At 48.3% G+C, this 71,736-nt stretch overlaps 1 pseudogene across 1 annotated transcript; it reads right to left on the bottom strand.

Annotated features, from left to right (window-relative positions):
• Window positions 1–49,034: 49,034 nt before the first annotated feature.
• On the bottom strand, window positions 49,035–51,106 carry LOC116543912 (annotated as a pseudogene). Its single transcript, XR_004265755.1, has 2 exons — window positions 50,456–51,106; window positions 49,035–50,141 (listed from the first exon to the last, which is right to left on the bottom strand). The product of XR_004265755.1 is annotated as a voltage-dependent anion-selective channel protein 1-like (transcript).
• Between the last annotated feature and the right edge of the window lie 20,630 nt (window positions 51,107–71,736).

Genomic DNA, 71,736 nt, shown 5'->3' with positions numbered 1-71,736 from the left:
GTCTCCTTGCTCCAGGAGCAGAGTGGAAGCTGGTTATTCGAGGGCAAATAAAAAAATCCTGTGTCTCTAAAGCAAGATATACACATACATATACACATACAGTGCATAAATGGGTATATAGTGTATCTGTGGTCTTAACATTTTAGGGGGGCTACTAGGGATGAAAAGTCTACAAAGTCTCCTTATGGAGGCAGTGGTGAAAAACAGGTTAAGAAACATCTCTCACCACTCAAAGGGCTCAAGAAGCACAAGAACACAACGAATACTCCACACCTGGATGTACACACACACACAAACACAGCCAACACACACACACACAAACACAGAGCCAACACACACACAAACACAGCCAACACACACGCACAGAAACACAGCCAGTACACACACATACATGCAGCCCACACCTGGACATGTAGACACATATACACATACCCCACATCCAGACTGAACACACACATGCACACACAACCTACACACAAGCATTCACACAGTCACACACTCACATCCCACACCCAGACATGCACACACACATACACCCCACACCAGACTGAATATATACAGGCACACACAATGTACATCTGGGTGCACACACACACACACAACATGAACGCACACACATACAAACACACCCAGGGCCATATACACACACACCTGGACATGTACACACCCACCCAGCGATACACATGCTCCCAGGCACACACAAGCACACCACATCTGGACACAACCCACACACTAGCACACCCCACACACAAATGAACAGAAAGTCTCTCTCACACATATGCAAACACACACACTCTCTTCTTCACCCTCCCACACAGACATCAGGAGACTCCAGTCTCCTGAAGTATTAGTGAAGAGGAGACTAGGTTAAGATTTTAATAAGCTTTTAAATAAATAAATATACTTTACCAGAACGCCATGTTTCCTATTACTGTGACATCTTGGCGTTAACGCTTCTTGAGAACAGAGGAGCCACACAGCCATTTTCACACATGGCCACCCATGCATGTGGGTGAGTGTAGAGGTGTTTTTGAGATGAGTGTGTTTGCTGTTCATGGCTGTGAATGAGACACGTGTCTCCTTGCAGGCGTGTGTGTGCAAGAATCTTCTAAGTGTATGCTGAGTGTGAGGGTCATGAGCAACAGGTCAGGAAGCAGGAAGCAATGTGTATGCGTGTGTGTGTGCACATGCACTCATCTGTGTGTTTGTGTGTGCTCTAGTGTATGTGTGTATGTGTGCTTGTGCATGTGCACTCATGTGTGTGCTTGTGTGTGTGTATATATATCCGTGTGTGTGCACTCATGTATGTGTGCTCATGTGTTTCTGTGTGTGCTAACGTGTATGTGTGTATGTGTCCTTGTGTGTCATGCATATTTGTGTATGTGTGCTTGTGTGTGCGCTTGTGTGTGTGCTCATGTGTACGTGTGCTTGTGTGTGTGCCATGCATATGTGTGTATGTGTGCTTGTGTGTGTGCAGTCGTGTGAGTGCTCGTGTGTGTGCTCATGTGTATATGTGTATATGCGCTTGTGTGTGTGCTCTAGTGTATGTGTGTATGTGTGCTTGTGTGTACATTGTGTGTGTGTGCTCGTGTGTATGTGTGCTTGTATGTGTGCATTTGTGTGTGTGCAGTCATGTGTGTCTGTGTGTGCTTGTGTGTATGTATGTGTGCACTTGTGTGTGTGTGTGCTCATGTGCTTGTGCACATGTGCCATGACTCTGGGGTCCTTAGGCAGACACTGTCAATTCCCAGAGCACTCAGTCTCTAAATTCTTCCTGTTCATCATTGTATTCCTTACTTTTGCCAACACAGTGCACACTACAGGAATATGTACTGAACAAATGAATGTAATTTACAAAGCACCTCAATTTCTGTTCTCTTCATTAAACCTCATAAATTGACCAGTGACTTAGATATCATCCTGCTCATTTTACAGTTGAGGAGACTGAAGCTTGGAGAATTTGAAGCAGCACCTGAACCATCGCCATCCACATCCTCTACCTCCCAGGCTCGCACAGGGCACACTGCCTACCCTGTGGACGCTTGGCAGACCCAAGCAGGATGGCCCAGGCTGCTTTGTCTGAGGTCGGGTCAGCCCTGCTCAGGTCGTTGCAGGAGGGCTACTGAAGAGGAAGACTTGTTGGACTCTGGTGCCTATGGCAAGACTCCCTTGTGAGGTTCCCGACAACCCCTGCCCACATTTTCCCCCTTTCCTCCCTGGTGCCACCAGACCCCTGGCCCTCAACGTCCGCTAGCTTGAGGGCCCACTGGAGCTAGCACAGAGCAGATGGGCGACGTTCACCCAGAGCAGCCATTCTGACTCAGTCCCTCGGGGCTGGTACATACTGTGTGCCAAGGTTAATTAAACCGGTAATTAGAAGGAGAGATGCTTAATCTATCTGGTTAACAAAATAACCCCCTTCACATGGGCTTGCGGACGCTGTCAGTCTCTGGGTGGAAGCGGAGATGCTGCAGCCCTGGCATCGTGGATCAGCCAGGCAGAACACTCCCTGCTCCCGGTGGGCCTGGCTCCTGCCCTGAGCCGCTCCCTGAGTCCTGGATCCAATTCCTGGGTGCAGCTCAGCCACTTCAGGGTGGGATCTTGGAGGAAGCTTCAAGGAAGGTCAAGCCTGGGAGACAGGTGGGGGGGTCCAGTCCCAGAGAAGGCACCGCGGTGACAGGCGGCACCACGGGTTTGTTCACCAGGCGCCAGGCCCAGGGCATCGGCTCAGCACCCCGGGGGTCTCCGTTATGGCCAGGACCCTTTCCTGTCTTTTCCTCACTCTCTGTGCCACATCCTTCAAGGGTGAGCTCTGACCCTCGCACTCTAAGTTATATCCTTGGTGAATATCTTTAAAAATTAATTTTTAATCTTACATATAAAACACGAATACATTATTTTGTGTTTTTAAAAAAGATTGCACATTACCCAGCCTCACATCCTTGGTTTTTCCAGGAAGAAGCCGCTGGTGGAGTCTGCGGCGCGGCCTCCTGGGCTTTCTCTCGGTGGCTGCAGGTCTGTGTGTTGGCATCACTCACTAGACCGACTTTTGCTCCAATTTAGATGCTTTACTTTATGGTATCTTACTGTATGCTTCCTTTAGCAGTGTGCCCTTTCCCCTCACTAACGACACGGTGAGCTGATGTTTTTTTCAGTTACATTTCATCGAGATAGAATTTTCTGGATGAGGAGAGGAGCCTCCCCTGCCCTCAGGACCCCATGCTGGGAACATCCTGGAACCTGTATCAGAGCACCCTCTGAATGTGGACCCTCAGCCCCAGGGGTCCACCCTGCCCCAGCCAGGGCTTGTCACCCGCTGCTGAACGCTCCCCCAGCCCCTATTTCCCCCTGTGCCTGGAGTGAGACAGGGTGACAGCAGGCCCCTTCCCTCCTCCATCGTGGAGACTATCGAAGCTCACAGAGGGGGCGGTCTATGAGGCTGCCTCAGCCCCACTGTAGTGGCTGCCTCCTGCCAGCCTCACAGGACCCCCAACAGGGTCTGGCTCAGGTGCAGGGTCTTCAAAGAGACAGGCCACCTCCCACTTCCCACCTCAAAGAACAGTCTGGAGGGACAGTGTCTGAGTGACAACCGCTCCCTGGAGGCTGCTCACCTGCATGCCACCCCGCTCTCTCTCAGCTCCTGGCAACAGTGAGAGCAGACCCAGCTGATGGGCAGCAGGCAGCAGGCTAGGGCGGACGTGTGCGGGTGTAGGATTTTATTAACCTTGTAATGATCCGCTTAATGGGCTTTGAAGTCAGGTGCATCCAGCAGCTAGAGCAGGTGGCCCTGAGGCCACAGGGTTTGAACTGGTGGGATGTGGAGTCTGGAGGGTCTTTAGCCACCAGAGCTCCACGCCAGTTCCCAGCCTAAAGGGAATAACAGGACATGTGTTTATTATTATTTTTTAAAGGGGCATGAAATAGATTAGAGAGTGAAGGCAGGACTGGACAGGGCATGGGCTCAGCCCACCTGGCTGCTGGTGCCAGCCATGTGGCCTCGGGCAGGTCACATCTGCATCTGAGCTCGGTCTGCTCACCCACACCCACCCATCTGTCCATCAGATATTCATTCATTCAACAGGTATTTATTGACCCCCCTGCTCTCCTGCTCTATGTCAGGCCTTGAGCTACGTGGAAGACCTTGTGTTTTTGGAGCCAAGTACTCCAGTGGGGGTAGCAGGTGGGAGAAAGACTGACAATAAGTAAGCAAACAAACCGAACAACAAGATAATTCCAGAGGCTGCAGAATATAAGGTGGGTAAAGTGAGAAAGAGGGCAGAGAGGAGAAGTGAGGGGCATCTCTACAGAAGTGTGGCTAGGGACGGTCTCTGAGAAGGAGCCATTTCAGCAGACACCTGATTGAAGACAAAGTGGCAGCAGCCATGGGGAAGACTTGGAGGAAAAGTGTTTTGGACAGAGGGATCAGCAAGTGCAAAGCATCCTGGGGGAAAATGAGCTGGATGTGTTTGCAGACCCCAAGGACAGGCAGTGCAGCTGGAGCCACAGGGTGTAGCAGGAGAACATAAGTGGGGGATGGAGTCCGAGAGGTGGGCAGGGACCTGATCCCCAGAGCCCTGGAGCAAGGAGAATCTAGAATATTGCAAGAACAAAGTGAAGCCAGCAGAGGGTTCAGGAGGGAGTGACATGGTGTGATCTGCATTCAAAATACATTCTTCTGTCTGCCACATAAGGTGACTGGTTAAAAAGGACGGGGGCGCTGGAGTGGCAGCCAATGATTTCTAAGCCCGTTTCAGTTCCAAAATCCTGTAGTGCCTCGTCCCTTTCCTGTTCAACAACACTGAGGATAATCTCTAACATGTGAAGGGTGTTTTCAACGTTTACAAATCACATTCATGAACAATTCTGTTTCATTCTCACATAGGCTTCTTTCAATACTTTCTCAGGGAAGTGGACTCCTCTGAGCACCTGCAGGGCAGCCCCAGAGTAGAGCCTCCAGGGACCTGGGGCCTTCGAGTGCTCTGTTTGCAGGGCCAGCCGGAAGGCTGAGAATGCCATTTGTTTGGTGGTGAACATCCGTTGTCTGCCAGCCGGATCCCAGACCCCCTTTTTGGGTAGTGGTGCTCCCATTTTCCCCTGGAGAACCTGCACCACCACCTCCACCTCCACACACAGTCTCTGTGGCTCAGATGAAGCCACTCTAGCCATGACTCCAGGGTTGGCCAATCAGTTTCCCAACATCCTGGCTTCCACAGAGGTTTGTTCAAATTGAGTCCTCCCTTTGCACCAATGAGAACCAATTCTGAGGCTGAAGCCTGGCTTACATAGAAGATGCTCCCTTTCAGGTGGGATGGGCCACATGGCAGGGTAGGGGCCTGGGGGGCTGATGACCACTGACTGGTAAAAGCCTGCCCAAGCAGGGAGCCCCCATGCTGGATGACTGATGGCCACTGACTGGTAAAAGCCTCCCCAAGCAGGGAGGAGAGCTGACAAGGAGACAAGGAGAGAGAGACTTGTTCTGTTGGAGCACCCTGATCTGGCCATACCTGAAGTCAAACTTCTGTCACCCTAGGGACCTTTCAATGACAAGAGCTCATTAATTCCCCTTCGAGTTTGAGCTAGTTTGAGCTGGATTTCTGACCCTTGCAGCCCAACTGGGTCCTTACCAATACACATTTGTACAACCCTTAAAGGTTTATAAAGAGACACTTACACAGAGGGCTTGATTCAGTTCTTAGAGCAACTCTGGGAAATAGTAACTTTTTTTTTCTTTTTTTTTTTTAGACAGAGTCTCATTCTGTTGCACAGGCTGGAGTGCAGTGGCTCAATCTCAGCTCACTGCAACCTCTGCCTCCTGAGTTCAAGCAATTCTCCTGCCTCAGCCTCTTGAGTAGCTGGAATGACAGGCATGCACCACCCTGCTGGCTATTTCTTTTGTATTTTTAGTAGAGACGGGGTTTCTCCATGTTGGCCAGGCTGGTCTCAAACTCCTGACCTCAGGTGATCAGCCTACCTCAGCCTCCCAAAGTGCTAGGATTACAGGCATCAGCCACCACACCCGGCCAGAAGTAGGCAAATGTCCTCCCCATTCCACAGAGGAGGACAATGAGGCCGGAAGATGGAGTTGTCAGAAGCAGGGCGAGGACTTGGACCCCAGCCTTCAGTCATTCCCCTCCTGGGACCAGTCACTGCACACAGGAGCTCCCCCAGGGAACTTCTTTTCAGTCATGAGCCAGGCCTCTGTGCCCCTCTCTTTGCCCACTGAAGCCGAGGCCTGTCTGGCTCCTTTTTCCTGGCTGCTATCCCTTCAGCCTGGGGTTCTTGGAAGCCAGACCCTCCTGCCTATTAAGTGCCTATTGTGTGGCCGGCTGTGCTCCAGCACATGGGCACACCGCACTGAACGGGATCAGCGCTTGCATTCTGGGGGTGGAGACAGATGAAAAACATACGAAGGAGATATTTTCAGGCAGGAATACCTGCCATGCAGAAAAACAAACAGACAAAACTCAGGAGATGTGATCATGACCAGAGGAGGGAGAGGGTGCTAAGTGAGATGACTGAAGGCCTCTCCTCTGAGCCCTGAGTGATGAGAAGGTGCCCAAGGCAGCAACTGGCCACTGAGTTTCCAGGCAGAGAGCACAGCCGTGCAAAGGCCCTGCGGGGGACTGGGCTGGAAGAACAAGGCTGATGGGGAAGGAGGGCTAGGAGGCAGGGAGGGGTCAGCAGGGACAGCCCTGGGTATATTTATACATTTGGGCCTTATTATACATGCAGTGGGAAGCCCGGGGCGGGGCAGGGGGCTGTGGGGGTTGGTAAACAGGGGAGGGACAGTTACAAGGATACGTGATGGGGACAGAGGAAGCAGGGTGTGCCAGCCCATTCCAGCCCTCCTGGTCAGACCCTGTTGAGCCCCGAGCTCTCTTCTCATCTGCAGACCCTCGTGTTCAGCTCTGGGCACCTGGGGAAGGATGCACCTTGACAAATTCAGCCAGGGGATTAGCGCCCCATGGAAATGGCCTCCCATTTCCCATTATTCTCATCCACAAACACACACTTCCTCCAATTCCAAGGGATCTGCCCCAGGGAAGATCTTTTCCCCTAATACCAGGGACCAGGGACCAGGTCCCTCCTTAGTGGTGCCTCTGGAATTTGGAGGGTTCAACCCCCAATCCCCAACCCCTTCTGTGGCTGCAAGAGGCGGCGTCGTGAGCATGAGTGGACACCGTGACTGTGTGCCCAAGGGCTTGCGAGCCGGAGCAGATGACTGAGGGCAGGAGGAAGGGAAGGATCCTGGTGGAGGAGAGAAAGGCCTCAGGCTACGGGAACCCTGCTGCCACCTCCGCCGCCTGTCTGCTTCCATCAGGAGAGCCATCGGCCTCGCGGGCTATTTTATCTGTGTTTATTTGTCTGCCTGTGTCTCGCTCTATCTTCTGATGTGCCTGTCTCTTCGCTGTCAGATGCCCCCTCAGCTGGAGCCAGTATTGCTGAAGACAGGCACAAGCCCGCATCTTTCTCCCTGAAGGTGGGCATGGACATCCTTTGGCCCCTGGGGCCTTGGTGCCTCTGAGAAAAAGCAAAAACAGCTCCTCAGCTGCACAGCACTTTACAGTTTGCATTTCTCTATCCCACGCACATGTTTAATTATATCCTTGCCTTGTTCTTGAAGGAGTTTAAGGCAGTAACGCTCTGTTTGTTCTTCACAGTGACATTGTGGGGTGCTCAGGCACAGACTTAGCCCATTGGCAGCTGAGGAAACTGAGGTGGAGCCAACATGTGCGAGGGGCAGGGCTGGATCCCAGCCTTGGGCACGGGTTGGGTGGCTAGTGCAGGGAGTTTCCAGAGTCCTCCCTCTCCAGGAGATTTGGAGGTTGTACTACCTGGAGATGTCCCATGCCACCCTTCCCTGTCACAGGCCCAGCAGGTGGAGCTGGTCACCTCCTGGCTCTGTTAGTCCCCTGGTTCCTCAACTTTCCACCTAAAGTTCCTGGGGAAGGCTCCAGTAAGTGGGGGAATCCCTTGGGAAGTAGGGGAGAGGAATAGGATTTAGTCTGGGCCAGGGATGGAGGGTGGGGTGCTGAGGGCCGCGTGAAGCCCCTGCCGGCAGCCTGGCCACGAGGGGCTAGGCCTGGTGAGGGCTTGAGGGGTCTGCAGGAGGCGCGGCGGGGAAGACCAGGGGCTGCCCGGCTGACGGCAGGTGACAGGATGGCTTGGCCTAGCTGCTGCCACTGCAACAAAGGAAGGGAGCGAGGGGGGTGACAAGGCTTGGCCACCATTCCCCCAGCTGCTCTGGGTTTGAAGCTGAGCCACTTTGCTGGCTCCAGCACAGCGCGAACAGGTGGCAGCAAGATTGGCACAGCCAGGAAAATCCATCTTTTGGAGGCCAGCGTGCAGCAGAGCGGGAGAGGAGCAGCCAGACGGAGGGGGGTGCAGAAGGAAAGGAGGGGAAGGGCTGCTGGGAGGGGACCCTGTTGTCCCCAGGCTTGGCCATTCCCAGGGCAGCTCCTCCTGGCTTCCCCCAACACATGTCACTGTGTGTCCACGGAGCCATCTCTTGACCTGGAAGTCAAGAGACCTCCAGGACCCTCAGGGACCTAGGGCCAGCCAGGTCTCCTACTTGGGAGGGCCCACGGGCCACCTGCCTTCCCCTTTTGCCCTACTGCCCTTGCCCTCCAGCCAGCCTTGTCTCCAGCTTGTGCCAGGTGAGTTTGCTGGCACAGGAAACACTTGAGCACCTGGGGTGGAAGAAGCACCTGGAGCTCCCAGGTGGGCTCCCTGATCCAGGAGTAACAGATTGAAGTTTCTTGCCTGGCAGCTCTGTCAGGATGGGCAGCCCCCGACACACACTGTGGTGCCTAGTGACTCAGCTGGGGGCTGTTTTGCTCAGCAGTGCCCCAAGTCATGACCAACGTCATAGGATCTGCCACAGCTGATGAATGCTGCCCATGAGTGAGGTGCTGTTTGCTGCTCAGCAATCGCAAGCCTGTGCATGGTGCTACCTGAACACCCAAATGAACTGGGTGGCTCAGGCATTCACTCGGTCCCAGCTTGGTAGATGTCTGTGAACGGTCTAGCCTGGGCCAAGCCCTGTTCCAGGTGTAAAAGACATACAGGAAAGAGGACGGGTAAGGTCCAGGCTCATGAAGCTTACATGGTGGAGGGACAAATCAAACCAATGAACAAGGTTATTTTATGTTTTGTTTTATTTTATTTTATTTTGAGACGGAGTCTTGCTCTGTTGTCCAGGCTGGAATGTAATGGTATGATTTTGGCTCACTGCAACCTCCTGGGTTCAAGCAATTCTCCTGCCTCAGCCTCCCAAGTAGCTGGGATCACAGGCTTTTGCCACCATGCCCGGCCTATTTTTGCATTTTAGTAGAGACGGAGTTTCACCATGTTGCCTAGGCTGGTCTGACACTCCTGACCTCAGGTGATCCACCTGCCTCAGCCCTCAAAGTGGTCGGATTACAGGCATGAGTCACCGCACTGGACCATGGTCATCTTAGATAGTGATAGGTACGTGCAGAAATACACAGTGATGAAAAAGTACCTGGAGAGGTGGCCTTCCAGATGGGGTGGCCAGAGAGGACTTCTCTGAAGAGGTGGCATTTGGGCTGAGAATTTGGATAAGAGAAATAACTGAAGATTGGTTCAGGGTTGAGCTAGGGAATTGGCATTCTCTGGGCTGGGAAGGACTGGGGACTCCCGTGAAGTGAGGGAGGGGGCATAGGGAATATCTTCCTCCTCCTTTAACAGTACAGCTTAAAGGGAATTCTCACACTCCTCCTGCCTCTTGGGCTAGCCTAGCCCAGGGCCCCTCATCCCACCCGAGAGCCTGAGTGTTCACCCCTACCCCACAGACCCATTCACCCAGACCCACTCTCCCATGCATTCTGAGTAAGCTGTATCCCTTCTTGAAGATGGACAGCACTTTACAAACTCCATATGCTCAGTTTTCTTTTATTATTTTAATTTCTAAATACTTGGGAAGGTTTCCAGCACTGGCTTCTGCTGTGATTCTGGTGCCAGCAAACACACTTTGCTCTGTCCCCTCCTCCTCATCCCTTCCTTCATCCAAACCACAAAGACGTCTTCCAATTTGGAGGAGAACTGGGATGCAGGGAAAGAAATTCAGCCAGCAAGTGGGTGCCCCATGGGCCTGATCGAAGAACTGGCTGCCCCAGGAGGCAGTGTGGGCCAGCAGGGAGGGCCTGGCCTAGAGAATGGGAAGCTCAGGGTCTGGAGGATGCGAGGGTTTCTGAAGATGCTGTTGAAAGACTCCCAGCACAGAACAAGAACTGCAGGCCTGGACACACAGCCCACTCCACAGAGCCACTCAGGCCTCTCCCCTTCCTGAGTCCCACAGGGTCTGACTCCCCACCCACTAGCACCCATGTCCTCCAGGGGAGCTGGCTTTCTTTCTGGCTCTCAGATGCCTTGAGGACTTTGCTTTGCTCTTCCCTCTGCCTGGAATGTTCTCCCCACCCCCCAAACCTTCACAAACCTTGCCCTTTCTCTTCTAATGTTACCTATTCTGCAAAGCCTTCTTGGATCCCCAGTCTGAGCTAGCTTCCCTAAACATTCATTATAGACCCTGTCGATGGCTGAAATCTCATGCCCTGCTTTCATGACATCTTCCCGTAAGACTGGAGACCTTATCTGTCTTTGCTCTCTGCTGTACCGCTCGGTGACTAGAATAGTGCCTGGGGTGGAGTCATACATTCTGCTTGAATGAGTGAATGAATTAGTTTTCCAAGTTTTCTGTTTACCTCTTCCTGACAGTTCCCATTTGTGGAAGAAAGATGGGGTTCTGGGTAACTCATAGTTAGGTATCTAGAGAAACAGGACAACATTTATTGACTGGCTGCCAGGAGCACATTCAATGGGCTACCCCCATTTTAGTTACAAGAAAATGAAAACTCAAAAGAATAAGAACCTGCCCAGAATGAGGCAGCTTGAAAGCAGGGGAGCCACGATTCAGATTCCTGGCTTTGCTACCCTACCAGGCCGTAGATGGACCACAGAGAGATGACCAATTTTCAAAGAATTGGAATAATAAAGTGCACTTAGTACCATGCACTGTTGACTGTAAGTCAATGCCACTTTGATGACTCAGAAGGTGATGATTTCAGAGCCCCGAGGGGCACTGTTGCTGCTGAGTCCGGATCTCATGGAGCGGGGCCACACCTGTGCACAGTGTGGGGTGCAGACAAAGCTGCGTGACCCCGCGCTGCACCCTGGGGGCTGCTTTCCAGGCTGCAGCGCTTGTCTCCTCAGACCGTCCTCTGCTTTTTTGTCTGGAAGAAAAGAGGCTAATGCCTTGATGTGGGGTTTCCTGCGGCGTGTAATCTTGACCAGCGGGAGTCTCCAAAGCCAGCCTCAACCAGGAGGGATGGTGACACCACTGGATCCTTTTGCGTGGTGCCAGGATGGCTGTGAAGCCTCAGCCTCGCCTCCTCCCAGCCTGTGCTCACAGCCATGCTTTCAGAGCATGAGCCAGTGTTTGCGAGGCAGCACCCATGACAGCCGCTGCCCTCCCTTCTCTGTTTCCCCATCCTTCAAATCACTCGCCACCATTGATCATACCATACATTTGATTTATTTTGGTTCCATCTCCCCCTACCCAGCCCCTGCTGGACTGTAAGCTCCATAAAGGCAGGACTTTGCCTGCCGGGTTCCCTGCTGCCACTGCCCCCAGCGCCGTGGCTGCCACACCACAGGCACCCCACGTTTGTGCAGTGACAATTTCCCCATCACCCATCATTCACATCCCACCTTCACAATTTTGGTCCTAACTGTGCCTCACTTGTGCTATTTAATATTTTTCTTTCCATCAACCCCCTTTAAAAAACTTAAAGAAATGAAATGTAAGAGGAAGCTTTTTTATAACTGCCATAAATGGAAAGCCAATATCACTTGCCATAAATAGAAGACAACTGTTAAAATAAATGCCATAAAAACAAAACAATGTGATGAAATCTGAGCAAGAGCTGGTTGCTGGTGGAAGGCAAGAAGGCTGGGGCCAGCTCTCCCTCTGTGCTCAACAAGGGAGGGCAAAGAGTCCTGAGAGCTGTTGAAGACAGACTCGCACCAAACCCAGACTTCAACCTTGACAGAGGCTCTTAGAGCTGAACAAGGAGTCACTTTCTCAGCATGCAAGTGAGGCAACGTGACTTAACTCCAGCCCTGGCACCTCCAAAGATCATCCCTGCACCATGGGTCTCACCCTATGCTTTGGGGAACATGGAATCTGAAAAGATTTGTGCGGCTAGACCTGGAGGAACTGCTCCCCAAATGCACCTGGCACTGCTAGCCCCTAAGGTGCCTTTGTGCAAATTAGAGAAAGACCTCTTTCTGGGGGTCGAAGGGTGGCTTCAAACAACAGGGCTGGGCAACCAGACAGTGCCTGTGTGGGCAGAGACAGGTGCTTTGTCCCTGGGGTCTTGCTTTCCTGCCAGGCTCCCAAGGCCCATGGATCCATGTCTCAGCCTCAGCTCTTACTCCAGTCTTGCTCAAGTTCTGGTCAGATTTGTCTGAGCACGTCTTCCTGACCTGGAAGCAGCTCTTGGCTGCAGGGGCTGTCTTGCTCATATGTGTGTCTTCCACCACGCAGCAGAGTGTCCTGCATGTGACAGGCTTTCAGGAAATATTCAAGGACATGAATGGAATTGATGATTAATCAAACTTCAAATAGCCAACATTTCCTCCTGTCCAGACAAATATAGCCAAAAAATTTATCTATGCTCTTAGCCTTAGCAACTTTTTTCTGAAGTCTTCCCAGCACCAGGTGGACAGATGGGTATTTCTCAATTTCCACACCCTTTGAAAGAATTTTGTCTTCTGGATTCCTGAGCTCTCCTGCCTGATCCATTCTCTAGTTTAGGCCTCAGGGAGTTTCCATTAGAATGCTTTGTGTTGCAAGTGGCAGGGAAACCCAAGTATAATTGGTTACATCCTGGGGAGTTTATTGAGTAGTGGTAGAGTTAGCATTGGGTGAGGCTTTGTCCAGCGGCTCAAAAGATGTCACAAGGATCTTATTCCTTCCCATCTCTCCTGTCTGACCTCTATGTTGTAAGTCTCATCCTCAGGCCCTTTGCAGAGTCTTCCCTCCTCCCACTTTGAGCAGTTCCAGGCTATCCCTTCCTGGTAGCAAAATTCCAATTTTATACCACATCCTTCAATGAAGCTCGCTCCCAACAGCTTCCATGGAAGACAGAAGAAACCTTGCTCTCCCAGAAACACATCTTATGTGCTGATTGTGTTACTTGTCTATCTCTTAACCAATAGCCACAGCCAGGAGGAGTGAATATGCTGAGTGGCCAATCAGGGCCTGCTCCTGAAGGTGGGTGTGGAGTAAACTCACCAATCATGGTGCGAGAATGAAGAAGAGCCCTGAGGGGAAAGCAGGTGAATGGTCCCAGAAGGAAGAAGGGATGGGTGCTGGAGGCAAACCATAGATGTCCCGGTGGCTTCGGAGGTGAGTCAAGAAAGCCAGCTATTGTGGGACTAGAATTTTGTAAAAGTTTCTCTTCTTCCCCAGGGTACAGTCAGGTGGGATGACAACCTGGGACCACTCTGAGAATCCAGGTGCTACTGGGTCTGAAAAGGACAAGGGTGAGCCGAGTGTCCTCCTCTCAGCCGCCCACCATGGAGACATAGAAGGTTAGGACTGGAGGGACCCAGCAATCCTCAGCCAGGGGCTGAGGTGGCAGATTGAAGGAGGTACAGGAACCTTCCAAATCACTTGCCAAATTTGTGGGGTCCTCTGTATACTTTTCTGGGCAGAGGACCAACAACTTAATGAAGTCTCAAAGGGGTCTCCAGCTAAAAGGTTCACCAAAATGTGCTTGCTCAAGGTTGAACAAAGAGCTGCTAGCAGAATCCAGAAGACAGCTTGGATTCTCCAACTCCTTGCCCCGGCATGTCCAGGGGCTATCAGCGCCAATGCTCTCCATGTGTGCAGGGTGCTCACACACCTCATCTTGTATAATTCAGTCTTCTTCATGTGACGTAGGAGCTGCCGTCTCCATTGTGCAGATGGGAAAATTGAGGCTAAAGAGAATCTGTGATTTGCTCAGGCTCACAAGTGTAGTGGGTTTAAATCCAGGTGTCCCTGTCAGTTTTATCTCCATTATTCCTTAGAGCCACTCAATGATGTGGGATCAGGAAACATGGTTCAGCATTCTCAAAGCTGCCCATCTACAGCCTGAGCATGAGAAAACAGTTTCTAAAAGGGAGTCCATTTTTGTCGTGCCTCTAAGGATGTCCAACCAGGGCTGACAGGCTTGGCTTCTGATCAGCTTGACGATCTCAGTTTGCTGTCTCACCTCTCAGAGCTTCAGGTCTCTCACCTAAATGGGACCAACAGTCCTTATCTTGCAAAGCTATTTGAGGATTCCCATGGGTCCTTGTTTGGATAACACGACGGGCAGGGTCTGCATGGTCAGGCCTGATGTGGGAGAGAGGAGGCTGTTTAGCCACCTGGATTCAAATTCCAGCTTCACCATGACTGTGTCACCTGGACCAAGTGACTTCCCTCTGTGCTGCCATTTTCTTGTCTGCAGAATGGGGGTGTCCACAGCCCCTGCTCAGTGGGGCTGGAGCGTGATCATGCATAGCACCTGGCATGGAGACTTTCCTCCCCAAATGTGGACCACATGTCTCTTAGAGGTTGTCTGGTTGCACACTCAAGAACCCCACTCCTTCTTAGCTTGGGCATGATTTCCTCATGGCCCACAGAGGACATGGGTGGATCATTTAGAGTGACAGCATAGCTCGGGAAAGCGAGCTGACATTTGGGGAGTGGCGTCTCTGTGCCAGGTGTTTTGCATATATTACCACACTCCAGCCCCTTGGCACCTCTAAGCAGGTGCTGTGGACATTGGGTAAGAGGAAATGGCAGCCCAAGGGTAAGTCACTTGGTCCAGTGGCACGGTATATTGATGAGGTTGAGATTTGAATCCAGGTCTGTCTAAGGCCAAAGCTGTTACGTTTTCCCGTATGGTGCTCACCATGAGCTGGAGGGCAAAGTGTCTGGCTGTGTGATGGGGACTCTCCGGACAGCAGCAAGGCTGGCCTGACCGGCCTGACAGTCATTTAATTTAGACCTGTTCCTTGGTAGCTCCTTAGGGAGGTGCCAGGGGCAGAGGCCTGCACAGGGACACCCGGCCCAGCCTCATTGCTCCTCACACCCAGCCTGCCACCTCTGGTTCGGGATTCAGTGGCCCCACTGCCCCCACTGCCCCCTGCAGGCCCAGCTGCCCTTCTGGCTCTGGCATGGAGGACTGGGGGGCTTTCTGATCCAGCGGGCAAAGCTGCTGCCACCACACACTGCTCCGAAAGCCATAAAGCAGCTGAGGAAAAATGACAGCGGCCAAGGAAACGAGCCACGGAGGAAATTAACTTGCACCCAGGGAGCTGCGCGGCTTTCTGCTGGCAGAGAGGGCCGGTTGCCTCATAAAACTAAACACTTAAACTTTCCTCTTTACAATAATTACGGCACCTTGAATGCCTCTTCCTGCTGCCCTGGCCCAGCCTGGCTCCTCACAGGGCACCAAGGGGGACCCACATGTGGGAGCCAGGGCTCCTTGGGGGAAGGGATGGGAGCCAGGTCTGGCTGCCGGAGCCCAGGTGCCTTTGGTGGGGATGCCTGGTCAGGGGGCCAGAGGATGCTAGAACCAACAGCGCCTTGGGGCCCGGCTGCTCCAGCCTCCTCATTTGACAGAGGAGGAACCTGGCAGCCCAGAGAGGGTTTGTGACTAAGTGAAGGTCACCCGGCCAGATGGAGGCAGGACTGTACTGAAAGCAGCACCTCTCCCAGAGGGCAGTGGGGTCCATTTTCCTCCCGAATCGCTACCCTCCCCACCTACATTTCCTGAGGGCCCGTGCCTGAGCCAGCCGGTGTGGAGCCCAAGAGAGAAGAAAAAGCACCTGGCCTTGGCCTCATTCGAGGGCGAGCCCCTAGGAGCCCCCTGCATGCTGCGTCTTGGCCCCCGAGCAGGGCCAGACTCAGGTGGGCCCTTGGGCAATGGTTGACTCTCACAAAGCCAGTTTGGGGGGCTTCGGAGCAGCAGCCCTGAATCCCCTATGAGAGAGTGTCCTGTTCACCCCCTGGCCATCTGGGGCAACCCCAGGAAGACACAGAAGCCGGCAGTAGCTTCTCAGCACAGTGGAGATGGCGTCTGACAGAGGGGCAGGTGTCAGACTCCGAGCCTGGAGGGGCGCTGCGGGTAAGGGATCTGTCGCTCGGGGTCCCAGACAGGGCTTCGTCTTCTGAGCTGCAACAAACTGAGCTTCGGGCCGTGTACGCCAGCTTCTTCCTCTGCCTGCCTGCAGGGCTGCCCATTGGCTCTGCAGGGGAGGCCCCCCGCCCTCTGCGACCCATAACTTGCTCCCCAGGCCCAAGTCCAGCCAGTCTCCCCCACCCCCATCTCCCACGCCTCCCTGGGACCCCTCCCCCAGCAGCAGCCTTCCTCTCGGCTTGGCACTCGCTGCCTTTTGTGCTTCCAGCCCCCTCAACCCCCTCCCCAAGTGGGGAACAGCTGTTGTTTTTTCCTGCAGGCATTGTCCTGCTTAGTGGGACCCCCACCCCCACCTTGCTCAGTCCCTGAGCTTTGGAAGAAGCTGCTTGCTCACTCAGATGGGTGGGCACATACCCTATGCCTAGCCAATCCGTGGAGCCCATCAATCACCCTGGTTACCAAGAGTGGTTTGAAGCTGTTCAGGCAAAGTCAAATCACGGCAAATCCTGGGATTGTAGGAAGAGGGCCCTAGCCTTCTGCTGGAATTGCCAAGCTGGGGGTGGTGAACCTGATGTTGCCAAAGACTGGAAAATGCAGTTGACTCAGAGGAGGGCAGACCTCAGATGGGCCTTCAGCTTCCCAATGACTCGCTGGACACCTGGATCCAGCCATGCCTGAAGTCATTGGCCAAGAATATTTATTTATTTATTTATTTATTTATTTTGAGACCGGGACTCCTCGCTCTGTCTCCCAGGCTGGAGTGCAGTGGTTCGATCTCAGTTCACTGTAGCCTTGGCTTCCCAGGCTCAGGGGATCCTCCCACCTCAGCCTTCCTAGTAGATGGGACTTTACATGGACACTACCGTGTCCAGTTAATATTTGGATTTTTTTTTTGTAAAGATGGGGTTTTGCTGTGTTGTGCAGCCTGGTCCAAACTCCTTGAGCTTAAGCAGTCCACCTGCCTGGGCCTCCCAGAGTGCTGGGATTACAGGTGTGCGCCACTGTGCCTGGTGCTATTATTTTTGTGATTATAATAATTATTTCAGTGTTTCTATTTTGTCTCATCCAGTCTGAGTTTAGATTCTGTCCCTCTCAACGAAAAGGTTCTAATGTGGCCAGATTTCCTGTTTCGGGACCCAGCACACAGGGTAATGGCCTCTCCCTAGTTCCTTCCCTCTAAGGAGGCCCAGAACTTGCCTGGGCCTGAGTCTCTTGGTTCTGGTAATTGACTCCCTCTATAAGCAAAGGACTGAATCTTTTTGCTGTGTTCAAACACTGGTATATATTGCTCTGGGGACATTGCATTAAGGAGAAGGGTCCAAATCACCCAGGCCAGGCCTCTGAAGGTCCGTATCATGACTTTTCCCCAGACACTGGCTCCCAAGAAAGTGATCAGGAATTGAGCCAATCGAGTCAGGTGTACAGTTTCATGTTTTCAGTGGTGAATGCTGTTTGCACAGACATTACAATGTTAGACGGCGCATTGAAAATGAAAAGGGCTGGGCACCTGTAGTCCCAACAATTTGGAAGGCCCAACAGTAGGATGGCTTGAGCCCAGGAGTTTGAGACCAGCCTGGCAACATGGTGAGACCTTGTCTCTACAAAAATAAAAATTAAAAAGTTAGCTGGGCATAGTGGTGTGTGCCTGTAGTCTCAGCTACTCAGAGGCTGAGGTGGGAGAATGGTTTAAGCCCAGGAGTTCAAGACAGCAAGGAGCTTGCACCGCTGCACTCCAGCCTGGGCAGCAGAGTGAGATCTTGTCTCAAAAAAAAAAAAAAAAAAAAAAAAAGAAAGAAAGAAAAGAAAAGAAAATGAAAATGAAAAGGGAAATGAGGAACGAGTATATGGTGGTCCCTGCCCTGTGGTGGCCTCAGCATCTGCCCTCCTCCTCCTGGGTACTTTTTCCCTGGAAAAAGTTCACAGACTGGGACAGACACCTGGCTGAGGCTTGGCCACCCAGAGCATGCCATCCTTGACACAGTGGTGACTGGGAGAACGCCCGTCCCTGGCCCGGCGAGAGGACTCCATTCTTGGACATTGATCCTATCTGTGAAGGATGAGGCCCTACCTTCCCTTTGGGGTTGCTTGACCTGTAAGATGTAAACCTGGAGCTGCTGGGAACCTCCATGGTGAAAGAGCCTGTCAAAGAATGGAGCCCATGCATGGGAAACAGAGCAGCATGTGGGGGAGCACAGCCCCAGTAACAGTGTGCCCCACGCTGTGGTTCATACCCTTGAATTTCCCAGTTCCCTGTTTTCTTGAGCCGGTTTGAGTTGGGTTTTTGACTCTTGCAAACAAAAAAGTACTAATGTAGGAAAGGATTTGAAATTAGTCATTTTTTAAAAATGATGACATTTTACAGGATGCCAAAGTCGTTTATGACTGTTAGAGTACACAAGATTTTAAAAACAGGATGTAACAGACTATGAGAGAAGACGGGCCCCTCTGTGCAGGCCAGACTCTGAGAAGCTCGGGAAATAGGACTGTGCTCTCACCTTGCCTCGTTGGTACATGCCGTAGCTAAGGGGCTGGGATGGCTTCCAGCCACATTTGCAGGTGGCTGTGTTTGACTCTGTTGACTGGCTCAGGTTTCCCCTCCCTTTCCTATCAGAGGCAAAAACAGGGAGCACCTTCAGTTAGCAGGATCCAGGAGGCTGACCTGCCATCCAACCCACCACCATGCCCAGAGAAGAAGGCAGTGGGGGCTTCCGGCAGAGCAGGGGCCATGCATCAGGCTCACAAGCCATCGTTCCTGCTCCTGAGGTCTCCAGGTACAGCGCCCAGGCTGCATCCTATTCCACTCTGGGGAGCGCCATCCCATATGCCATGATGGGAATGTCCTCCCACCGAGCATTTAACACGGCGCCCTGTCTGTTACCAGCCCACTCCGGAACACTAGGTTAACAAAGAATTCCAGCTGCTACCCAATACAAAAATTACTGCCAGGGCCCAAGTTGTGGATAAATTGATTCTAGAGTTCTGTTTCTCTCTATTTCCACTTTCCACACAAAGGAAACAAGAGACAGATGGCTTGAAAATTTCTCCAAGGGAAATTGCCAAAGATCCTTAACCTTCTACATTCCCTGCTCCCCCCCCCCCCCCCCCCCCCCTCTCATTCTCTCATTCCCTCTCTCTCCATCTTGCATCACTTAGGCTTTAAGACCCTCGATGGCAACCCAGTGCCAAGTGAATTGAATCCAGAATTTCTGTCCGGATCGAAATGCTTTCTGGGCTCCACACTCCCTGCATCGTTTTCTGGAGCTGGCCTTACTATTCCAGGCACTCGGCTGCTCGCGGCTCCCTAAGCACGTCCAACAATTGCCTGTCGAGCTCATGCTGCTCTGTGCCCTGGAATGCCCCCGTGGCCAACAGCCACCATTCATCCATCTCCTAACACGTGCCGGCCATGTCACTCCTCTCGTCGCCTGGGAGATGTGCCCATCCCTGCCCATTCTAGGAACAGGCAAACAAGCCCTCAGGGAGGTCAGGCAAGTCGCCCAAGGTCACATAATAATAGGAAGAGGGTCAAGAGTCCAAACCCCTGTGTCTGGCTCCAAGCCCACACCCCTTCCTGGCTCCAGGATCCCTGTTCCCCTTCCTGCTCGTGGAGACACTGTGGACGCCACACACAGAGCCCTCTGTCCGGAAGCATGCCTGTGCCTCCCCATAGAAGCTGATGAGCAGCTTTTTTAATGATCACACCCCGTGTATCAGGCAGGTTTCTGGCAGGAGATGGAAGGCTGCTCAGCTGGGATTTGAGGGGAGCTTAATGAAGGGTCTAATTACATAGGTGCAGGCAGGATTATAACAGAAACCACAGAGGTGTGTAAGCACCAGGGACAAGCCACCCAGAACGCCGCTGTGACCTTGGCTGGAAGGAGAAGAGCACTCAGACGACACAGCTACTGTTAGAACCGCCACCCAGGTGGGGACAGAGCAGGGAAGAAATGCCCCAACCCCTCTTCCACCTTCCAGTTTCCCGTGGGAGCCACCCATTGGCTGGCTGCAACTATAAGCCACAGCACCAGGGAGCCTGGTTTGCAGGCAAGGAAGGTCAGTCTTCCAGGCTCACAGCCAGACAGGGAAGGGCTTAGGGGCACCGAGTGGGGAGGGTGCTGTATTTGTGTCCACTTGCTGATGTAATACCGCAAACTCGGTGGCTTAGAAAAGCACACATTTATTACCCTACGGTTCTGGGGACCAGAAGTCCAAAATGCATCTCACTGGGCCACCATCAGAGCGTCAGCAGGCCTGCACTCTTTCTAGAAGCTCAGAGAGAGGATCTGTTTCCTTGCCTCTTCCTGCCTCTGGAGGCTACCTGCTTTCCCTGGCTCGTGGCCACTTACTTCCCTCTTTAAAGCCAGCCATGGCCAGCCGAGTCCTGTGACACCATGTCTGTGGTGCTGACTCTTCTCTGCCTCCCTCTTCCCCATTTAAGGACCCTATGATACTTTGGGCCCACCCAGAGTATCCAGCGTTATCTTAGTTTAAGGGAAACTGATTAACACCCTTAATTCCATCCGCAGCCTGAGTCTGCCCTTTCCATGTAGCCAACATATTCACTGGTTCCAGGAATTAGGACGTGGACACTTTGGAAGGGGGTGTTATTCTACCTGTCACAGGCACCACACGGAGAACAATGGGCCTACCTGCCTTATGTGCTGGGATCCGGGTTAATTCTCCTACTATAGAGGCTTCTTGAGGACAGCAACTGTTTGGGTGGCCTATTGCTGGGTAACGATGCACCCCAAGATATCAGCAGCTTGAAGCAACAGTTACTGCTCATCACGCGAGCATCCTGTGGATCAGCGCATGCTTAGCTGACTGGGGCTGGGCTGCTGGGCATCTGTGTGTCTCCCTGTGTGTCTTGAGTTTCTCATCTTCCTTGGACCAGTGGGCCAGCTGGTGGGATCTTCCCAGGCACCGACAAAGGTGAGCGAATACACCTTTGTGAAATGGTACCTCCTGAGGTTTGCGTCTGAGCTGTCACGTCCACTCATCTGCCACTGGCTGACTCAAGTTCCATGGCCAAGTCCAAAGTATAATCTACCTTCCCTGAGGCTGTGGCAAGGATGCATGCAGGGAGTGCCAAGTGGGGGGCACAATTCAGTCCACTCCAGGGACCGCATCTTAATTGTATTTGTTTTCCGTGCTGCACCAAAACATGGCTTTTTACTGAGTTGTGCATGGAAATGTATAAGTGAATGAATGAATGAGTTCATACTGGTGGAACATACTCAGCCAGGCTCGGAGTGTTTCCTACTGTGGTGGAAATGGGCTCCATGCTGTCGCTCTGGTTCTCCGCTGGAGGTTACAGCTGGCAGAGCACGAATACCCTGTGTCTCCTCCTGCACGCTGGGAAACAGCTCGCAGCTCTGGAGGGAAAACAGGCCAGGAGCTCGCCTCTCCTCGAGGGAGCATCTGGAGCGCTGCGGAGTGCCTGGGAGGGTGCAGCTCCTGCAGTTGAACAGGCACCAATACCATCTCTGCTACCTCCACTCTTTCACTCCCTTCTTCAGAAGTCTCTGCTCCCTACTTCCTGACTATGGAACTGGGCCCACAATACTTCAGGCTGCCACTGAGGCAGAGTTGAGAAGACCCTGCCATGCTGTCAAGATGCTTATGGGTCTCCCAAGGACACAGGGGCTCCACAAACAAGAACAAAATGGGTCCTTTAGGAGAGTCTATGGAAGGAGAGTGGGAGGAGCAACCCAGGAGGACTACATGAAAGAAGCAGCATTGGAGATGAGGCTTGAAGAATAAGTCAGGGTTTGACAGGCAGACAAATGGAGATGGGAAACTTCCAGGGGTCAGTGTAGATGGCATAGACGAACACACAGCCCATATGTGCATGGACTGCTCTGGGAACTAAAGTAGTTCAGTACTGCTGGAGAATAACGTGTGTGTGTGTGTGTGTGTGTGTGTGTGTGTGTGTGTGTGTGTGTCTGGGGAAGGGTGGGGGTAGTGGCGAGAGTGTGTGCTGGTTAAGGAAGCCTTATCGCCAAGGTTGTTTCCAGCAAGATGAAGGGTTTGGATATCTTAACTAAGCCAGGGGCTGATAAACATCTTTTTTTTTTTTGAGATGGAGTTTTGCTCTTGTTGCCCAGGCTGGAGTGTAGTGGCATGATCTCGGCTCACTGCAACCTCTGCCTCAAGGTTTAACTGATTCTCCTGCCTCGGCCTCCCGACTAGCTGAGATTACAGGCATGCACCACTATGCCTGGCTAATTTTGTATTTTTAATAGAGACAGGGTTTCTCCATGTTGGTCAGGCTGGTCTCAAACTCCCACCTCAGATGATCCACCCACCTCGTCTTCCCCAAGTGCCGGGATTACAGGCATGAGCCACCACACCCGGCCTGACAAACATATTCTGTAAAGGACAGGATAGTAAATATTTCAGGCTTTGCAGTCTCGCTGTACCTTCTCACTGCCATTGTGGAGGGCAGGTGTAGTCAGTATGTAAGTGAGCATGGCTGTGTTCCAATGAAACTTTATTTGTAAAAACGGGTGGTAAGTGAGATTTGGGCTGTGGGCCATAGTTTGTTGATCCTTGCTCTAAGCCCAAAGTCACAAACTGGCAGCCTTCCAGCCAATTTTGTCCTACAGATTTTTGTTTTCTTTTGTATTTTTAGCCAACATTAAAAGATGAGGTGATTTCATGATTTCACATACAAATCCAGATTTCCAGGTTCCTTGGAGAGTCAGAAGCTCAGGCTTGCAATCCCACGCAGCAAGAACCAGCTGGAGCTGGCTTTCACTGGGCTATGAGCTCTCCAGTTTGCTGGAGTCCCCACCACTCCCTATTGCCTCCCACATACGATTCCCCCTGCTGTGCTAATATTTCGCTTGGTGTCCTCCCCACCCCTCACGGCATTCATTTCCAAGGGCTCCCTAGTAACAATGTACCACAAACTAGGGGGCTAAGAGACAAATGTGAAGTTCAAGATCAAGGCAGCAGGGCTGGTTCCTTCTGAAGGCTGTGAGGGGGTGTCTATTCCATGCCTCTCCTCTTGATTCTGGGAGCCTCAGGCATCGTTGTAGATGGCGTTCTCCCTGAGGCCTGACACCATCTGCCCCTGTGCTTGTCTGTCTTGTCCAAATTCCCTGTTTTCATAGACACCAGTCATATTGTATCAGGGGCCATTCTAATGACCTCGCTTTAACTTAATTACCTCTGGAAGGACCCTATCTCCCAATAAGGTCACATTCTGAGGTTCTGGGGGTTACCTTTCTGGGGGAGACACAGTTCAACCTGTCATGCTCTCCCTGTCCCTTCACTGCCTTATATTTCCTGCCTGGCTCTCACAATTAGCAGTGAGGACCCAGTCAAGTGTCCCCGGCACAGTCAAATCTGCCTGTCACAAAGATTTTGCAGGTGACAGCACAGAGAACATATGTGAATGGGGCAGGGTCTGGCCCCAGGAGCATGGGGTGGGTACGGGGGCCACGGGCAGTTAGGTGTCCACTCTTCCCCAAGCCCTATAGAAGATCAAAAGCTACTTAATCTGACAGGCCTGTGCCTGACGAGAATAGATTTCTTTTTGTGACAAGCAGTAACAGGAGGCGTCAGGGCCAGGAGGGACCAAGAAGGGCCACAGGCTTGGTGCAATCTCAGACATGGGGAGAGGAAGGCAAATGCCCAGCTCTCAGGCTTGAGAGAACAGGTGGGCAGTTGTGCTTTTTTTTTAAATTTGTTTGTTTGTTTGAGACGGAGTCACTCTGTCGCCCAGGCTGGAGTGCAGTGGCGAGATCTTGGCTTACTGCAACCTTCGCTTCCTGGGTTTAAGTGATTCTCCTGCCTCTGCCTCCCAAGTAGCTGGGATTACAGGCATCCGCCACCATGCACAGCTAATTTTTGTATTTTTAGTAGAGACAGGGTTTCATCATGTTGGCCAGGCTGGTCTCGAACCCCTGACCTCAAGTGATCCACCTGCCTCGGCCTCCCAAAGTGTTGAGATTACAGGCGTGAGCTGCTGCGCCTGGCTGCAGTTGTGCTTTTGCTGTAGGAGTGAGCACGTTTTAGTGGAGGTTTGGTACAGGGTGGAAACTACAGACTGAGCTGGAGGAGAAGAGACAAAATTGTGCACCCAGAATTTCCATGGGGAGAGACCTGGGCCCAGGTCGACTGGGAAGAAGATGGGGGTTAGGGAAGTTCCCCAGACGGGAGGACTCAGGGCAGCCACAGAGGAGGAGGAGTGCTGATTGGACCACCTCAGTAACACAGAGTCAGGGGTAACTTGATTTATTGGTCTCGATTTTTTACCCCCTCTGTATCCATACATACCCTCTGCAGTTTCTTCCAGAGGAGCTAGGTGTTCCTCCTGATCTTTAACTTTGGGTGTAACCGTAAGACATGACCTGGTACCTCACTGATCCAAGAAAAATGAGAAACACACGGAGCAGAGCCAGACCAAACCACTCTCCCAGGGCAGCCCAGGCTGGGCTGCCAACACCCAGGCAGCCTGCACACGCAGGAGTCACGTACACCTGGTCCCTGACTTAGGAGTTTTCAGCTTTACGATGGTATAAAGCCATGCGTGCTCAGTAGAAACTGTACTTGGGCAACCCATACAACCATTCTGGTTTTCTTTTCTCTCTTTCTTTTCTTTTCTTTTTTTTTTTTTTTGGTGGCGGGGGACGGAGTTTTGCCATTGTTGCCCAGGCTGGAGTGCAATGGCATGATCTCGGCTCACAGAAACTTTCTCCTCTTGGGTTCAAGTGATTCTCCTGCCTCAACCTCCTGAGTAGCTGGGATTACAAGCATGTGCCATCACGCCTGGCTAATTTTGCATTTTTAGTAGAGATGGGGTTTCTCCATGTTGGTTAGGCTGGTCTTGAACCCCTGACCTCAGGTGATCTGCCCACCTTGGCCTTCCCAAGCACTGAGATTATAGGCGTGAGCCACTGCACCCAGCCCCTGGTTTTCACATTTGGTACAGTGTTCAATAAATTACATGAAATATTTGACACATTATTTTAAAATCGGCTTTCTGTTAGATAATGTTGCCCAACTTAGGCTGATAGAAACCTTCTGAGCACATTTAAGTCAGGCCAGGCTAAGCTATGATGTTCACCAGGGTAGGGGGATCAAGTGCATCTTCCACATACAAGATTTCTAACTTACTATGGGTTTATAGGGATGTGACTCCATTTTTTTTTTTCTAAAAAAAAAAAGAAAGAAAGAAAGAAAGAAAAGAATGAAGGAGAGGAAGAAAGAGAAAGAGGAAGAGGGAGAGAGAACTGGGGTGTTGCTTTATTGCCCGGGCTAGAATGCAGTCTAAAAATGGGTATGCCTATAATTGTGCTTAATAATAGAGACATGAAAAAAAAAATGAGGGAAGAAAATAACAAACAAGCAGCCAACCAATATTTCATTGAAACCTGTAGATAGATGTGATGTGGTACTGTTAAGAGTGTATATTTTGTGTATTTAAAGTGGAGAGTTCTATAAATGTTAATTAAGTTTACTTGTTCCGGATCTGAGTTCAAATCCTGGATATCGTTGTTAATTTTCTGTCTCATTCATCTGTCTAATATTGATGTTGAAGTCTCCCACTATTATTCTGTGGGAGTCTAAGTCTCTTTATAAGTCTTATATATCTGGGTATTCCTGGATTGAGTGCGTATATATTTAGGATCTTTAGCTCTTCTTGTTGCATTGATCCTTTTATCATTATGTAATATCCTTCTTTGCTTCTTTTGATCTTTGTTGCTTTAAAGCAACTCCTGCTTTTTATTTATTTATTTATTTATTTTTGCTCTCCATTTGGTTGGTAAATCTTTCTCCATCCCTTTGTTTTGAGTCTTTGTGTATCCTTGCATGTGAGATGGGTCTGGATGCAGCATACCGATGGGTCTTGGCTTTTTTTGCCTGTCTGTGTCTTTGGATTGGGGGATTTAGTCAATTTAAATTTAGAATTAATAATAATATATGTGAGTTTAATACTGCCATTTAATGTTAGCTGGCTGTTTTGCCCATTAGTTGATATAAATTCTTGATTATGTTGATACTCTTTACTTTTTGGTATTTTTTAGAAAGGCTGATACTGGTTGTTCCTTTCTATGTGTAGTGGTTCTTTCAGAAGCTCTTGTAAAGCAGGCCTGGTGGTGATGAAATCTCTGAGTGCTTGCTTGTTCACAAAATAGTTTATTTTTCCTTCGCTTATGAAGCTTAGTTTGGCTGGATGTAAAATTCTGGGTTGAAAGTTCTTTTCTTTAAGGATGTTGAATATTGGCCCCCACTCTCTTCTGGTTTGTAGGGTTTCTGCTGAGAGATCTGCTGTGAGTCTGATAGGCTTCCCTTTATGGGTAACCTGACCTTTCTCTCTGGCTGCCCTCAGTATTTTCTCCTTCATTTCAACCCTGGTGAATCTGGTGATTATGTGCCTTGAGGTTGGTCTTCTTGAGGAATATCTTTGTGGTGTATTACCTGGAGTTGAATATTGTTCTGCCTTGCTAGGTTGGGAAAGTTTTCCTGAGTAATATCCTGAAGCGTATTTTCCAGGTTGGATTGATTCTCTTCATCACATTCAAGTACACCTATCAAACGTAGATTAGGTCTTTTCACATAGTCCCATATTTCTTGGAGACTTTGCTCGTTCCTTTTTATCCTTTTTTCTCTAATCTTGTCTTCTTGTTTTATTTCATTAAGTTGGTCTTCGAATTCTGATATCTTTTCTTCTGCTTGATCGATTGGGCTGTTAAAACTTGTGCATAGTTCGTGAAGTTCTCGTGTTGTTTTTCAGCTCCATTAATTCACTTATATTCCTCTCTAAATTGTGTATTCTTGTTAACATTTCGTCAATCCTTTTTTCAAAGTTCTTAGTTTCTTTGCATTGGGTTAGAACAAGTTCTTTTAACTCACAGAAGTTTCTTATCATCCACCTTTTGAAGACTACTTCTGTTAATGGAACACACTTGTTCTCCATCAGGCCTTGTTCCGTTGCTGATGAGGAACTGTGATCCCCTGTAGAGGGAGAGGCGTTCTGATTTTGGGTATTCTCAGCCTTTTTAGGCTGGTTTCTTCCCTTCATTATAGATTTATCCATCTGTGGTCTTTATAATTACCATCTTTATATTTGAGTTTCTGAGTGGACATCCAACTTGTTGATTCCCAGTGCTAAAATCTGAGCAACTCACTGCACCGGCCAAAACAGTGGCGTTAAGATTGATGGTGCTTTTCTGACTCTGCATCAAGAACCGCTGCACCAAGGCAGCGGCAAAACCGCCTGTCCCGCCACAAGAGTCGCGCTGGGGACCCGTGGGGCTCCTCTGCTGGGAATCTCTTGGTGCGTGAGCAACAAAAATTCATCTGAAAGTGTGGCGTCCTCTTGTTCTGTGCACTTTCACTGGGAGCTACAATCCCGAGCTGCTAGTGATCAGCCATCTGGGATCTCTCTGCGGGATGTGACTCCATTGTATGTCAGGCAGATCTACAATGTCTATTGCTGTCTGCCACTGAAAGTTTGTGGTTGTTTGCCACATAGCAACAGCTGACTGACATACAGTCAAATTGCACCGTTTTACAGATAAGGAAACTGAGGCCTTAGAAGGTAAGAGCCTTGCCCAGTGATTTACAAATAATAAATAGCAGAGATCCAGGTGTTCTGATCCCTAACCCAGGATTCTTTCTTTCTACTCCATGGCAGTGACTGTCACGTAGCTTTTGGTTCATTCATCCATCCATTCATTCATTCAGTAAACACATGTTCCTGGAGAGACGTAGATGACTTGGGTTTATTATCAGCCCTTATAAAGCTCTGTGTGGTGTTGGTGGGAAGATGGGCCTCAAACAAACCATGAGGAATGTGGCAAGAGTAACAGAGATGTGCACAGGCACCAAGAAGGGGCACAGAACCTGGCTTGAGGAAACCAGGACAGGCTTCCTGGAGGACAGGGAGTCTGCGCCGAGTTATAATGAATGAGAAGGAGCTGACCCGCAAACTGAGGAGGAGTGAGGTTGGTGTGAGTGTCTGCTGGAGTTGAGGCATGGGAAGGCGGGAGCAGCCGCCAGCCAAGGTCAAGTTTCCTTGAGCTGTCCCAGCCATTCAGGTGAGGCAGGGAGTGACAGCGGATGGGCTGGGAGGAGGACAGGGCCCACATCCTGGCCTTTATCTCACGGAAAGATCTCAACCCCTCTCACAGCAGGTGATTGGGGGCCTTTGGGGATGTGGCCTTGGACAAATGAATTCATTTGCCTCGCCGTGATTTGTCCATCCCTAAAACCAGGGGCTGCACAAGCTGGCCTTCAGGGGCCCCTGCAGCTCTAAAGCCACTGTGGGGGCCTGGCCAGGGGTGGGCACGCTATACAGGAGGCTGTCTGTCCTGGCAGCTGATCCAGGCCCAGGGTGGAGAAGAGAAGACTCCTCTACCCGTGGCGGGGGTCGGCGGGTGGGTGGGGGTTGACACCCCAGGGGGCCAGGCTACCCTTCTTTCCACCTTAGAGCAGCAGGGAACGTTCACCTAAGCCAAATGCTGGTCAGGAAAAGGAAGAATGAGGACACATTGGACATTCGACATTAAATATAGTACTATCCAGATGGGGGAAATGACTTTCTGTTTCCCTTTCTCTTTTCCTCACAGAGGGAACATGGGGGAGGCTGGGATTAGTCACTGACGCGAGGGGGGCCGGCCAGTCCCAGAGAGCCCCGTCCTTGCACCCTGCCTCAGAGCCCAGAGAGAGACCACCGGGAGGAAAAACAGGCACCTAACACAAGAATCCCCTATTTAACAGGAGAGGGGCAAGCCAGCCAGGCTGGCAGGAAAATTCCAGGTAATTGATGTTATTTTCCCATTGACTGCATTCTGCTAGAAAAGATTTCAGTTACAGGGTGTAATCAAATCACACTTAAGAATTCTACTAAAAGATTACTTTTATAATGAGAAAAAAAATGTACTTTTAAAAAGGAGTCTGTGGTATAACCTCCTCAGAGGGCAATTTGGCAATGCCTTTAAAACTGTGAAATGCGCACGCTCTGATGTGCCAATTCCACTTGCAGGAATTGGCCTCGCTGGCGTGTTTGCGCAGGCCCACGCACACCTGTATGGGGAAGATGCCCTTTGCAGCACTGTCTGTGGAAGCAGATGACTGGAAGCGACCCTAGCATCAGCAGTGAGGCGTTCGGGGCCAGTGAACAGGATACCCCGTAGGCTGGAATACTATGCAAGCATCCAAAAGACCGTGGCTGCTGCATGTGGGAAGGATTTCCAAGCAACACTCTTCCACAAAAAACGCAAGAGGAAGGCCTCCTTTCTTGGGCACAGCCTGCTCCGTATATGCAGAAAGCAAGGAGGACGGCTGTCCAGAGATGGGCAGGAGCTCTGCCTGTGTTTCTTGCAGCCGCCATAACAAATGACCATGCACTTGGTGGCTTCAGACAACACAGATGTATCCTCTCACAGTTCTGGAGGTCGGAACTCTAAAATCAAAGTGTCAGCAGGGCCATGCACCCTCTGAAGGATCTACTTTCTTTCTTTTTGTTTTTTGAGACAGAGTCTTGCTCTATTGCCCAGGCTGGAGTGCAAAGGGGTGATCTCAGCTCACTGCAACTTCTACCTCCTGAGTTGAAGAGATTCTTCTGCCTCAGCCTCCTGGGTAGCTAGGATTACAGGCACTCACCACCATGCCGGGCTAAATTTTTTTTTTTTTTTTTTTTTTTTTGCATTTTTAGTACAGATGGGATTTCACCATGTTGGCCAGGCTGGTTTCGAGCTCCTGATCTCAGGTCATCCACCCACCTCAGCTTCCCAAAGTGCTGGAATTACAGGCATGACTCACCATACCCAGCCAAGGAGAGGTGTCATGTGTCAAGTTGACTGGGCCACAGAGTGCCCAGGCACTCGGTTAAACTTCCTTCTGGGTATTCCTGTGGGAGTGATTGGGATGAAAGAAACACTGGAATTGGCTGACTGGATAGAGCAGACTGTCTCTAACATGGGCAGGCCCCATCCGCTTGGTTGACGGCCCCCATAGAACTAAAAGGCAGACCCTTTCCCCCGTAAGTGAGAGGGTTCCCCCTTTCTGTCTACTCCAAGCTGGAACATCCTCTTATTTTTTTCCGCCTTCAAACTTGACCTGAAACTCCTGGGTGCTGAGTTTACTGACCCTTAAACAGGAACTAAACCATCAGCTCTCCTGGGTCTCCAGCCTGCAGATTCATCTTGCAGATTTGGGGACTTTGCCCAACTCTGTGATCCCATGAGCCAATTCATGTGCGTGTGTTTATAATGTAGAGTTCTCTGTTTCTCTGGAGAACTCTGATCACTGCAGGGAGAGTCTGTTCACTGCCTCTTCTAGCTCCATTGGCTGGTGGCATCCCTTGGCTCTTGCGGACGCTTCAGTCCAAGCTCTGCTTCTGTGGCCACATTGCCCCCTCCCCTTCTTTGTGTGTCTATTTCATAAGGGTATGACAGTCAGCGGACTTAGGGCTCACTCAGATAAGCCAGGATAATTTTGTCATCTCAGGATTCTGACTTAATTACATTTGCAAAGACTTTTTTTCAAATAAGGTCATATTCACAGGTTCCAGGGATTAGGACATGGTCTCATCTTCTGATCCCAGCTCTATGAGAGTGAGGAGCCCTCCAGGAAGGGAGACAACAGTCCAGGGGGTCTGGTGAGCAGGAAATTTGTTTTTCATGGTAACCCTTTCTGCAGTGTTCCGCTTCCTTCCCATAAACATCTATTACCTGTTTTCACAAACCTCAAACAGTCAGCAGTAATGCAGCTAGCCAACTTTTCAAGCACCTTAAAAGGCCTTCTGTATACATCATTTGACCACAAGCTGGCTGCCCTTCTGAGAGTCCCTAACCGAGTGTCCAGCTCCCTAGGGCAGGGCTGATCCTAAACATGTTTTGCAGCTGGACTCAGAGAAGAACGTGCCTATGGGGTTTTCAATCCATATTCAAATGAAAAATGGTACCTTTCTGATTCACTAAGTGTTTGACTCAAGATAGTCACAATATTGCAGCGTACTCAAAGCAGGTTACACTTACATTCTGCATCATGAGAACATCTTTTTTAGTGCTGTCCATGCGATAGAAACAGCTTCCAATGTAGAAACAACCACCCCTGAGGCAGAGGCCAAAGGTGTCTCCCCGGCCATCAGGGGCCAGGTAGAGTGGGCTATGGCTTGTTTCCCATGCAGTCCAGGCTGGGTTCTTTGAGGGCAGACAGCCTTTTGCTTGCACGTTCAATGTGTCGGAGTTGTCTCTGCTTCCTTAAGACATGGTTTCTCCCTCTTTTCTCTCTCTTTTTTTTTTTTTTTTTTTTTTTTGAGACGGAGTTTCGCTCTTGTTACCCAGGCTGGAGTGCAATGGCGCGATCTCGGCTCACTGCAACCTCCGCATCCTGGGTTCAGGCAATTCTCCTGCCTCAGCCTCCTGAGTAGCTGGGATTACAGGCACACGCCACCATGCCCAGCTGATTTTTTGTAGTTTTAGTAGAGACGGGGTTTCACCATGTTGACCAGGATGGTCTTGATCTCTTGACCTTGTGATCCACCCGCCTCGGCCTCCCAAAGTGCTGGGATTACAGGCTTGAGCCACCGCGCCCAGCCTTTCCTCTTTTCTCTCTCTTACCTGGGTCTTGTTTGTTCAGTTTTGAGAGAGAGGGGCTTGGAGAAATATATTTCTTTCTTCTTAATTCACCAAAAAGAAAAGGATCTGGGATAAATAAATGGCAACTGACACTGGGCTCAGGGTGGGGAGACGTTGAGGAGTGGTGGGGACTGTGACAAAGAGGACAGCACATGCCCTGTCTAAGGGACGGCCACCCTGGAATATGTGCCCATGGATGCCAGAGCTTCTGGCTTTTCAGGAGAAGCTTAACATCCAAATTTTAATGTAAACCCTTCTAATAATTTAGTGTAGGAAACGGATTTAAATCATTTTAAACTGCTGTGTAGGCCGAATAAAATGCACTCTGGTCAGATTTCACCTCATATTCAAACCTGCTTCCTAATGCATTAGTGCTTTAAGTTGCTAGCCAGCCTTGAGCTGTGTCTTCACCTCTACTTTCATATCCAAGCAAACCCTTATTTATTTATTTTTTCAATTTTTCTCACTTCTTAAACTAACAGCTTCATGTGGTAGTAATGAAGTGGCCAAGGCAGTGTCCTGGGATGGGGATTCAGAGCCTGGGGAGGAGAAGCAAACAGAAAAATGGGCTCTCCACTCAATTGGACAGGTGGGGAGGTCTGTCCGGCGCTGGCTGGAGGGGACAGTGGCCGCTCCCTGGCTAGTTGCCTGGTTGTTTTGGACATTTGCTTGTGTAGACTGTTCTGTTCTCAACCTAATGATGCCATTTTTAGTGACTCATTAGGATCCTCATTAAGCGTTGTTAGCACATCAAAACAATGTTGGTGAGGGCTGGCAGAGGGCGGCTTCCTGGACATTAGCAGTTGTCTGAATGTCCCTGGCAGCAAGGAAGGGACAAAATGGCAACACACAGATTCCCAAGTGCATCAGTTCAGAGGGTGCTGTTTCTTTGGCAAGCACTCATTGAGCACCTACTATGTGTATGCATGGGCATACGGCGACTTCCTCTGATACCAGAATGAAATGCAAAGTCATCATGTCCCTCCCTCTCCCCGGCTCATCCACTCCAGCTCTGCTGAGCTTTCTGCTTCTCCAATGCACTGCCTAGGCCCTGCCTCAGGGCCTTTTCACTTGCTGTGCCCCCTCTTGGCATGCTCTTCCCAGGCCTCAGCCCCAAACATCCAATTTCTGGAGAGATGGCCCCTGTCTCCCTGTCTCCTGCTGACAAACACTTGCCCATCCATCACTCTCCACTCCACTGTGCTATTTTATTCACTACATAATTACTGTACTTATTTGCCTACTAGTTTACTGTCTATCTCCCTCCGCCAGAACATCAGCTGCACAAGGGCAGGGACCTGGTCTGCTGGGTCTCCAGCTCCCCCAAGAGTGCCTGGCACATAGTAGGTGCTCAGTTAATATAGGTTGGTGCGAAAGTAATTGCCATTTTTTGCTATTGAAAGTAATAGCAATCACTTTTGCACAAACCTTTTTTTTCTTTCTTGAGACAAAGTTTCACTCTTGTCACCCAGGCTGGAGTGCAATGGCTCGATCTCAGATCATAGCAACCTCTGCCTCCTGGGTTCAAGTGATTCTCCTGCCTCAGCCTCCCAAGTAGCTGGGATTACAGCCTCCCACCACCACTCCGGCTAATTTAGTTTTTTTTAGTAGAGATGGGGCTTCACCACATTGGTCAGGCTGGTCTCGAACTCCTGACCTCAGGTGATGTGCCCTCCTCTGCCTCCCAAAGTGCTGGGATTATAGGTATGAACCATCGTGCCTGGTCCAACCTGTTTAACAAATGCAAAAAAAAAAAAATGAAGATCTAGCCCATCCTCTCAGCCCAGGGTCACAAATGATCTGGTGTGCCCTGTACACCCCCATTGTGCATCTCTGAGGAGTACAGCTTATGGCTTTATTAAGGAAATCTGAGATCATTCTGAAGGAAAGATAACCTGCGAGATAAGGTGTTAATTTCTTCAGTTCACAGTTCCCTTCAGCAAAAAATATCTGTGCAGGAGCCCCAGCCCTGGCCCCTGCCTCCTGCCTCTCCCTGACTCTGGCCAGTGCCTGGAGCGAGCCTCAGGTGCTGTTGGCAGCAGGCAGAGATCAGGCAGGGGCGTCCCAGGGCCAGGATCTGCCAATAGATTATTTCTCTGAGTAATTAAGATGGAATTAAAAATTAATTCTTTTCTTCAGCCTGATTGCATTTCAAGGGATAAACTGAGTGTTATGGCTTTTGTGTAGTTTTTTCTACCTAAAGTAAATTGGATTGTGTTTTCAGAAATGGAGGAAATGAGATACTAAGATTAATCCAGTAGCTAAAAATCCCTGGGGAGGGAACGTGGTGACTCTGTCCTGAGAGTGGATGAACTTGAAGGCTCGGCTGCTCTGGCTGTCACAGTGGACGTGGCTCCCCAGGAGCAACTTGAGTCCATGCCAGGGACCCAGAATTCCAACCTTCTCTTGTCCCTGAAACACAGGGCGTCCAGCTACCTTGTCTGCTCCCCCGTGAAATGAGCTGAATTGGTCCGAGTGAGCCCAGGTTCCAAGTTGGTTCTGCCATTTACTGGCGGCACTTTTCATCTCGAGCCTGTGCCTGCATCCCTCTCTGAGCCCCAGCTTCGTCTTCTGTGAAATGGATATAAATCAGGACTTTACAAGGATTGGAGGCATTGTGTGACAATGAGGTTGGCCCAGGGGTGTAGGTATTCAATAAAGGCCTGAGTCCACCCATCCACCCACTCCAGGCTGTAGAAAGAGTTTCCTTCCTTTCTTTTAAAATATATTCATTTGTTCACTCATTCATTCATTAATTTATTCACTCATTCATTTATTAGGTAGTGCATTCCCATGATTCAAGAATCAAAAGGTAGACAAGCCCTATGGCAAAAATCTTACTCAAGCCACTGCCCCACTGCACCAGCTCGCCTGTGCAAAGATAGCTAGTATCATCTGTGTCTTGTTTATCCTTCCAGAAATATTTCATGTATCTGTGGAAATATATGTTGGCATCACTCCTCCTCTTTTTGTTTCACAAATGGCAATGTGTTAGATGCATCCTTTGGTCCTTGTTTTTTCTTCCACAATATATTTTGGAAAATATTTTGTATTGGTGCATAACCTAGCTCCTCAGCCATTTCCACACCTGGATAGTTATCTATTGCATGGATGTTTCATGGCGTATCTAACTAGTCCCCTGCTAATGGACATTCATATTGTTTCCAATCTCTTGTTGCTTCAAACAGTTCTGCAATAAATAACCTTAGAGAAAGTAATTTTTCTCATATGCATATATCCCTCTAAGGTAAATTCCTAAGCATGAGTGTGTTGATCAAAGAGAATAAAATACATTTGTTAAAAATAAAAACTGTGTCTAGGAAAGAGGAAACGGATACAAGAAGAACCATAGAATATTTGTAAAAGTTGATGCTGATGTTTCCATGGGATTTCATTATATAATTCTTTCTACTCTTTATATTTGAAAATGTCCACAATTTAAAAGAAACTGTAAAAAGAAATGGGATTACCTGTCCTATATCTTCCAGTAAGGAGCTTGAAACTCATCCCCCTCATCCATACAAGAAAAAAGCTGAACAAACTGAAAACCAACAACTTTTCTTAGATTCCTCGGAGATCTGAGGTCACAGGGCAAACTCCCACCCCAAAATTGACAGATGGATACAGAGAATCACAACCTACCAGAGCAGAAACCTCTGGTAGAACAATTCTGTGACAGGAAAGCCTAGACTGTAATTGATTGATTGCTGGAGGCTCCGTGTAGACAAGTTTGAGAGTTAAAAACTCCAAGGGGTCCAGTCCTTGGGGATGTCACCCCACCCCACCCCACTTGTGTGAGTGTTACCTCCAGAAGCACTGCCAATCTCAAAATGAAGATCAAAGAAAAAATCCCCTTGTGCTTCTGGCAGATGGGGGAGAAAAGTAGCTATTTTGAAATATGCCAGAGCATTCTGTTCTTCTTAACCAAAGCCTGCACTCGAGAGAATCTATTTTACCAGAGCTGAACTGACCTGGGGGAAGGAAAATACCCAACTCTAGCCCCCCTTCCCCAGTTTTTGGTGTCGTGGGAAGGACATTCTCAACTGCAGCCAAATCTATCCTTCTAGTCCCACCCAAGAGGGAAAGGTGGGAATAGCTGAGAGGTATTGTGAGGATCACAGCCCAGGGGCACAGGCTCATCAAAAGACTGAGACTGGATCATAGGACTATAGAACGCTTGTCTACCTTCCACATCTTACCACTACTCACTAAAGACCTTATCAGTTTCTTTTACTTAATACACCAAGTCCAGCTTTCAACAAAAAAATTACATGACATCCTAAATGGCAGATACATACTTTGAACAGACAAAACAAACATCAGACTAGATTCAGACATGGCAGGGATGTTGGAATTATCAGATAAGAAATTTAAAATAACCATGGTTAATATGCTAAGGGCAGTAATGCAAAAAGTAGACATGCAAAAGCAGATGGGTAATGTAAGCAGAGAAATGGAAATTCTGAGAAAGAATCAAATAGGAGTGTTAGAAATGAAAAATACTGTAACAGAAATAAAGACTGTCTTTGATGGGTTCATCAGTAGACTGGACACAGCTGAAGAAACAATCAGTGAGCTTGAAGATATGTCAGTAGGAGCTTACAAAATTGAAATGCAAAGAGAAAATAAGACTGAGGGAAAAAGATGGAACAAAATATCCAAGAATTTTTAAGATAATTGCAAAAGATGTAACATATGCATAGTGGGAATATCAGAAAGAGAAAAAGAGAGAGAACAGAAGAAATATTTGAAGCAATAATGATGACTGAGAATTTCTCAAGGTTAATCTCAGATACCAAACTGCACACCCAGGAAGCTCAGAGAACACCAAGCAGAATAAATACCCAAATAGTTATGTCTGGGCATTTCATATTCAACTAGTAGAAATTTGGGGGACAAAGAAAAAAAATGTTGAAAGAAGCCAGCGGGGAAAATCTCTTACCTATAGAGAATGAGGACAAAAATTACATCAGATTTGTCTTCAGAAATTGTGAAAGCAAGCAGAGAGTGGAGTGAAATATGTAAAGTGTTCAAAGAAAAACACCTACCAACCTACACATATGTATTCAGCAAAGTTATCTTTCAGAAGTGAAGGAGAAATAAAGAGTTTCTCAGGCAAACAAAAATCGAGGGAATTTACCACTATTAAACCTGCTTTGCAAGAAATGTTAAAAGAAGCTCTTTAGAGAGAAGAATGATACGGGTCAGAAACTCAGATTTACGTAAAGAAAGAAAGAATGTTAGAGAAGGAAGAAGTAAACACTTTTATTTTTAATTCTTGATTGATCTAACAAATAAAAGTTTGTTTTTATTTGATCTGAGAAATAAAAGTTTGTTGACCTAACAAATAAAAGTTTATTATTGTTACAAGATAATAGTAGCAACAATGTATTTGGTGACTACAGCTTGTAGATAAGCAAAATAAATTGCTGAATGATAGTAGTGAAGGATGGAGGAATTAGGAATGTTTTGTTATTATAAGTTACCTGCAGTACCCATTCATCAGTACAGTGTCATTTGAAAGTGAACTTGGATTTATTATAGGTGTATATCACAAACTCTGGGGAACTGCTAAAAAAAATTTGTAAGTATAATTGATGTATTAAGAAAGGAGAGATTATAGAATCATATCAACTGCTCTGTTAAAACCGCAAAAGCCAGATAAATAGTGGAAGACAAAAATGGAAACAGAGGACAAGGGCAATGAATAGAAGACTAGCAAATGTGGTAGCTATTAATCCAACTATATCAATAACCATTTTAAACATTAATGGTATAGCAGTTTTATTCATAATTTTGAAGACTCAGCAGCATCCATGAATTGATGTCCTTTAGTAAATGATTGTATAAATTACCTAAACAATGGAATATTATTCAGCACTGAAAGAAATGAGCTATTAAACCACTATAAAACATTAAGGAATTTGGAATGTACGCTGCTAAGTGAAAGAAGCCAATCTGACTCCCATCCAGATGACTTTGGGAAAACTCAACACTATGGAGACAGTAAAATCATCAGTGGTTGGCAGGGGTCAGGGTGGGGAAGAAGGGATGAATAGGTGGAGCACAAAGGACTTTCAGGGCAGTGAAACTGCTCTGTGTGAAACTATAATGGCGGACACATGTCATTATACATTCATTCAAACCCACAGAATGTACAACACCAAGAGTGAATTCTAATGTTAACTCTGGACTTTAGATGAATATGGTATTTCACCATATGTAGATTCATCAATGCCCCACTCTGGTGGGGGACATTGATAATGGAGGAGGCAGTGCATGTGTAGGGGCAGGGGGCATATGGGATAGCTCTGTAACTTCCTCTCAATTTTGTTGTAACCCTGAAACTTGTCTTTAGAAAATAAAGCTTTAAAAAAAACTCAGAAAATAGCAGGTGTTGGCAAGAATGTGGAGACATTAGAACTCTTGTGCACCATTGGTGGGAATGTAAAAAGATGCAGCCACTATGAAGCACAGTGCAATGATTCCTCAGAAAATTAGTAGAATGTCCACATGATCCAGTAATTTTCAGTTCTGGGTATTTGCCCAAAAGTATTGAAAGCAAGGACTTGAGATATCTGTGCACTCATGTTCATAGCAGTATTATTCATAATAGCCAAGGAGTGGAAGCAACCCAAGTGTCCATCAATAGACACAAAATGTGGTCTATACATGCATGGAATAATATTCAGCCATACAGTTCGGACACATGCAATGATATGGATGAATCTTGAGGATGTTTTGTTAAGTGAAATAAGGCACAAAATGACGAATTACTGTGTGATTCCACTGACATGAGTTATCTAGAGCTGTCCAACTCACAGAGACAGAAAGTAGAATGGTGGTTGCCAGGTGCTTGGGGGAAGGCATAATGGAAGTTGTTATTTAATGGGTATGGAGTTTCAGACTTGCAAGATGATGAGTCCTGGAGATGGATAGTGGTGATGATTGCATGTCAGTGTGAATGCCCTTAATGCCATTGAGTGATACACTTAAAAATGATGAAGAAGGTAAATTTGGTGTGTATTTTACACAATTTAAAAAAAAAAAGATCAGTGGTTGCCAGGGGTTTGAGACAATGGGAGTATGAACTGGTGGAGCACAGGGGATTTTCGGCAGTGAGACTGTTGTGTATGGTACCATAGTGGCAGATATGTCCTTCTATACTTGTCCAAGCCCGTAGAATGGAGAACACCAAGACTGAGCTCCCAAGGAAACTACAGACTTTGGGTGATAACGATGCATCCACGGAGGTCCATCGATTGCAGCAAATGTACCACCCTTGTGCAGGATGTTGGTAGCTAGGGAGGCTGTGTGGGTAAGGGGATGAGGCAGGGGCAGAGGGCACTCTGTGGGAGCTCTCCTCTGCTCAATTTTGTTGTGAATATAAAACTGCTCTAAAAAGGGAGGTTATTAATTTTAAAAACATAGAATCTACAACTCAAAAAGTGAGCCCTAAGGTAAACGATGGACTTTAGTTGATAGTGATGCGTCAGTGCTGATTCACAGACAGATGCACGGTAGGGATGTGTAGTGTTGGGGGAAGCACGTGGGGATTCTCTGTACTTGATCACTTTTGCCGTGAACCTAAAACTGCTCTCAAAAAATAGTCTATTACTTTTTTTTTTTTTTTTAAAGAGATGTGCATTTGTAACTGGGTAGATTCTCAAATCTCCCTCCGCAGGGGTTGTGTGCGTGCAATGCATGATAGCGCCCGTTCACCCACCATCCAGCTATTGAATCTTTGCCAGTTTTTGGTGTCTTGGCGTAACTTTTTTATGAACAAAGTTTGCATCTAAGTCTGATATACTTACAGAAAAGAGCACAAATACTAAGCGTACAGTTTGATAAATTTTCACAAAGTGAACGTATATGGTAGACAGCACCACGATCAATATATAGAACATTATCCGGGAGTCCAGAAGCCTCCTCACCTGCTTCTAGTCACTATCTTCCCTCCCCAAGGTAACATTTAACTTGACTTCTATCACCATAGATTAGTTTTGCCTCAATTGATTTTTATATAAGTGGAATCATACAGTCCATACCCTGTGCCAGGCATCTTTCATTCAATGTAACATCCGTGAGATTCATTCTTGTTGTGTAGTTGCAGTTCATTATTTTCATTGGTGCATAGTATTCCACTAAAGGACTATGCTACAATTATCCATCCTACTATGGATGGTCATTTGGGTTGTTTCCTGTTTGGAGCAAATAGTGATGCAATAAACATTCTTGTACTTGTCATCTGCTCCAATATGTACTTGTGACTGTTGGGTAAACTTCTAGAAGTAGAATTGCTGGATCATAGGACATGCATGTGTTCAGCTTTAGTAGATAATGCTACACAGGTTTCCAAAGTAGTTTTTTGACTTACAATCTCGCCGTGATAAGAATTCCATGAGATCTATATTCCCATAAACACTTGAAAATGCCAGTCTTTTTAACTTTTGGAGTAGTTATCTCAAAGTGGTTTTAATTTACGTTTCCCAGATGACTAAAGGTTAGCGCCCTTTCATATGCGTGTAGATAGTCTTTCTTATGAAATGCCTGTTCAAATCTTTCACTCAGTTCTCTGTTGAGTCTTCTTTTACTTACACTGTTGGAGTTCTTAAAAGTCTTTTGTAAGTGACCGGTGTGATGCCTCATGCCTGTAATCCTAGCACTTTGGGAGGCCGAGGAGGGTGGATCACTTGAGGTAAGCAGTTCAAGACCAGTCTAGCCAGCATGGTGAAACCCTGTCTCTACTAAAAATATAAAAAATTAGTTGTGCCCATCTGTAATCCCAGCTACTTGGGAGGCTGAGACAGGAAACTTGCTTGAACCTGGGAGGTGGAGGTTGCAGTGGGCTGAGATAGTGTCATTGCACTCTGGCCTGGGCTACAGAGTGAGACTTTCTGTCTTGCTTTGCAAGTAATACATACAGAAGAGATCTTTCACTTTCTGGGGCTTGATTGTATTAATAGTGTCTTTTTTTTTTTTTTTTTTGAGACAGAGTCTCACACTACCACACTTGGCTAACTTTTGTATTTTAGTAGAGACAGAGTTTCACCATGTTGGCCAGGCTGGTCTCCAACTCCTGACCTCGAGTGATCCACCCTCCCTGGCCTCCCAAAGTGCTGGGATTACAAGCGTGAGCCATTGTGCCTGGCCATGTATTGACAGTTTCTTTTGATGGATAGAAGAACTTGATTTTAATGCAGTCCAATTTATCAATACTTTTCTTGACGCTAGTGCCATTGTATTCTATATAATAAGACTTTGCCCTGCCCAATGTCACAAAAATATTCACCAATGTTATTTTCTAGGTTTATTATTTTACTTTTCATATAGTGTAATATAAGAACTAAGACTGATTTTGTCCATATGAATATCCAGCCAACACTCTGCCATTTATTGAAGATCTTTGTTATTTATTAAAGGGTGAGTTCATCCTTTCCCATCACTCTCATTGCAACTTTGTAAAAAACTCAAATCCTCGTGTGTATGTGTGTATCTGTTTCTGGACTTCATTCTGCCCCATTGTGTACCCTTGTGCCAATATTATACTTTTTCAATGATTGTAACTTTACATTAAGTTTTGATGTCTGACGGTATAAGACCTCCCACTTAGTATTGTCTTCATGATTGTCTTGGCTATTTTTCACATTTTATGTTTCTATATAAAGTTTAAAATTAGCCTGTCAATTTACACCCACCCACACATACACACACACCCTATTGATTTTGACTGAGATTTCATGGAATTTACAAGTCAATTCTGGGGAATCGACACCTTGATAATAATGAATCTTTCAGACCACATTGTTTCTCTCCATTTACTTAGGTCTTCTTTAATTTCTCTCAATAATGTTTAGTAGATTTCAGCATAGACATTTTATTCTTATACATTCCTGTGGATTTTCTATGTACACAATCATGTTATCTATGAATAATGACAGATTTATTTTTTCCTTTCCATTTTGTTTGCTTGCCTCACTGCACTGATCAGGACCTCCAGTACAGTGGATAAGAATTTAAAAGAAGTGGAGAAAGTAGACATCCTTGTCTCATCAATAATTGCAGGCAGAAAACTTTTAATATTCATCGTTAAACATGATATGTGCTATATATGTCTCATACATAACCTTGATCATATTAAATAAGTTTCTGTATGTCCCTAGTTTGCCAAGAGCTTTTAAAAATAGTAAATGGGTGTTGATTTTTATCAGTCACTTTTTCTGTATTTTTTGAGATGATTACACAATTTTAGCCTTTATTCTGTTAGTGTGGGAAATTACACCCATTTTTTTTTAAAGCCAGCCTTGCATTCCTTGAATAAACCCAAGTTGATGGTGATGTATTATTCTGTGTTTCTGGATTCAGTTTACTAATAATTTATTTAGCAGTATATGTCTATGAAAGAGATTGGTATGTTCATAAGAGAGATTTTCTTTTCTTACGCTTTTCATAAGCAAGTTTGGATATGAAGGCTATGCTGGCTTTATATAAAATAATTGGAAATTGTTTCTTCTATTCTCTGGTGAGCTACATGCAAGAGTGGGGATATTTCTTCCTTACATGTTTGGAAGAATTATTCAGTAAAGACATACTGGTACAGGAGTTATCTTTGTGGAAAGGGTTTTAGCTACAAATATAATTTATTTAATGAATATAAGAATTTTCAGATTTTCTATTGGTTCTATCAATTTCGGTAAGTTGTGTTTAGCAATTCTTCTATTTTGTCTAAAATTTCAAATTTTCTGGCATACAGTTATTCATAATATCATCTTATTTTTACTATATGTAGGATCTGTAATGATATTCTTCTTTTCATTTCTGATATTAGCTCTTTGTGCCTTATCTTGTTGTCTCTTAAAAATCAGTCTTGCTAGGCGTGGTGGCTCACATCTGTAATCCCAACACTTTAGGAGGCTGAGGCAGGAGGACTGCTTAAGGCCAGGAGTTCAAGATCAGCCTGGGGAAAATAGCAAGACCTTGTCTCTATAAAAAATTTAAAAATTAGCTGCATGTGATGGTGTGGGCCTCTAGTCCCAGCTATGTAGAGGGGACGGGGGTTGAGATTACAGTGCCACTGCACTCTAGCCTGGAGTCTTTGCAACAGGGCAAAACTGTGTCAAAAAAGAGGGGGGGGGGAGAGAGGGAGAGAGAGAGAGAGAGAGAGAGACAAAAAAGAAAAGACAAAAGAAAGAAAAATCAGTCTTCTACGGTTTATCACTTTTATCCCTCTTTAAGAAGAAAGAGGGATAAAAAAGTGACTTAATTGATCCTCTCTGCTGTAAGTTTCTTTCCTATTTTATTAATTTCTGTTCTTATTTTTTTCTTCTAAATTTCTTTAAAGGATAAATATGCTATTCTGTTTAAATCTTACCATTTTCAGTGTTCTTCCTTTTTAAATGCTACCTATTTTCCTCTAAGCATGACTGTAGCTGTATCCACACAGGTTTTAATATCTTGTGTTTTCATTATTATTCTGCTTAAAATGCTTTCTAATTTTCTTTTCTTTCCTTTCAATTTTTATTTTAGGTTTGGGGGTACATGTGAAGGTTTGTTACATAGATAAACATGTGTCACAGGGGTTTGTTGTACATACTATTACATCACCCCAGTATTAAGCTTAGTACCCAGTCGTTGTCTTTTCTGCTCCTCTTCCTCCTGCCACCCTCCCTGCTCAAATAGACCCCAGTTGCCTGTTGCTTCCTTCTTTGTATTTGTAAGTTCTTATCATTTAGCTCCCACTTATAAGTGAGAAGCTGCAGTATTTGGTTTTCTGTTCCTGTATAGTTTGCTAAGGATGATAGCCTCCAGCTCTATCCATGTTCCTACAAAAGACATGATCTTGTTCTTTATTATAGCTGCATAATATTCCATGGTGTATATGTGCCACATTTTCTTTATCCAGTCTGTCATTAATGGGCATTTAGGTTTATTCTATGCCTTTGCTAACAGCACTGCAATGTGTATAACCAGTAATAGGATCACTGGGTCGAATGGTAGTTCTGCTTTTAGCTCTTGAGGAATGCTTACAATTTTCATGATTATTTTCATGTTGAGCTGAGGCTATTTAGAAGGATATTTTATAATTTCCAAACATTTGGGTTTTAGAAAGTTTTTAAAAATTGATTTTTAGCCTCATGCCTGTATGGTCAAGAATTTCAATCTTATGAAACTTGTTGAAACTTACTTTAAGGCCAAGATATGGTTCATTTTAATAAATGTTCCATGTGCACACATACGAAAAATGTATACCAGAAGTTGTGGGGCTCAGTGTATTTTATATGTCAGTTACATCAAATTTTTTATATATATTGCTCAAATATTGTATATCCTCACTGATTTTTTGGTCTGTTCTATACATTTATTGAGAGGGCTACATTAAAATCCCTGGATGATATTCCTCTATTTCTCCATTTACTTCTATTCAGTTATTTATATATGTTGAGGTTTTATTATTAGAAATATAAAATATACAAAGAATTATTATATTTTCCTATTGGACTTAACCTTTATTATTAAGAAATATCTCTCATTACATCTAACTAACTATTTTGCTTTGAAGCCGACTTTATCTGATAATAATGTTACTACCTCAACTTTTTGATGTTTTTAATAGTTTCTTAGTAAATCCTTTTTATGTTCACCTTTTTATATTTGAAGTTTATTTCTTGTAAATAACATATAGAATTAAAAAAAATCAAATCTAACAACATCTGTCCTTTAATTGGAATATTTATTTCATTTACATTTAGTGTAATTATCTCTATGTTTATGTCTAAATCTACCACCTTATGATTGGTTTCTATTTGTCCCATCTATCCCTTGCCTTCTTTTGTATCAATTAAATACTTATTTTATTCCATTTTCTTTGTCTGTTAGCTTATTAGCTTTGGCAATCAGTCTAAAACTTCATCTTTGACTTACTCAAGTTGAGTGTAAATTAATAATTGTATCACTTCCCAGAGCCATGAGAGCCTTAGAACACTTCATTTTATTTTTTCCTCTCCCACTTTTTATGCTGCTGTCATTTTGTTTTTTCATTGTATTTTAAACCCTAAAATACATTTTTATTGTCTTATGTAGTTAATAATAATTTTATTTATCCTGATATTAACATTTTTGTTATTTTTCTTTCCTTCTTGCAACTTGATATTTCCAACTGCGGTTATTTTCTTTCTGCCTGAAAAATTCCTCCTAGTATTGGTTTCAGTATGCATCTGTTAGTAATAAATGATCTCAGTTTTTGATTGCTGGAAGTATCTTTTTATTATTTGAAGAATATTTTCAGTAAAATTTAAGGTTGGAATTTCTTTTATTCAAGTGTTTTCAAGCTATCTAGTCCAATGTCTTCTTGATCTCATTACTTCTGTTGAGAAATCAATTATCAGTCTTACTGCTGTCCTTTGGAAGCAATTGGCATTCTATCTCTGGTTGCTTTTAGATTTTCCCTTTGTCTTGGATTTTCAGTGTTTTAAATTGATACGTCTAGGTGTGGTTTTCTAGCTCTGCTTGAATTTGTGGCATGTTATCTTCCTATTTTTTGAGACAGAGCCTTGCTCTGTTGCTCAGGCTGGAGTGCAGTGGCATGATCTTAGCTCACTGCAACCTCCACCTCCCTGGTTCAAGTGATTCTTGTGCCTCAGCCTTCCGAGTAGCTGGCATTACAGGTGTACGCCACCACACCTGGCTAATTTTTTGTATTTTATTTTAGTAGAGATGGTGTTCCGTCATGTTGCCTAGGCTAGTCTCAAACTCCTGAGCACAGGCAATCTGCCCACTTTGGCCTCTCAAAGGGCTAGGATTACAGGTGTAAGCCACTGTGCCTGACACATGTTATCTTAGATATGCTTTTAGGAAAATTCTTAGCCACTGACTTTTCCAATATTTTTATCTCGTCTTCTCTTCCTCTTCTGTCTTCTCTTTCTTTCCCTTCCTGGATTCCAATTACATATCATGTTAGCCCTTTCACCAGACTCATTGTTCTTATTCCTTTTTTGGGGGAGGAGGACAGGATGTCACTCTGTCACCTAGGCGGGAATGCAATGTCACAATTAGAGCTCAATGCAGCCTCGAACTTCTGGGCTTGAGGGATCCTCCCACCTCAACCTCCTAGTAGCTGGGATTGTAGGTGCGCAACACCACATACCTGGCCAAGTTTTTGACTTTTTGCAGAGATGAGGTCTCACTATATTGACCACGCTGGTCTTGAACTCCTTGCCTCAAGTGATCCTCCCACCTGGGCCTTCCAAAGCATTGGGGTTACAGGCGTGAACCACCATGTCTGGCCTACTTCTAATTATTTTATGTATTTTCCATTCTGTATTTTCTGATGCAATCTAAGATATTTCTTTCTGATCTGTCTTACAAGGGAACTTCAGTGGTTTCTAAACCCATTATTTAGTTCTTACTTTTTTTTTTTTGAGACGGAGTCTCCATCTATCGCCAGGCTGGAGTGCAGTGCAACCTCCACCTCCCTGGTTCAAGCGATTCTCCTCCCTCAGCCTCCTAAGTAGCTGGGACTACAGGCGTGTGCTACTATGCCCAGCTAATTTTTGCAGTTTTAATAGAGATGGGGTTTCACCATGTTGGCCAGGATGGTCTCAATCTCTTGACCTCGTGATCCACATGCCTTGGCCTCCCAAAGTGCTAGGATTACAGGCGTGAGCCGCTGCACCTGGCCTACTTTTTACTTTTAGTTATGGTGTTTAATGTTATATTTTCCATTTTATACAGCTTTATTAAATCATAATTGATGGACAAAAACTGCACATATTTAAAATATGCACTTTGATCAGATTTGACATATGCATTCACCTGTGAAACCACTGCCATAATGAATAAGTTTCTTCATGTCCTTAATTTGTCCCTCCCTGTCCTCTCTCCCTAGACAACAACTGATCTACTTTTTATCACTATACATTCATTTGCATTCTCTAGAATTTTATATAAATGGAACCATACAGTAGGTATTTATTTTTGGTCTGGCTTGTTTTTAACTCAGCATAATTATTTTGAGATTCACCCATATGTTGCATCAATATGCATCACCCATGCTGTTATATCAACAGTTCCTTCCTTTTTATTGCTGAGTTGTATTCTCCTGCATGGCATGCTGCAATCTTATCACTGCCTGATGATGTTGAGCCTCTGGATTTTCACAGATGTCAGCTCTAACAATGACATTATTATGAACACTCATGGATGAGTTTTGTGTGAGAATTCTAGTTGCTCCACATCCTCACCAACACTTGATATGATCAATGTTTTTAATATTAGTCATTCTAGTGGATAGATGGTAGAATCTCATTGTGGTTATTTAATTGGCATTTCTCTAATGATGAATGTTGTTGGGTGCCCTTTCCTGCATTTATCTGACAACCATTTATCTTCTATGGTGAAGTGTCTGAACAAATATTTTGCCCATTTAACAAATTGGGTTGTTTATCTTCTTACTGAGCTGTAATAGCTTTTAATCTATTCTAGACACAAGTTCTTTGTTGGATATAGATTTTGCAAATAGTTTCTCCTGGTTTGTGGTTTACCTTTTAATTTTTTAACAATGTCTTTTCCTCCCACTTTTAACAGCTTTACTGAAGTCTGATATACACATCATACAAATCACCCATTGTAAGGGTGCAGGTCAATGACTTTTAGTAAATAATTTGGTTGTTCACCTATTAGTACAATCCCATTTTAGAACACTTTCTCCACCCCCAAAAGTTCCCCTGTGCCTGTTTATAGTCATGCCTCACTCTCAACATGGGCCCCAGGCACTCACTGATATTAGATCTATAGTTTTGCCTTTTCTAGAAATTTCATATATATATAAACATATAGGCCGAGTGTGGTGGCTCACACTTGTCATCCCAGGGACTCAGGAGGCCAAAGCAAGAGGATCGCTTGAGGCAGGAGTTTGAGACCAGCCTGGGCAACATAGTGAGATTTTGTCTTTACAAACAATTTGAAAAATGAGCCGGGCATAGTGGGGCATGCCTGTAGTCCCAGCTATTTGGGAAGCCGAGGTGGGAGGATCACTTAAGCCCAGGAGTTCCAGGTTATGGTGAGCTACTGCACTTCAGCCTGGGCAACAGAGTGAGATCTTGTCTCTAAAAAGATGTACATATACATTCTTTTGTGTCTGGCTTCTTTCACTTTGCATAATGTTTCTGAGATTCACCTATATCTTGTCACATCTATCAATAACTCAATTCATTGCTGAGTAGTATTCCATTGTGCGGATATGCCATATTTGCTTATGAATTTACCATTTGATGGACTCTTGAATTGTTTCCAGTTTTTGACTATTATAATTAATGCTGTCATTGGCAATCACACGTAAGTCTTCGTGTGAACACATCTTTTCTTCTAGGAGAATTGCTAAGTCATATGGCAAGTATATATTTAAGAAACTGCTAAACAGAATGGAAAAAGAGTAAATATTTTAAGCTTAGTGAAGTACAATTTATTATTTTTCTTGTATAGGTCATTGTTTTTGTCGTATTTAAGAAATTTTTACCAAACCCAAGATTGCTAAGATTTTCTTCTTGAAGTTCTATAGTTTTACTTTTACATTTTGGTCTATGATGCATTTCAAGGACCATACACCTAATTTCTTAGGTCTATTTTATAAGGATCATAAATCCTAATTTCAAGGATCATAGCCCATTTAAGTTTGTATATGGTATGAGACAAGGTCAAGATTTCTTTTAAATTTTATTTTTATTTCTGTATATGTTTATCCAAGTGTTCTGGCATCAGTTGTTGAAAAGAATATCCTTTCTTCATTAATTGCCTTGATACCTTTTTCAAAAACCAACAGCTGTGGTCAGTTTCTTGAATCATTCTTCTGTTTATTGATCTAGACGTTTATACCAATGCCATACTGTCTTAACCATTGTAGCTTTATTAATGTCTTGAAATAAGGCAGCGTAAATTCTCCACCTTATTCTTTTCTTTTCAAAATGTTTGACTATTCTAGATTGTTCTATAGAGAGTTTAGAATGAGCTTGTGAATCTCTACCCTCCACCCCAAAAAATCTTGCCTTGAATTTATAGAGCAGTTTGGGGAGAATCAACATCTTAACCACATTGAATCTTCCAATTCATGAATGCAATGTATTTCTCTATTTATATTTCCTTTAATTTCTCTCAGCAATGTTTTGAGTTTTACCTGTGCAGATCTTACACATCTTCTGTCAAATTTATCCCCCCCTTTTTTATTTTTAGAATTTCCATTTGATTCTTTTTTTTTTGAGGTTTCAATAATTTTTTCAAGTTTCATTTAAGTGATGTTAATTACAGCATTTGAAGGGGAGGATGTAATTCCACACAAAATGGAAGACTCTAAAATGTACCCATTAAACTGCTAAAAAAACAAATTGAGTGGTGAGAATACAACAGAAGTCCAATTTAGATTCTGAGTGTTGTCACCATGTGATTACAATCACACAGACTCTTCCGAGCTTATAGCTGGAGCTCCTGGAAGCTGTTTCATACTCTGGTGCAAGGGCAAAAAAATAGCACAAAGAAGGAATAAGTCCTGAATTATTGGCTTCATCACATCCACCCTCTCCACCCCAAAATGGCACAAAAGAAACAGTGACCACACCCTGCAGACCTTTTGGTATAAAAGAGGTGACAATGAACTGGAGTGGGAACAGGTCATGAAGATCTATCTAAAAAAGTCCTATTCAGGTGAGTTTGTACACACCATCAAGCAGCGAGCCTCTCATCAATTGGGGTTGGAAAACCAAGGTCCGATGCTGAGGAAATCACAATTTCATTCACTTACTCCATATGAATTTATGAAGTGCCTACATATTATCAGCTTCTACTTGCAGCCATTTCTAGATAAAAAAGAAACCTGGCATTTCAAAGGGGCTCCCAAGTTCCCCCCAAGTCTACCACTGAAAAGACCTTTTTCGGAAATGGGTTTCTTTTGTACCTCTGAAAGGGTAACATCTTAAAGCTGAATCATCTTTAACCTGGAGGTCTAGCATGTTTAGCAATACTTGCATCCCAGGCATACAACACTAAAAGATACGCTAAATTCTGAAGGTAGCCATGCTGCAAAATAGTTTAAAATTCAACAATTGTACAGTATTCGTTTATGCTTGAAATTCCAGTCCTAGACCAAGCTTGTGGCCACCAGCATTGACGTTCTTGCCATCCAGAAGGGCTGACAGTGTCAGTTTGATACCTGGGTTTAGAGTCTGAGTGTATCCTAAACCTATCAGGCTGGAGTTGTTCACTTTAGCCGAGAAGCAGGCGTCAGGGTCAATCTGATACTTGGCTGCTATTCGGAAGAGCGTATTACTGTCCAGGCCAGACTGACAGCAGTCTCCAACTTCTTCTTCTTCTTTTTTTTTTTTTTTTTTGAGACAGAGTCCCACTCTGTCACCAGGCGCCAGGCTGGAGTGCAGTGGTGCGACCTCGGCTCACTGCAACCTCTGCCTCCCGGGTTCAAGCAATTCTCCTGCATCAGCCTCCCGAGTAGCTGGGACTACAGGGTGCGCCACCACGCCCAGCTAATTTTTTTGTATTTTTAGTAGAGACGGGGTTTCACCACGTTGGCCAGGATGGTCTCGATCTCTTGACCTCGTGATCCGCCCGCCTCGGCCTCCCAAAGTGCTGGGATTACAGGCGTGAGCCACCGCGGCCGGCCGGTCTCCAACTTCTTGTTCACCTTCTGGTAAATGGAGCTGCTAAACTCTGTCCTGTCATTCACATTAGTATGAAGCTGGAATTCATCAGTCTTGTAGCTAACTGCAAAGTTGCTCTGGGTCACTCCGGACTTTGCAGTCTCAAAATTCATCTGGTAGCCGGCCAGCCAGCCCTCATAACCCAGCACCAGAGCACCCCAGATGGAAGGCCCAGCAATGTCGAAATCCATGCCGCAGCCCAGGTTAATGTGCTCCCGCTTGTGTCCTGTCTTGATTTTAGCATTTTCCCCCGCAGTGTTAGGTGAGAAGGACGAATCGAAAGTCAGCTTCAGTCCGCGTGCAAGCTGATCTTCCACGGTAATCTCGGCGCCTGGTGCCTTGCCGGTGTTCCACTTCTCCGTAAACGTCAGCCACACTCAGTCCATCTGTGCTTGGTTTCCAGACTGCCCGTCACTTTGGTGGTCTCAGTGTTGGCTGAGCCTGAGCTTGTAAATTCCAATCCATTCTCACATTTTGTTTTTAAATCAAGCTTTATTAAGCCAGATCCATAGTCCTTGGTGAAGACATCCCTGGCAGATTTGCCAAGATCGGCATACGTGGGTGGCACAGCCATCTTCCTCTCCGAGGCGTGTAGGCTACGGCGGGGGCTGCGGCGCGGAGGCAGGGAGCGGAGCCGATTCTTTTTTTTTTTTTTTTTTTTAAATAGTTTCCAGGTCTCTGCTGGAATTCTCCTTGTCTTTTTTTGTTTGTTTTGTTTTGTTTTTTTGTTTTTGTTTTTCTGAGACGGAGTTTTGTTCTTGTTACCCAGGCTGGAGTGCAATGACACGATCTCGGCTCACCGCAACCTCCGCCTCCCGGGTTCAAGCGATTCTCCTGCCTCAGCCTCCTGAGTAGCAGGGACTACAGGCGCGTGCCACCATGCCCAGCTAATTTTTGGTATTTTTAGTAGAGACGGGGTTTCACCATGTTGACCAGGATGGTCTCGATCACTTGACCTCCTGATCCACCTGCCTCGGTCTCCCAAAGTGCTGGGATTATAGGCGTGAGCCACCATGTCCAGCCTCTCCTTGTCATCTAGCTTCTTGAATACATTAATTACAGTTATTTCAAAGGCCAGTTCTGGCACCTCGAATATCTGAGACCACTTGGATATGTTTGTAATGTGTTATTTTTCTCTCGATTTTCATCCCGTTCTTGTATTTCTGCATTTCCGTTTTTCATTGACTATCAGACATAATAAATGAACATGGAAAGGGTAATTTGAGGCTCTGGATGCTGCTATCTTCCTCCAGGGAGGATTTACTTTAACTTCTGCTAAGCTAGGAGCATCATCAATCTTAAATTGCATTCATCCAATCAGAAATTAAGATGATTTGAAACAGGCCTGCAGTCCCTGCTGGTTTCATTCTGGTTCACTCACTTCTAGGGTATAGCCCTTTGCTATTTACCAACATTCTTGCTTTTTGAAAAATGGTTTTGAAATACACTTCACATAAGATTTACCATCTTACCCCTGTTTAAGTGTGTATCTCAGTGCATTAAGTACATTCCCATTTTTACACAGCCATCAGCACCATCCATCTCCAGAACTCTTTCCATCGTCCCCAGCTGAAACTCTGTACCTATTCAACACTAACTCCTAATTCCACCTCCTCCAAGCCCCTGGCAACCACCATTCCACTTTCTGTCTCTATGAAGTTGATTACTCTTGAGTATCCCACATAAGTGGAATCACACGGTATTTGTCTTCATGCAACTGGCTTACTTCATTTAGCATAATGTTGTCTAGGTTCATCCACATTGTACCAGGTGTCAGAATTTCCTTCCTTTTTAAAGCTGAGTAATGTTCCATTGCGTGCATACGCCACATTTTGCTTATCCTTTCATCTGTCGAGGGGCACTTGGGTTGCTTCTGCCTTTAAGCTAACGTGAATAGTGCTGTTCCAAACATTGGGATGTCGACGGGGTCCTTATTTTTTAAGAGGCCCTGGACTCCAATTTTGTCTCCTCAGCCCCATGAGATGGCTAAAGTGCTTCTCAGCCTCTCAGGCACTGCTCAGAAGTGGCAAACACTGCAGGGGATAGAGCTCTGTCGAACAGTAGGCTCCCCTCTGTGAGCTTCCCTCCTCTCTGGGATCCTGGAGCCTTGGTACCTCTCCAGTATCTTCAAGCAGCTGTTTCTGTAGTATTTCATCCAGCCTTCTGAATTGTTCCCAGCAGGGTGATTGGTCTGATGCAGGCTAGTCCATCACAGCTAGAAGCAGATGTGTCAATATAGTTTCAATGTGCATATCTATTATGCCTGGAGTTGAGCATCTTTTCTGATATTTAAATGATGTTTGTATTTTCTCTGAAATCCTTAGCCCGTTTTTGGACTGGGTCTTTCTTATTGATTTGTAGGCATGTGTTACATGTACAGGAATTTAGGCTGTTGTCTTCGATGTAAAAATTGCTTTCTAGGGCCAGTTCTCGCTGTATAATTTTAGGCAAGTCCCTTTCTCCTTTGGGACTCAGTTTCCTCATCTGGGAAATAGGGTGAGAGGGCTGGATTTCACCACATGGTCTCAAAGTTTCCATTTGGTCTGTAATTCATGGATTAGTGACCTTCTACTTTGTAGACGAGACCAAAGAAAAATGTGTTGTTGAGGCCAAAAAGCATCCTCACCCCACCCTCCCTCCATTCCATTGTAAATATTTATTGTACTCTGATTTCTGGCTGCCCACGGCTTCAGAAACATCCATCACAGAAGGCAGGAGCGGGGAGCTCAGAGTGTGTGTGCTTTCATGCTGAGGACCAGGGCAATGTGACAAAAAACCACACCTCCCAAACTTCAGTCATTCACATGATACACTCAGGATTTTCGCCATACCCCTGTACCACAGGTACTATTATTTACTTACTTGTTTCAGTTCATTTAAATAGCTGGTTTCTCCTCATCCTGAATAATAATGTTGGGGAAATCACAGGTTTACTGTGCTAGAATATTTTTTTCTGATACAGAGGAACACAAATGAACAGCAATGATCACTTAAAGTGCCGTTTGCATGCTCCTCCATCTTCCATGAGCAGCCCTGGGGCCAGGACCAATGGCCTGCAAGTGCACAGGGAACCCAGGGCCTCCACTCAGCTGCTGGGAAACTTTCCTCAAGCATTATTCAAATGTTACTTATTATTGCCAGGGCAGTCCAACTGATCCACGTGCTCAGCAACTTTTGGCTTTGTGGTTGTGGGTTGTTTTTGTGCAGAAATGTTTTCTTCCTTGGTTGAAAGGTGGCCTGAGATGGCCCCCTGACAGAAGGCAACTTTGCCGCTGCCGCCACCTGAGGTCTCTGGGAAATTTTCCCCTTTCGGAGGCTGCGATCTGCAACGCTGTGCCTTTCTCCTTCCCCTTCTGAAGCTGATATTGCATTTAGCCCAGAGCCATCGCAAGTCTCAGAGAGCAAAGATACAGTGGGAGCCCTAAAATAAATTATAAAGTCCAAAATGGAACACATTGAATGTGAGTTCTGAGAGAAAAATAGTGCTTTAGAGCTGTTTTCATAAAGGAAATCACCAGACCAATACATCATTGGGTCCTTTTAACTGGGGCATCTGGATAGATTTAATTCTGACTTTTGATGTGACCAATCAACTGATACATAATCTCCAAGCCAGATAGTAACTAACTTGCCACCTGTCTGTTTGGGGGCAGACTTGTTTCTTCAGCAAATATCATCGAAGACCAACTGAGTAGCAGTTCTCTGTCGGGCCCTGGGCTGCCAGCGGTGAGATAAACCAGGCACAGGGAGCTCACATCTGGTGGACAAATTGGTATGATTCTGGGAAACTCTGGCACATCTTTGAGATGTTTAGGGGTCAGACTTGAATATCTCTGGCCTGGGAGTTTCCAGGAAAAGCTTCCTGGACCACAGTGGCTCAGTGTCTGTGCTGTCCTTTCCAGAAGCTTCCTTTCCTCTAGGGAGCAACCTGGCCCCCGACCCTCACTGCAGCTCATGCCCATCCACTGATAAACAGGTACATTCTCACTCCAGGGGCAGGGGCCTTGAGCAAGGTGAGTGTGAATCTGGTGAGCTAACCGTGAGTGCACTGCCGTCTCCTGTGGGATCCTCTACTGGGAAACTCCCAGAGTTAGGAAAGGGATGTTGGTCCCAAAGGGAGCCCACCATTTCCCTAGAAGAGTAGGGCTGACTCTGACTTTGCGGCCGGGTGCTATGTCCTGTGGGTGATTTCACAGTGGTTCCCACATGGCCTGGGGTGGGACAAGGCTTTCTCCTTGTCCTTATGCCCTGTCGCCTTCTATATGTCCCACCCCCGAGAATGGGTCAGGTGAGGCTAGATTCCAGGGGCTCAGACAGCATCACTCCTATCCAGAACACTGATGGGAAATGAGTGACCCCTGGCTGCTTGTGACCATTGGTGACTACAGAGGCCACTCGGATACGCCGCTTCCAGATGACTACCTAGTGGTGATCCTGGAGGAGGAAAAAGGAAGGGAGTGCTGGGGTGAAATGGGGCACACGACTTTCCCAGCCCTTCCACCTGCTGTCTCCCCCAGCCCCCAATGGGCGTGTTGTCTGCGAACACGAGCCCCCGTCCCCCACATCCATCGGCATCTCCTTCCAGAGGCTTTTGAGCCTTGACGCTGAGCCTCTGCAGCCTGGATGCCTGATTCTGCAGCAAGTGACTCATGCATGGTGTGGAGGCTGGGAGAGGAAAGACACCCTCAGGGCAGGAGAAGAAATGTGGTTAGTGCAGGGGTGGGTGGGTGGGACGCTGATTGAAACGTCAACGTGAGTGAGCTCATTCACCGAGCAACTTGCCAGGGTCCCACCAATGAGTCAGGAATGAGCCTATCACTCGGACTAGAAACTAGGACTGTCAGGAAGGTCCAGAGAGGGGAAGGTCCTTGAAAGAGGCTCTCTGACCTTGGCCGTGAGGGCGTCACAGTGTCTGAGAGTGGCCACCTCCACGGGGGTCTCAGGAGGGCTAGAAGTGAGTTCTTGGGCAAGGGGTGGTGAAATGCTCTAACCTCTGGGGCTGGGTGTAGCCTCCTCTTAGACAGGCCTGGAGTGGACAGGGCTGGTGCCCTGGCAGTGAGCTGGCCCTGGCCGGACAGAAACCTGAGTTTTGTGAGTGTCAAGAGGAGGCTGTGAGGCAAATGAAAGAAAAGGGCACTCTTGGGTGCTTGTCAGGGCCTCCCTAAATCAGGAGGAAGCTGAGAAACAGGCCTGGAGATGGGCAGGGAGGAGAGGGAGCCAGAATATCCCTGTCAGGGCACTGCAATGGCCAGAGCAGGGAGAGGCCGGGCTGGCCCTCTTGCTGTCCCTGTGGGTCCTAAGATGCTCACCCCAGAGTCAGCGTCCTGGGAGCAGGCATCAGATGGGAGGGCTCAGGCTGCGCACTTCCACCCTGGCTGCATCTAGGGTGCAGCAGGGGGAGCCTGGTGCCTTCACCTCTGTCCTGGGAGGTTGGTGACTGGGTTATGAGACCCAGAGGGAGATTTGGGGTGATATCCATGAAAAGGGTGGATTCTAAGCAGCCAGAAAATGACCAATGGCCACCACCGCCCACAGGGGCACTGTTCTGCCTCTTGTATTTTCTTCTCGTCTTTCCTTTTTCCCTTCAGCACATGTGAGTTGTAACAAAGAAGGTGGGTTTCCGGTCAGAGGCCCCACTGCCTCACCAGCTGCCTGGGAGAGGAGAGGAGTGTGACGAGAGAGGTTGCCATCCTGGGTGGTGGTCCCCTTCGTGCCTGGCTTCCGAGTGCGTCCTCCGTGGCTGCAGTGGCATCTGGGGTGTGGCCGTCCACCATCATCCACCCACTCTCATATTCCACTTTGGGCTCTGGGAGTGGGCAGGGGCCCCAGACGATCATCATTCCGTACCCCCGGCAGAGTGACGGGCCTACAAAGGGGTGCCTGGTCCAGTTCTTGTCAAGACATTCCCCGGCATAAAACAGGTTTTCAATACCCATTTGTAGACTGCATTCTAGCCTGAGCAATAAAGCAAGACTCCTGTTCTCTCTCCCTCTTTCTCTTCCTCTTTCTTTCTTTTCTTCTTTCTCTTTTTTCTTTCTTTCTTTTTTCCCTTAAAAAAAAATAGTTGGAATAGTATCTGGCCTGTTGTAAATGTTCTCATTGGGTAAGTATTATTATTTAGCTGTCTAAACAGTATCCAATAATTATAAAAAAAAAAAGAAAGAAAGAAATTCCCCATCAGCCTCTGCTCTTCCTTTCAAAGTTGGCCCCAGGAGAAGGGGAGGGTGAGGTACAGCAGCCATCTTGCTGCCACAGTGGGGAGCGCAGAGCTTCTGAGGTTCCCCATGCAGAGCCTGAGACTGAAGCTGGCCCAACACCCCCAAAGAGAAGGAGAAACTGGGTCCTGAAGACCCCATTTGAGTCCTGGATCCAGCGCGATCCCTGAAGACCACCATGGGGTTTTTAAATTATGGAAGCCGACACATTTCCTTTTCTGCATAAGCCATTGGGTTTTCTGTCATTTGTGACCAAAAACGACTTGGCCAAGAAATACAGTGGGATGGAATGGAAGAGGGAAAGAAGCTTTTAGGGCTCCCAAAGGTGAAGGGTCAAATGAGAGGCAGGAGTGTGTGTGTCTGCACATGCACAGGCACAAAACAATTTTTTAAAATTTGGGGGCTGGGCATGGTAGCTCATACCTGTAATCCTAGCACTTTGAGAGGCTGAGGCTGGCGGATCACCTGAGGTCAGGAGTTCAAGACCAGCCTGGTCAACATAGCAAAACCTTGTCGCTACTAAAAATACAAAAATTAGCCGGGTGTGTTGGCACGCACCTGTAATCTCAGCTACTCAGGAGGCTGAGGAAGGAGAATCGCTTGAACTCGGGAGGTGGAAGCTGCAGTGAGCCGTCTTGCTTCCTGCATCGACACACACACACACACACACACACACACACACACACCAAGATCGCACCACTGCACTCCAGCCTGGGCGACAGAGCCAAACCCTCTCAAAAAAATAAACAAATACATAAAATAAAAATAAAAATAAAAAAAATTTGGCTCTACTCTGCTAAAGGAACCTAGAGAAGGAGGTTTTCATCCTGCTTGAGCCAGAGCCTAGAGCAAGACGCTGCATCTTGGGAGACTTCTATGGTGGTAGGGACAAGAACTGAAGACGCTCAAGGGAGATGTGAAAGTCAGGGGGTCTCAGGCAGAGCCTCCTGCTCTGGCTGCTCACTCTCACTGGCAGACCTTCCTTTTTGGTGTCTTCTACTAATACGGGAACTGCTTCCTTCCACTGGTACATAACCTCATCTTTCAAATGCAACGCAGCTTTCAAAATCAACAAGCAATACTGTGAAGACCTGGTGTTCCTGCCGGCTGTCACTGCAGATTCTTGCCCCGCCCTACCCAGCCTTTCCCTTCTCGGCCTCCTCAGTCTGAAAACAGAGCCCACTGTCTCTGTGGGACTGTCTTCCCTTCCCTCTGTGGCCTCTGTCCACCTGCGCTGCTCTGTTGGAACCCCTGTGCCTGCAGCCCCAGGCGCTGCTGGCAGAATGCCCTGAGTGGGTCATCCCCTCTGGTATTTACTCAGCTCTGCCCCCTCACCTGCCAGCTTGCCAGTCTCCGAAGCCAGTCCACATCCACCACCTGGGAAACACACACTCAAATCCACCCAGAACACCCCACATGGCCTAGTGGCCGACCTTCCACGCTCTTGCCCATCTGGTCCTGCAGTCTCTCTCTCTGACCTTGCTTTAGAGAGCATGAGCCGTCCCAGGAGCCCGCTCCACCTGCGTTACTCAGATGGAAGGAGTTCTGATCCAGAGTGAGTGCTAGAGGAACTGGGTTTTCTCTGGGCCGCCGCCCCTTCCACACACCCAGTCCCTGCACACACACGGTTTCATTCATTCACAAATCCCCACGCCCACACCCACAGGTGTCTCCCTGCGCACACACCCGCCCGCTTCCTTCCTGCATCAACACACACACACACACACACACACACACACACACACACACCCACCCACGGCTTCCCCTTCCTGCAGACATGCGCCCACACATCCCTAACACGGGAGGGGAGGAAATTTTGTCTTCTGCAAGGAGTTTTTATCCTCAGGTGGGCGGGGTGGGGGGATTAAGTATAGGCTATTTGCAAGTCTGAAGGAATTTACTTTGGTATAGTGTATAATTCTAGAAAGAGGCAGGAAGTCGAAAGGGGAAAAGGTGGGGGCCAGAGAAACGAGGGAGGGGTCCCAGTAAATGGTCGGTCCACCTTGCTATTCAGCCAGCACCTGGCGGCATGTCCTGAAGACCCACTGACTGCTTCGTTAGCTTTCCAGGTGCCTCACAAACATACTCAGAATGTTAGAAAACACTTGATCAATGTTTATTTCTGTCTGAATTCTATTTGCCGAGTTTGATTGGCTAAGTGATTATACATCATAATGCTTCCTATTCAGTTGTTAGGTATATGCCTTTGTCAGATACCTCACTAAAAGCTCCACCGACAGCATTCATTTAAATCTTTAGAACTCTATGGGTAGATATTTATATAACACCCATTTCACAGATGAGGATACTGAGGGTCCAATGTGCCCAAGATCGTACAGTGAAGGCGGCAGAACTGCAGCTTTGAGCTCAGGTCTGCAGACAATTCAGCCCTAATCTCAACCACCAAGATGTAATTAATGCCTTATGCTTTATAAATTCCCTAGGCCGGGAGCGGTGCCTCATGCTAGTAATCCCAGCACTTTGGGAAGCTGAGAAAGGCGGATCACAAGGTCAGGAGTTCGAGACAAGCCTGGCCAATATAGTGAAACACTGTCTGTACTAAAAATACAAAAATTAGCCAGGCATGGTGGTGAGTGCCTATAATCCTAGCTACTCGGGAGGCTCAGGCAGGAGGATTGCTTGAACCTGGGAGGTGGAGGCTGCAGTTAGCCGAGATCGTGCCACTGTACTCCAGCCTGGGCAAGACTCTGTCTCAAAAAAAAAAAAAGGAAAGAAAAAGAAAAAAATGAAAGAAATTTCCATTAGATCTGGAAATCTAAGATGCCAAGATGGCTACAAAATACCTTAGCAGTTCTTTGAGAGAATAAAGTTATTTGGTATGTATGTATTAACACTTCATTGTACTGAGCCTTTCTTGTAAAATCCATTAAATGTGAGCATCCCATGGCTAGAAACAGATGGGATTTATTCATTCACCCAGGTATTCTGCAGAACATCACTCAGCCAATAGGAGGTGCCCAGCCAATGTTGAAAGTAAATTAAATGAAATTCAGGTTTTTGCTCTAAATATGTGCCAGATAAACTCATTAGGGGATGGGCAACGGCAAAATTAACATTGAGTAATAAGTCCTTCAGAGGCCAAGGGCCTGGCCCCTCTTCCTAGCTCTGTAGCGACTGCTAGGAAACTTGCAGAGCCAAAACCTGGTGAGGAAGGCCACGTATGGAATCCACACTTGAGGCTGCACAGCTGTGACCTGGAGAGCCATCTTCCAGATTCTGAACGCCCATCTCTCCCTTGAGTCTGCGTTTCTCACAGGCCTGAGTTCTGCACACATACACTTGTGCTTCTTACACACTCAAATGGAGAAACGTGCCTTGCACACTTGACAACATGCTGCAGAGGAGGACGTGAGTCTGGATGTGAATGTGGGTCTGAGCCACAGCAGGAGTCTTCTTGTCTGCGAGACGCGCCTGGCATTCACTGAGGGGGGCTGGCGTGAGCATGAGTGCTGGTCCACGTGAAACGCTTAGCACGGAGCCTGGCACTGGGGGCGCTGGGGAAGACAGTTAATCCCAACCACTTTCTTGCGCATTTCTGACACGATTGCTGGTTCCTGCCAGGCAGGCCCCGGGCGCCTGGGCTTCAGCAAGACATCCTCATCGCCTTAAACCTGCTCTGCTCAAGCCTCAGCACTGGGTAATTTCCCGAAGACGCTGCAACCCGGGAAGGGCCTCCCAATCCTCGCATCCCCAGCCCATGTCTTTCATCCCTGCCAGGTTTCCATTTCCAGTTTGCTCCTAACCTGGCCCTTGTCCCCTGCCCCGGCCCCCCTGGGACGTGTGAGATAGAGCCAGACAATAGTAAACGGAATTCAGTCACACACATGGAAAAAGAAAAAAGATTATGAAAATGAAAAGTAAATAAATATGGATGCTGAGGACCTAATTCTGATAAGCGGATTTTCAAAATTAGCCATTTGCAAGAGTAGATTAAATGCATTTAACGTGGTGGGTGGAAGGAAGTCGATTAAGATGCACAGCAGACCCCATTTCAGCAGATTCCGGGGAGCAGGCCTCGCAGGCCCCTTTTGCGCTGAGCACGTTTGCCGGGATAAACGCTGAATGCCTCTTAAGCGCACTAATTTGCTGTTGTCGTGCTGGTAAACAGGCCTCCTGGAAAGGGGCCACTCGCCGCCTCTGTACCCCAGGCGGACAGCGGGGCAGGGCGGGGCCGCCGGCCGGGCTGGGGCGGGAGGCCAGGGGCCAGGCCCCGGGGTGCGGGGGCTCCGCTCGCTCGCGATCTGCAGGGAGGCGGAGAAGCGCCAAGGACAAAGGAATGGCACTGGCTCTCCCCTCACCTTCCCCAGCCGGCCGCCCCCCACCCGGCCCTCTGCAGCGAGAATTCTGGTCCCAGAATACCTTGCAGCTCCTTCCATGGCAACAGCCGCCTCCCTCCCGCACCGCTTCGCCTCCTTCCTTCCTTCCCGCGCCTTCTCCCCGCAGCCCACACCAGAGCCAGGCCTCCCGAGGGCTCGGCGCACCCGCACCCCTCGGCCAGTCCTTCCCCCCGAGGCATGGAGAGCAGGCGCCCCCAGCGTGCACACCAGCCCCACCTGGAAGCGGGAGAGGGCCAGATCCCCAACGTCCCTGCCCTGCTCTTCTCCGGGACACCCATCACATTTGGGGGCCTTAGAGCCCTGAAAAGCCCGGGCTGCGTGTTAGGTTTGAGGAAGCAGATGCAATGCTTTACAGTGGCCCTGTGCTGGGGGGTGGCGGTGCAGAGAGAGGCCAGTAATGTGAATGAACACCTCCTGACGTCTTTGAATGCGATCTCAAGTTGTATCGGGGTAGTTCCTTACTGACCTGAGGCTCAAGTCACCGTGTGACCCTAAGGTCTCAGCCATGGTGCGTCTGTTATGGGATAAGGGCACAGAGCGCAGTCACCTAGCACCAACCCGGTGCCAGCATTGTGCTTCATTTACCCCATTTAATTCTCCCAGCTGGGAGGAGCTGCCCATCACCTTTAGAAGCAGCTCCATAGGCCCTGCAAGATCTGCCGGCTGCCTCTGGACTCATCCCCTCCCTCACCCCTACTGCTCCTCCCTGGGGCCGCTCCAGGACAGCAGCCTTCTTTCTGTCCCCTTAGCACTCTGCACCCATTCCTGCCCCAGGACCTTTGCACTTGCTGTTCTCGCTGCCCAGGACACTCTGCCACTATTTACACCATGCCGGTAACTAGTCATTGGGGTCTTTCAATTGCCTTCGCAGCAGCTGTCACAGTTTGTTTCACAGGTTTGTGAGTTTGTTGTCTGTGTTCTGACACCTTGAAACAGGGACCTTGCTTGTCTGGAAGAGCTGTGTCCCAGCACTGAGAATGGATCGTACAGGTGTGATGGGGTGAAGACAGGTCTAGAGCCCTTCTCACCCCAACCAAGGCCGCCACCTGGTGCCTGGTGACCCCATGTACCAGGGTGAGGCAGGGATGGGTTCCCACCGGTGACAGCTTCTATCAGAGCTGCATAAGGCAAGGTGCCTTCTGCTCCCTTGGAAGCAGGGCTTAAAGGAGCCTAAACAGGGAAGGCGGGTTCTACTTCTCTCGCATTTCACAGATGATGCAGCTGAGGCATGGATGGGAAACCCTCAAACTCCCACAGCTTTAAGTGGCAGAACAGGACTCAAGCCCAGACAGTCTGGGGTAGGGGGGAGGAAGTGAAGGGGAATTCTAGCCCAAGAAGCATGACATTCTGGTCCCAGAATACCTTGCAGCTCCCTCCATGGCATCTCAGTTAAGGGTGGGGGTTCTCAAATGTTTCCATGCAAGAGCATCGCTGCAGTCATTTTTCGAAAGGTCATTTTCATGGCCCTGCCCCAGTGATGCTCAGTTGGCAGGACAGATGTGAGGCCTGGAGTCTGCGTGTTTAACAAGCGTATGCCCAGGTGCCTCTAGTGCAGGAGCTGCAGGGACACTCACTGTTAGATTGCCGCCAGGAGAGGAGGTGGTTGTCCTGGCCAGAGACCAGAGGAGCCGCCACTGTAATGTTCCCTTCAAGATCACCATTCCTTCCTCTGCCCCCAGTCTCCAACCCAGTTCCCTCCTGGTCCTCAGGGCTCATCCGTGTTGGGAGACCTGGCTGCTGTCAGTCCATGGAATCTGAAAGTCCTCTGTGGAGCTTCCTGGGTGGGGGGGGGAAGGAAAGACATCTGGTAAAGTCTTCCCTGTATTCTCTGTGCCTGGCTGGAACCACCCAGAGGGCAATGCAATCCCCATCAGCAGTGACCCAAGAGGGGATGGGGAGCAAGCCTCCAGCAGAGGAACAGAGCCAGCTCTGAAAGCACAGGTGGAGAAGGCTTGAGTTCAAAGGAGAAGGCTTCTTGCAGGCGGCTCCTCAGGAGACGTGCTGACCCCAGTGCCGCTCAGGGCTCTGCAAAGGAAGGACTTCCTTCAAAAAGCCTCGATCCCTTCTTCTGTCACACCTGTCCCATCTTTGGTGGGTGTGAGGTCTGACCAGGACCCCAAAGCCCAGCTGGGGAGCTCAGCAAGTGAATGAGCCAGGTTGTGAAGGCATCTTTGCCTTCTCATACAAGATGTAGTCCCAAGAAAGGACTGTGTCCTGTGTGCAGGGTTTCACCAGCTGGCTGCAAGGCTGCTCCTGAAATGAGGCCTGGGCTGGGGAGGGCAGTTGTGGCCACAGCCGCCGGGCTCTGCCTGGATGTGCACATGCTCGCCTGTTTACTTGACGGTCATGTCTCTCATGAGAGAGGAGCGGGGGCAGGCAGAAGTGCAGGTTTGGAAATTGTAAGTGCAGCGAACCCTTCCTCATGTAGCCTCATGCCAGGCTCTAGGCCAAGCACTGGACAAAGGCACTCTTGTCCACACAGAGCACCTAGGGATGACCCCAGAGCCTAGCATCCCACCTTCCCCGAGGCCCCGCAGGCCTGTGGAAACGAGGCCCAGAAACTGCACAGCGAGGCAGGTTTGTCTTCGCTGCTATGGAAGATGCGTGCTGGGTCATAGTCAGGTGCTGGTTGGAACAGTGCTAACAACCACCCGGGCACGTGGTGGGGCAAGCCAGCTGCTAAAATATTAAATCGCTTCCATCCCAGGTGGTGAGTAGCTGCTGCCTCTAGCCCTGGAGGCCTCTGCTTCTCTGTCCCGGCCACCTTGCCCCTACCCCCAGCCTCTGGGGCCTCTGGGACCTGCCCTATCCAGTGGCTGGTCTGGCCACAGCCCTGCTGGCTCGGCGCCCCGGCACCTCGAGTTGTTAAATATTTTAACTGTTGCCCTGGGTTTCAGGAAAGGATTTGGTATGAATATGGCCTGAAATCCTCCCTCAGCTACGATGGAAGCCTTGAACTATCACAGATGAGGACGTAGATCTGCCCAGAAAGGATCGTGTCCCTAAGCCTGAGCTTCCTTCTCCATTAAAAGCAGCAAGCAAGGTACATGCATCCTGCCTGCCTCACGGCACTGTCTGTCCTGAGTCCCCCAAGTACGCTTTGCATCTGTGAGCGCTCAGAGTCTCCCGAGCTGCAAAGCCCTGGGTCTCCTGCAGGCTGGAACTCAGCTCACAGCCCCACCCAGAACCTTTCTTTCCTGACGACCAATATTTTAGAATTAGTCTTCAGTTCTGAACAAGAGCAAAAATCATTAGACTTTTTCATAGGGGACTTGTTTCCATCGGTGTTTGTCGAACCCCAGCCCGGGGTCTCTGCAGTTTGTTATTTTTGTTTTTTGTTTTTTCTTTCTTCGTTGCTGATGAGCTGTTTTCCGAACTCAGTTGCCCATGTTGGCGGGAAGCTCAGGCCTCCCACGCGGTGCTCAAACCGGCCTTCTCGGCTGGCACGTGGGGGAGAGGGGAGCTGTGAGCCCCATTCCAGATGGTTGGGGAGCCCCGGTGGGAGGCAGGAGAGGAGGCACAGAGTGGGGAGGTAAACACAGGCTGGGCCAATCGCTTGTGGCGACCTCCCCACCAAGGAGGGAGATGGCTGGAAAAGAGGAAAACAGTATTGAACCAAGCACGTGGTGGTGGTGGAAGTTGTTGCCCAGCTGGGGTTTGCCCAGCCCTTCCCCCAACTCTAGGAGGGAGGGGCAGGGGAAATTCCAGAATCTAACAGGACAGGGAGGTTGACAGAAGGATATGGGAAGCTAACAAGTGCAAACACAGTCAGGAGGGTCAGGTCTGTGGTTAGGAAAAAAAAGAGAGAGGCTGAGGGCAGGCGCCAGGGGCTGAAGCCCATCCGCCCCTTGCAGGCCACCCCCTCCCACACCAGCAGCACCTGCTGGGTAATGAGGGCCCAGGCCTGTTCCAGACACAGGGAGCCTTCTTCCTGCGAGAACATCTTTTTGTCCTTGAGCGGGTGGTGATAGATAGAGAAACCAGCTCAGAGAAGGGACGTAAGTTGCCCAGGGTCACTGGGAGAATTAATATCATAATTGAGAATAACAACTAGGCCTCCTATTTACTAGATAAAATAGCACCAGGAGCTGTGCTGAGAGGAAAATAGAATTTGAAATTATTTTTTTATTTCTCTGCAAATGTAGTTGGTGCTGGGTTTTTTTCCTCCTCTCTCCTGGAGATGCTGTAACGACTACTGCCTTTTTCCCATTTGTGCACGGATGCTGAGACTCTGTGTTTTGCCTGGATTTCATTTCCTCCTGCCTGCCAGGGAAGCTTCTCCGTGTAGGATCCAGGGGCAGGTTGTAGGGAATCGCCAGGGGTGGAGCCAGTGGGGCCACCAAGTTCACTCTGGGGCCACCTCAGTAGGACAGATGTGCACCTGGGAGCTGCCAGCCACCGTGAGCTCCCCCCTGAATCTGGAGCAGCTGTTGACTCAGGCCAGCAGCTGGAGGCGAAGGTTCAAATCCCAGCTCTGCCTGTACTACAGTCCTGGAGCAGACTGCTTTACCTCTTTGAGTCTGAATTTCTCCTCTCTGTAAAAGGAGGTTACTCTCCTAAGGTTATTACGAAGATCAATGCGACTGATGTGCTCGGATGCGGTAGGCGTGAATAGATGGCTGTGTTGCCGGAGACGCTGCTGTTACGCCTGATGGTTAAACTGGAAGGGTTTGTGAGGGCAACTTATGTGAGAACTTTCAAGAGCTATGAAATTAATTGGAGGGTGTTAACTGCAGAAATAAAGTAACAGAAGAAAATTACCTCTAAAGAATTAGAACAAAGCAATTATCTAGAAAGAAAATGATGTCAAGGAGGAGTAAGACATATGCAAACCGCGGCTCATGGAGACCCAGGAGAGCGCCAGACCGTCAATCAGGGGCAGAGCCTGGGGAGCTCTAGGGGGCCCTCGGGGATACCCTCAAGCTCTCATTGTGGGGAGGTAGGACACTAAGGCTGGGAAGCACAAGAAGACCAGGGCCACACAGTTAAGGCCAGACTCCCAAGTAGTGAGGCAAACACGAGGTTAGTGACAAGCTGTCCTGTTAGAGGTGGGTTCTAGTCCCCTCTCTGCTATTCGTGGGCTGTGTGACCCTGGGTGCATCACTCAGAGAGACTGGAGACAACAAACTCTAAGATCATTTTCAGGTCCCAAACCTAGGAGTCCAAGTACTCTGGAATATCTGGGGCAGGGAACGTGGGACAGGGGATCAGCGTCAGCTGGACCAGGAGGGGCTGGAAAGAACTTATAATACTTGAATCTTTTATCTAGATTCTGTTTTAGCTGGAATCCCCCTCTGGGTATCGGGCAAGTCCCTCTACCTCAGTGCTCTCACCTGAAGAAGTATGTGCAGAGGCAGCTGAGAGGGGAACATTGGATGAAGTGTATGGACACAGGCTCAGGGCGGCTGTGGGCCAGCGTCTGCTTGCTTCCTAGGCCGGCTCTGCTCCAGGCCTCCTGCCCTCTGGGAGGCTTGGATGGAACTAACCCCCTCCCCACTTCACTTAGTCCTTTGGAGTGGGCCAAGACAATCAGCCTATCCCATCCTCCTGCCCATAGTGTTTGGTTTAGGGAAGGGGAAGGGACTCAAGCCAGACCAATCAGAAAGGACTTTGGGACTTTTGCAGGGAATGCCTGGCCCCAGACATGCTCCCCAACTGTGTTCAACAGGAAGCATGTGGTCTCAGGAACTGTTAGATGTTCTCACGGGGAGCCCTAGATTCAGCTGTACCTGAAGCTAGACTGCTCCATGAGCCAAAATATTGCTTGTCTGCTGAAGCCATGCTGGCTTATCCTCAGCCACTATTCAATAAAGCCTCTCCTATCCCACCAAATCACCAGCTCATTTGACATTGAGATTCCCTTCTCCTAAGTGCTGACTCCAAGGTGAGAATTTCCACCTCCAGCCTGCTGCATCCTCCCAGCAGCATCAAGCAGCAGGTTGTGGAGCACAGCCGGCCCAGCCCTTGCTGCCTGACGTCGCCCCTCCCCTACTCTGGAGCTCCGTGTTCTCACCTTGCTATTAAGCATTGCCAGGAGCCAGCCTCCGCTGAGCTCTGGGCCCTGTGCATCAGGCTCGGAGCTGCATTAAATAAAGACTGCAGCCCTGAAACTGCTCAAATGGATCTACATCAACGAGCACAGCCAGGGGAGGTCTTTAAATAGATTATCACCAAGAGCCAGCCAGAGCAGGCAAAGTTTGCCTTAAGCATCATTCCCTACCCCCCACCCCTTCCTGTGCCTCTCCTGCCCTTCCTCGGTCTGCTTTGAGCCTGCCTCACCCCAGACCCTGTCATAAATTAGTTCACACATTTAATGTGGCTTAATATGTTACTCTTCTAGTTTGAAAAGAAGAACAGAACGCAGGAGTGGGCAATGTTTAACCTAGGGATGAACTCAGAGATAATGGAATTTTAGGCATCCTAAAACCACGACATGCATGTTTGGAGACAGACGAACATCTCCATCCTCCCTCAGGCAACCCACTGAGCCCCCACTGTCCCCAGAATTTCTTTCACTGACCACAAACATTATATCCTTTCCTTTCTTCTCCGAGGCTGTAACTTGAAGTCCATTCCAAACAGATTCCACTTCGGGTTTGTGCTCTCCCTCCTCAGGGAGGATGGGAGAAGGAAGGCGGGAGCCTGGGTTCTCTGGGCAGGGGTCCCTCCGCCTCCTTAGGTGCCTGGGATCAGATTTTCTGCTTGGCTGGAGTGGGATCCATCATTGGCTGCCAGACCTTGAAGGGGAAGCTCCTGGGGGGCTGATCCCCGGGAAGTGAGGGCTTTCCTGGCAATGCTGCAACAGACCTCACTGCACGGCCAGGGTCCCCCCACCCCCACCGATGGGGCCATTCTCCGCACCCCAGAGGGCTACTGTCCCTGCCAAGTGTCAGGGTCTCCCCTGGGGGCCTCAAGTGCACTATCTCATTTAATCCTCAAAAGCAGACCAGGCTATGTGGCTCACACCCAGAATCCTAGCGCTTTGGGAGGCCGAGGTGAGAGGCCCACTTGAGGCCAGGAGTTCAAGATCAGCCACATAGGGCAACAGAGGGAGAACCTGTCTCTACAAAAAATAATCCTCAAATGTAGCATATAAGGTAAGTACTATGATTATCTCCATTGTGCAGATGGAAACAGTGAGGGCCAGAGAGGTCAAGTAGCCTGCCCCAGGTCACCCAGGCAGAGAGCAGCAGAGCCAGGACTCAAGCCCAGGGAGGCTAGCTCGGAGCACATGACCTTGACGGCCTGCTGCTTCTGCTGCTGCAGTTTATCGCTTCCCACAGCCAGGCCCTGTCATCACCACCCCACGGGGTGGGCCCAGGAGCCCCTGTGAGCCCCACTCCACCGATGAGAACGATAAGGGAAACAGGGCTGACCTGAGACCACTTAGCAGGGGAATGGCCACGCTGAGATTTGAGTTCTGGTCCATCAGATTTCAATGCCCATGCTTTGCATTTTGGGGTCTAAGAGCTTCTGTGTGGTACGCCTACAAAGAACTTCTTCTTTATAACTTTTTATTTTGAAATTATTACAGATCCACAGGAACTTGCAAAAATAGTACAGAGAAGTGCCATGTACCCTTCACTGGGATTCTCCCAATGGTTCTGGCTTACATAACTCTAGTACCATACCAGACCAGGAAACTGACATTGGCACAGGGTATGCATATGGCTGGTTCTACGTCATTTTGTCACATGTGGAGATCATGAAGCCACCACAGCACTCAAGATCCAGACCTGTCCCATCCCCGTGAAGATGTCACACCCACCTCCACCCTCCACCAGCCCTAGCTCCCGGCAGCCACGAGCCTGCTTTCCATCTCTATAATTCTGCCATGTGCGGACTGTTATACCCATGAAATCACAGAATATCTGAGACTGGCTGTTCTCACAAAGGCCTTATCTTCAGCATGTACTGAGAACCTATTGTGTATCAGGCACATGCCCGTCCTTTTCAGGAATATAGCACATACAATTCTTTGGTTGCAGATGACAGAACCCAACTCAGGCTCTGTTATAAAAGGCAATGGATTGGCATCAGTTACTGAAAAGTCCAGAAGTGGATCTGGCTTCAGGCCCAGCTGGATCCAGGGGCTTGTTAGGACTGCTCTTATTCTCCGTGCTTTGGCTCTGCTCGCCTTTCTTCTGGTTTTCCTCACAGGCAGGCTCTCACCACTTGGCAGTCTCCAGTAGCTCTAGCCCACAGCCTGCTCACTCACAGACCCAGGGACAAGGAGTACTCCTTTCTTAGAAAAGTTCCAGCAGGCTGGGCACGGCAGAGAATGCCTGTAATCACCGCACTTTGGGAGGCCGAGGCAGAAGGATCACTTGAGCACAGGAGTTTGAGGCTGCAGGGAGCTGTGATTGCACCACTGCACTCCAGCCTGGGCAACAGAGCAGAGCCTGTCACCAAAAAAAAGAGAGGGGAGGGGAGGGGAAGGAAGAAGAGCAGAAGGGAAGGGAAGGGAGGGGAAGGGAGAGAAAGGAGGGGAAGGGAGGGGAGCTAAGTTCAGCAAAGATTTTGGCCCTGACTGGCCCAGCTTGGCACCCACCTGACCCTAAGCCAAGGACTGAAGTGGGGGTGGGGCTGAGTTTGCAGCGCTTGGATTGCCTAATCCTTGGTCACATGTCTTCTGTCAGGCCTTCCCAAATCACAGGGATTGAGAAGGGGCTTAAGGAAGATTTGGAGTGCTACTGTCAGAGGAAGGGGTGCTATCCCAGGCTGGCCTGAGGGGTAGCTGATGGTATTGTACTACCTCAGTGCAACTGGTTTATGTTTCAAAATATGCTAAGGAAGTCAGGCTGGGAAAGGCTAAGTAACCCACCCAGATCCAGAGCTCTGAGTCCAGGGCCTCGGACCCCAGGCTTATGGCTCTTTGCTTCCAGGCTGCCTCCCGCCCCCATACCCTTCTGAAATGCCCACCCTCTTCCTACCTCCATGCTCAGATGCAGAATCAAAAGGCTCTGGCATCCAGCAGAACCGGGTTTATGCCCAGCCTTGATACCAGGCATCTCCATGTCTGCCTCGGCCTGGCTGTGGCCTTTGTCTCTGTGAGTCTGTGGTCTCTTTGAGACTCAGCAAATGGACCACCGGACTCTCCAGGGCCACAGGGAGGCCTCCAGTGCGGACTGTCCTTGAGGGGCCCCTCCTGGAGCGCAGGCTGGCACCGAGCCGCTCACAGTCACATCCCCACTTGTGTGCCGGCTCTGGCACCCGCTCCACGCGTGGGCTGCCACGTGCCTCCGAGAGAGCCAGGAAGGAGACGGCCACCGTCCAACAGCGAGGACAGGCAGATGGAGTGGGTGACTCAGCACGGGGGCCAGATGTGGCCAGATGAGAAGAGTAAACACGAGGCCAGACCTGCCGCAGCCTCCTCAGAGCTGGGCGGGGATGGTGGGGGCCGGGCGGTGACAGACAGACAGGAGATGGGGCTGGGGGAGATGGATGGCACCATCAGGCTCAGCCGAGTGAGGAAAACCAGACAGATGGTCTCGTTAAAGAAGCCAGCCCGCGTGAGGGAACAGGGCTCTGTGCAGGAGTGGGGGACGAGGCGGGTTCCTCCTTGAGAGGGGCTCCTCCAGGCCTGGGCCATTCCACCTGTGCTGGGCCCTGTCCTCATTCAGTCTGGAGCGGCCATCAGGTGTGGGCAGGCCTTTCTCTTGGGTTTGTTTTGGGTGTCTTCACTGCTGGGCTTAGAAACCAGAGCACTGAAGGTGGGAAGGGAAGCCCCTGTCCCAGGACAATCCCCCTCCATCCTTACTGCCACCAACATGCTTTTCTGAGCCCCTGCCTCCCAGTCACATTGTGGGGGTGATGTACCCCCACATTGCAGTTTCTATTCTCTCAACTTGAAACCATCTCCCTCAGTCCCCAATCACCTCCTCCGAAACGCCCTCCTTGACTGCCCCATCTGAAGCAGCCCCATCACTCCTGAGGCCAGGGCACCGCTGTGGTTCATGCTAGCCTCACTGCCTTCTGCACCTGTCTCATTCATGTCCTCATTGCTTCGTCCCCCTGCTAAAATAGGTGCTCCTCCGGGACAGGGGCTAAGTCGGCCTCATTCTTGGCTGTGTCCCAGGCCCTAGAGCCTGGTAGGTGCTTGACAAATGTGTGTGGTCTGAATCTTCACAGCCCAAGCCTGCCCTGCCCTCCGCTCCCTGTCCCTGCTTGCTCTCCTTAGCGTGCCTCACTGCCTCCCACACCATGTACCCGGCTTGCTCACTCTCCCTCACTAGGATGGGAGCTTCAGGAAAGAAGCAGTTTTTGTCTGTATGTCCAGTGCTCTGTCGATTTCGTGAGTGGTCCTGGGGTGGATATCATCATCTGAGGAAGCTGGGGGTGGAAGGAAGGGGCCTGCCTTGCAGAGGGTGAGGAAGGACCACAGGAAGGCACCTGTATGCTTCCAGAGCGTGAGAGCCAGATCAGGGGACGGAACTGGGCCTGTCCCCAAGTCCTGCTACTCCATGTGCCCCCAATGGGCATTTGCCTCTGAGACCTTTCGTCCTGGCTGCCGGGGAAAGCACCTCGGGCCCAGAGCAGACCACTGTAGCCAGGGTGCTAGGTGAAGAGCAGCCCCCAAAGACATGCAAGTCCCAATTCCTGGACCCATGAATATGTTACCTTGACTGGCAAAGGGGCCTTCACACATGTGATTAAATTGAGGATCTTGA

This window comes from Sapajus apella, unplaced genomic scaffold (genome assembly GCF_009761245.1).
Source record: "Sapajus apella isolate SASKATOON/1434 unplaced genomic scaffold, GSC_monkey_1.0 scaffold200, whole genome shotgun sequence".
NCBI classification, from domain to species: Eukaryota; Metazoa; Chordata; class Mammalia; order Primates; family Cebidae; genus Sapajus; species Sapajus apella.
Note: the sequence above shows the minus strand (reverse complement) of the source record. Positions and strands in the feature narration are given on the sequence as shown.